General features: G+C 39.9%; 1 protein-coding gene across 1 annotated transcript; it reads left to right on the top strand.

Moving 5' to 3' along the window:
* Positions 1–18,007: 18,007 nt before the first annotated feature.
* si:dkey-178k16.1 (band 4.1-like protein 1) lies at positions 18,008–51,641 on the top strand. Its single transcript, XM_046397287.1, has 24 exons — positions 18,008–18,399; positions 31,399–31,487; positions 31,816–31,962; positions 37,025–37,129; positions 38,522–38,564; positions 38,701–38,776; positions 38,927–39,145; positions 39,271–39,358; positions 39,451–39,603; positions 40,738–40,835; positions 42,010–42,185; positions 42,580–42,830; positions 43,466–43,504; positions 44,621–44,650; positions 45,291–45,446; positions 45,791–46,879; positions 48,016–48,066; positions 48,505–48,909; positions 49,699–49,920; positions 50,028–50,087; positions 50,287–50,376; positions 50,546–50,626; positions 50,986–51,102; positions 51,219–51,641. Exons 2-24 carry the CDS (start codon positions 31,416–31,418, stop codon positions 51,222–51,224), a joined length of 3,774 nt encoding a protein of 1,257 aa, XP_046253243.1. The 5' UTR covers positions 18,008–18,399; positions 31,399–31,415; the 3' UTR covers positions 51,225–51,641.
* Positions 51,642–52,825: the final 1,184 nt, after the last annotated feature.

The raw sequence follows: 52,825 nt of genomic DNA, 5'->3' as shown, positions 1-52,825 counted from the left end.
TATTTATAGTTTTGTTTAAGAGTCCAATCGCAAAACTCCTTTTCAAGAATGCAATGACAGTCATGTCCATGATCTGACACGTTGACCAGACCAGCAGGTGGAATCAATGTCATGTTCACACCCTTTTTGGGAGGAAAGAAAACTGTGTAATTTGAGGGGGAATTTAAATTACAATTTTGACAAGTTTGTATTTGTTCATTTCATGTTAAACAAGCCTTTATTTTATAGACATGTCTAATAATTATTTTGCCATCTTCCCTTAACCTGAGCATTCACAATGTGCAGTATGCTGCAGGTGCATCAATTGACCAACACAGTGGCAAGACATTATTTATTTGGATATACTAGCCAACTGTTGGCCTAGTTGGATGATATTTGGTTGGAGACAACAGCCATGTTTACTGATGGCTCTATACAACAGCTTCCCACTCAAGCTACCTTTGCTTCCATCAGTACTGAATGTCATCAGCATCATTTAGCTATAAAACACACTGTATATTCATATGTCTTATATGCCTAAAATCTGTCTGTGAAAACTTTGTTTTTTTATATGCATGTTTTTAATTTCTTATTCAGCATAATTTAAATGACAGAAACTATGTTCTTTCCTTTCAAATGTGCTGTTTTCATTATTATTATTATTAATATTTTAATTCAAAACTTCATGATTGGCATTGAAATAGCTGAATAGAAACATGAATTATTTGCACCACTACCAAAATGAATTATCATCATCTGGGGACTGGAACTTTTACATATAAAACTTTTCAGACTACAGCACAAATCTTTCCCCCCAAACAGGGTGCAGCCTTTGTGTTGATGACATGATACAGGCGATAATAGGCGTAAGATAAATAAGAAAAAAAAACTGTGGTTGCAAACTACATATATCCTTTGATAGATGTGGCTGCAAATCACATCTATCTTTTGATAGTTAATAATGTTAATTATCAATCCGTGTTATTGTACTATGCTTTTAACACAGATAACATAAAAATACTAATAACTGTTTCCTTTTGTGTGGAACATACAATTTAGATCCCTATGATTTAAAATAAGGCAGACCCCATACAGAAAAAAAAAACAAACTAAATGAAGTGAAATTCTTTCATGGGAATACTTGAGTTTCTTTGGTCTGGGAAAAAAAATTGTTTAATATGGGGAGGTGCACAGCTGTTACCCGGGTTTCATTGTGGATCGTGTATGTACAACACCAACTGCAGTGTGTAAAATCTTTGGGGGAGGGGGGAATGTATGAATGTATGAATGTCATTGCCATTCATGTCCCCCTAATGAGTTATGAACCTGTACCATACCCAGTTATAAAGCTTGCTTCCAGATCTCAAGGATACCTCTGCTGTTTTTCTGTATTTGATCTAAGTGGGCCAGTCCATTGTACAGTATCCAATACATTTTGAAATAAGCAACAATACCTGCCTATTCTGCTGTGACTGAATAATTAGGCTGATGATCATAAGTTTTTTTTGTGTGTGTGACTTTGTTACAGGTGAAAATACAAAAAAGCAGTTTCCAGAAACTGTCATAACACTGTACAAAAATATGCAATAGATATTAACTGATACCGAGCGTGGCTGTGGTTGTGATGATTTTCCCATTATCACAAGACCGCAAGTTACTTATCTCATTATTCTGAGATAGCAAAGTTGTTTTTTTCATGATAATCATCGTTTTCTTGGTATCTGGTGAAATCAGAATTTCATTTTCCTGCGATAATGGGTTAATTTTCTTGTTAATTTCGGAAAATGTCTTTTTGTTTAATCAAGATAAGATGGAAATTATCCTGTTAAGAATATAACTTTGGTATCTTGAGATCTCAGGATAGCTTGACTTGAGTTAACAGGACTTTTTTTTGCAACCATATTGCAACCGTAATTAACTTCTTTTTGTCTTTGTTGTTTCTGAATTATACATTGGTTATATTTTGATTTATTTCATATCACGGAGCTGCATTTCTGCCATAAAAACACCTTGCCCTCCTAGGACAGAACATGAGACCAACCAGACCACTTGAGACACTAATACCACCTAACATACTGGAATTTCGTGCTAAGTCTACCCTCAGTAAGCCTACCCTGGAGCCGCAGTATAAGCCTTCTGCAGTGAGCACCAATAATATCGCTCAGAGAGAAAGCCCTTATTCCCACAGTATACCCTGGGAAATATTTTTGTGCAGACATCCTGACCATGCGGCTGCAGGATCAGGGCCCCCACCGTGGCTTACAGTTTGTTGATCATGTTCTGGTTAATTAAATGGTTAGTCCTTTAGTATCATACAATGAATTTTTGCAGTTGTTGTTACTGACAACTGAAAGACAATAACAACTGCGTGTATCCTGTTTTTGAGTTGAGGTACAAAACAGTAAGCATTTACCATAATCCATTCCAAAGGCATTGTCTTATGTTTGACTTATTGTGCATTATATTCTTGATTTGGTAGATAAAGTATAAGAAAAGTCTAAATACTATCTTATGTTTCTCAAATACCTGATAACCAGGTATAGTTTGTCATTATGTTACTGACTTATTTTCGATTTCATATTTGTAATAATTTTACAGCAATGTTTTTGTCAACAGTGTATACAAAGAAAATGTAATTAGGATGTGAAGATGCATTAAAGGCTCTTATGTTTTGTTCAGAACATTACCAGCATCTGAGTTGTTTTTTCTTTACTCTATCAGAAACATTTGTTTGATCAATCTTGAAGTGCTGCTTTTCAGAGCAAGTATATCCTAGAAATTCACAATGATATTTTTCTCTTTCTAGTTTTGTTTTAAAGTACTTAGTTACCTCAAACTCCAACCTGATCTTGGCAAACATAAAAAAATCTGGACCAAATATTTAAGCCAACCTAAAACAAACTTTGCAGCCAAAGTTTGCAAGCCAGTGGTAATGAATCATGTCAATCCAGCGATTTACGACCGAATGATTTATAACTACACTACTGAATCGTGGTTGACATGGATGATTTAAAAGGTCTGCTGAGTTATTTTTGAGTCAAACATTTTAATAGTATTTTGAGTGACACTGACAATGTTTCACACTACAGGGAGTAGTCCAAATAACTGAAGCTCCTTGTGTAACAGTGCATCAATCACCATTGTAAATAGCTGCTGTGTTAAGGCATATTATACTGAATACCATCTAAGCTACGGCTATGAAAAAGGGGCTCAATCACCATTTTGATGTGCGAGTTGTTTTAATCAGACAATTTTTAAATTAGCATGTCATCTGTTTGTCGACGGAAAAAAGTCAAAAATCAGAAGAACTAATAACAAACAACACACACTGATACAGAGAAACCTCTGAAAAGCTAATGGTATGGTAGGTGATATGACTTGCTGCGTTATTATGGATCCCACTGCTTTTCTAGAAAAACGGTACTGATGCAGTGGATTGCGAGCTGTAGTATCCTCAGTAAACAGACCAGACTCTTTGGCTCTTACAGCTGTGGCTCTAAGCTGGGCGAAGAGGACAGGCCGCCCCTCCACACATACGGAGCCTGGCAAAATGAAAGCCTGACCACGGGAGGAGACCAGGCAGGAAGGACTTCGACTGCTGAAGAGGTTGCTGTGTTTATCAGCAAACTACAACTCACATTTTGTTGTTATCGTCACTGTATGGAAACAACTTGTAATACAGCCTCTATGTTTGATTCAAACTTTTAACTCATAGTCATGCCTAACCAAGCCAACCAGCAAAGGCAACCAATGAGAGGCAGGGGGGAGAAGAGGCAGCGGGTTTTGCAAGAAAAGTGGGAACTTTAATAATGCGACCCACCTTGTTTACACTATTTGCAGTGGTTATTCACTGGAAAATGTTTACATCGTTTTGTCTGATCCTGATGTCCCGATGCCAGTGATTTTAATTTGTCATAGATTTAAACATCTACATTTCCATACACAGGGAAGGAAAAATGTCCTTTTGTCAGTGATTTCAACAATTTCAACTTTTTACTCTATATTTAACAAGTAGGTACTAAAGTACTAAAGATAACAATAAGTATCATATGAACCAAAAAAAGTAGTTACATGTGTTTAGTATTCACAATTCAATAACTGTGACACAAAACATCTCAATAATCAATAGAATAAAATACATTGACTTTCCTTGGAGTATCTTGAAATTTTATACAGCTAAAGGAGCAGAAGTAGCAGGCCTAGCAATCTTTCAATAAGCTGTAACTATACAGCAATACTGTGGTGTAGTAGCATATTTTAATTACTGTTGCACAATCACACATGCAGAAGACATTTGACATGTGGAATGAGGAAAACAAAATGTCATTAACAGCAAATAGCTCAATGAAAACAAAAACACTAAACTGCTCATTTAACTCCACAAATAGTCACTCAGCAAAGGCATGCGGATGGTGTTGCCAAGAGACATTGTTTGACGAAAGAGGTGTGTTAATATGTAACATGAAGACCTATTTGGCTTTTTGAGTCAGACACTTGGGATTTTTCTGCAGGCTAGCAAATTTAATCTGTGCATTTGCTGTATATGAAACCAGTTATCTGACCTCCAGGCACAGCTGGTTATCTGACCCACAGTCTTTCCTTTGTCCATTGTATACTTTACATAGTGTAAAAAGAAGAAGAGACACTAAAGAGCGAAAGTATTGCTTAACACATTTCAACAGCCTAGTTAATGCAGCTGTCAGCTGTCGGTCACAGTGAGGACCCTTTGCAACAAAGGCTTTTTAATGGACTTGAAATAATACACAGATAAAGAAAAAAATGTAAGGAGTCTGTCCCTAACGCTTGACTGTTGCTGACAGCCATGTTATGTAATTCTGTTTACATATTCTGACCATATAACTGTCAAAATCAGACAAACTTAGGAACTAAAACCACTTAAATAGCATCACCTTCACCTTCACAGTCACTATAAGAATAGCCTGTAATTAGCTTGTACTTAAAGGGTGTATTAATTAATACTTGACTCCCAAACAAGCCAACATATGCACATCCTTCAATAGTTGGCTAACGTGTTAGTAGACAGTTGACTATTTTCACACCCTCACACAAAGCAAATATGACATTTATTTGTGGTCGCATGTCTGGCTGCAACACATTACCCACACTAATTTCCACCAGGACCATCAAATTCCTTTGCAAAAAAAGACCTATACCGTCAAAGCTGCTGTAATTGTAATTCAGCTGAATGAATGCTGTTGTTCCTCGGTGTCTTCTGGATTTTTAAATATCAACCGTTTGCAAGTTCCAAAAAATAATAATATGCCAGTGTTGTGTTGCAGGTTGTAGATCTGCCATGTAAATAAATGCAGTCGAAGTCATGGGCAATGGAGTCTCCTCGTCACTGTTGGTCTGTATTTCTCTCTGTATCATACATTTAAGGATGGATTGCTGCAGACACCACAGAGTTAACTGAAATGCACTCATTATTTGCCCAAAACTGAAAAAAAACAAAACAACATTTTCTCTGAATAAACAAGTGCGATAAAGTGTCTTTCCTACCTGACTAATGGTGACCATTGAGCAAAAAATTGTCTTCACCTTTGCTCTGAATCGTAGCATAAAAAAAAACTTGACCCCACCATTACCCCTCAAAGCTGTTGATGAGTGTGAAACTCAGGCATGACACACACAGAGGCGTTGACAACTTCAGTTCTGGCCTCTTTGGCTCAAGAGCTGCAGAACAAATGTTCTTTTCATCATGGGGCTCCTTGGGCTGTATGTCACCAGGGTATCACCAGCTACCTCAATTTGTTTTCAACTCAAAATGAATGGTAAAGGTGTCATGCAGATCTATACAAGACTGAGGCAATGGTATTAAAGGCCTGTGATAGGAGTAAACAGACTGCACTGGGTATTTATGATATACTATCTACCTCAAGCACAATCTACCTGGTCTGCAAGACTGAGGAGGTCTAAGAAAGTTCAAGGCATAAAAAGGCATACCTCGAGGCATGAATCTGTAGGATTCTTCACCACAAAGGTAAATTATGCAAGTCTTTCATAACATTTGAGAGAAGATTCTCACCCCAAGGAAAGGAGTAACATGTAAACACTGGTTCAGTCAAGTGCGGAATGTGAGGGGTGTTTCCAATTGAACTGCTGTTCACACTCAGTAACCTCAGCGCTAAATCTTTACTCGATCCAAAATATGATAAGTAAACAGTTATTTGAGCATTGTGTTGTTTTGAATGTGAATGATGCTGCTCATCACTTTGTCGAATACATAACTTTAAAGTCTCTGAAAATGTACTTTCACAATAACCTTCTTACTACGAGCGATTCATTCAACGCGAACACACGATTTTCTACTTTTTCAGTTTTTGTTATATCCAAAACTCAGCAAGTACTGCCACTTTAAATGGCACTTTTAAATGATTTTTTGAGCTATCTAGCAGCAGCCCACTTGCCTGATTGAGCAAATGGAAAAAAATAATTAATCACATTGTTTCCTCTGGCACTGATGATGGTTGTACCTGAGAAGTGAGACCATCTTGCTTCCTTCTCACCTCTGCTGGGATGAACAAGTACTTGTGAGAAAATGGCGGCGGGTAAAGACATTCCTGTGGTGAAGCGAAAGCGAACATTTCAACGTTCTGGAAACAGTTTTGTTGGGTGGCAATAGAGAATGTGACCAAAACACCAACTATGCATTGCACTCAGATCTGATCCAACCACACCAAGTCAGTCCTAATGACAAAATTTAGTGGAGTTTTTGAATATAAATATATTAAATAATACTTAAAAGATATATTTTTTAACATGGTTGCATATTTAATCATGAATATTTAATTTAACTTTTAAAAATACAACTTCTCTTAAAGTCAATTTTTCCCTGAAAGAGAGAAATAAACCATAACAACAGCAGAAACAGTTATAATTGGTTTGTTTCCTGGTGAATTAAAAAATTTAACGCTGCTTGTTAAGTCTCTGAGTATATTTCCAGCAGAGACGCAGAAAATCAAAACATTTTTGTTTAACATGGTATGGAAAAAAATCTAAACAGTGTAAATATGTTGACCCAGACAAAGGAAAACATGAGCTATTGACACTCAGTAATGTGTTTTCTAAGATCGACCAGTAACGACATTGACAGATCAGTCCCATCAATCGAACATTTTCTCTCTTCACCTGAGTGTCTCATCTCTCTCATGTGATTGATTGCTTATGAAATTAATTCACGCATGCTTCAAAACTTCAATCCTGCTATGTGCCAAAGGCTTAACAAAATAGCAAGTTTCACAACATAAGAAAACACAACTAGTTTGACATGTAAGTGTGACATATGAAAGAACTAAGACCACTGTTACTAAATAAGAGCTCAAGATGAAAGCATCTTCATTAGCTGCAGTAAAAAGGTTAAATGTTTGTACTTGTATAAATCAGACTGCCTTGGAGGATGATTACATTCTCATTTATCTGAAAATGCTTGCCTGTCAGATCCTTATTTCGATGATATCCCCTCAGGGAGTTGAGAGGTACTGTATTAGAACATGTTGTAGCACCACACCTGCTACAAGTACGTGTAATTAAGATTCCTAAAAGAATTTAATAACATGAATTAATGATTTGTTGGCCTTTGGGCTTGATTAATGTTTCATTCCAACAGCTCAATTTCTACAACTCAATCTTGTGCTATAACACCGCCTTTGTTCCATTTCACTTCAGCAAGACTCTTCACAATTTTGTTGAAACGTAATACATGTCCACAGTATGTCCACAGAATGTTCACAGCTATTATCCCCTGGAGCACAACCATCCCATCCTCAAAAAAGGTGGGACCACAACATCGGTGGTGTCTGTCCAGAAGAGCACAGTCCTAGGAACAGCTAAGATACTGCTGCACAGAACCCTCAAACTCCCAGGCCTCTAGTGGAGAACCCGAGCTTGAGGAAGACACACACACATATATATATGTGTGTGTGTGTGTCTGTGTGTGTCTGTGTGTGTGTTTGATTTATTTTGGTTTTTGGAAGAATTTATATTGGTGTCACGAAAAAAGCCTTAAGGACATATTTTGTTGTCAGGTTGATTAACTAATTAGGTGCTACAGTACATAGCAGAGTAAATCAATTTGTACTTCTTCACACTGAGATCACTGACAGATTTGCACCCTCTTAACTAGCTATCTGTGTGAGACAGAAAGTACAAAACCGTAAAACATAGATGTCACATCTTTCATTTTCTGCTTATCATGCCAGGTCCCTGGCATGATAAGTTCCTGTACCCTGGTGAGCAACCTGACAATATGTGTTCTTGTGTTCAAAGGTTTACCTTGAAAACTGAAAACAAAACAAACAAAAAATAACCTCACCTCCTCTCTGGGAGAAAAGACATTCAGTGCAGAATGCCTGAAGGCACGGCTGATGTCTAAAATTGCATGACTGCAAGAGTGACTGTGACCTTTGCTTTACTGGATGTGAAAACCAGTATGAACAACACTGCGACGTCACAGAGTAAAGCAAGATGAAAATCTCATTCTTCTCATAGCTTGATTAATTTCTGGGATATTTTTGTACATCCACTAGAGCAGTGTTAATTTCGTTGATGAATAATATTCCAAATCCAAATTGGATTTCTGTCAATCATTTCCGTCTTGTTTTTTATTCATTGAGGAAAAAGTCAGTAGTCATCATCATAGTTTTTGTCCCCGTGCATTAGTTTTTATTTGGTTATCATCTAGGTTTCAGCTGAAGACTGTTATTTTCATTCACAAAAAATCTTTGTCGCAGTTTTCGTCCACGACTGTTTTTCAGACGAAACTCAGACAATAACTAAATAAAATCTAAAGCACGAGGACAAACACTGTGAAGAGATGTACTGATATTTACTTCAACGAATGAAAACGAGACAAAAATGATTGCCTGAGATGAAATCCAATTTGTATTTGGAAAATTATTCGTCAACAGTTAACATTGCACTGGAGTGTTGGAAATTTGTTTCTTTTGTTTTTATTAGAATCAGAATCAGCTTTATTGGCCAAGTTTGCACATACAAATAAGGAATTTGACTCCGATTAGAATATGCTCTCAAGTACAAAACAAACATCTAGCAATAAGTGAATCTGTGGAATAGTGCAGTGACAGTAAAGGTAGACTAAGACTTTGAAAATAAATAAATACAGTGCAAGGCAATGCTGTGCAATAGACAGATAATAATGATACTGTATGGTTAAATAAATGAGGCAGATGAGCATGACATCTGTGATTGTCATAGTCCAGTGTAAGGATGGGGGCTATTTCAGAGTGTTCAAAAGAGTGACTGCTTGAGGAAAGAAGGGGGACGGACGGACTTCTCCTAAAGTCCACTGTCATCTCCACAGTCTTTTTTGGATTTAGCTCCAGGTGGTTCTGACTGCACCAACGGACCAGCTGTTCTACTTCCTGTCTGTAAGTCGACTCGTCACCGTCCTGGATCAGGCCAATGACGGTTATGTCATCTGCAAACTTCAGGACTTTTCAGAGACGGGTTCTCTGAGGTGCAGTTCAACAGGTAGTACAACACAGTCATCTGGTATGACTTCACACAAGGAATTCATCTGGCCAAGCTGGAGAGAGAGGATATCCCTCACAGAGGACTGTGAGAGGTGCAGTGACTTACAACTGTGTGATTTTCACAGCTCAGCAGCTAATCAAATCCAACAGGGAAACATGGCTGAATTGTCTTATCTTTTCAATGTCTTATGATTTTCTGTGTGACTTTCATGCTATGCCACAAAACAGGAACACTTTGACAGAGTCTTGCTTTTAAAAAACAGCTATTTAGGTTGTCACGTTGGGTGGCTGACCCAAACCAGACAGTGATGGAAGTGTAGATGACAGACTGGACGATTGCTGAGTAGAAGGTGATCAGCAGCTCCTTAGGCAGGTTAAACTTCCTTAGCTGTCACAGGAAGTATAACCATAACAGTACTGATTGCTTTGTACTGCTTTGGTTTTTATACAGTACAAAGCAACATGTATAAAAACTAAATTAGAAAATAAAAAAAAAAAATTATGTTGTATGTTAATAATGAACAAGTCATGAGCACAGCCTCTAATTGTTCAAGAGACTCCAAGGCATCGTGTAATTGCCAGTTGATGCCTAACAATCATGCTAACAACAACAAAACCTATTTTGAAGATGAAAATATGGATACAAGATAAATCTGACACATTCAGTCACAGATTTGTCATAATGAATTTATTTTACAAGGTCTCCAAAAAGACACTGCAAGGTCAAGGCTGGATTAAAAAGGCACGTGATCACACTGCAGCCCTGAAATGAGCAATGGTTAGCTTCTTTGCAAAAGAAAAAAGTAAGGCTCACATGCAGCATTCCAGAGATATTTAAAGTAACATTATGTTATATATAAAAGCGTTGATCCCAGAGATGACCCATACAACCCTGGTGTCGTCTTTGACTCCAAGCTCTCTTTTGATACACAAGTAACCAAGGTTGTTCAATCATGTTTCTCACAGTTAAGACAACTAAGAAAAATTCAACTGTTCTTCTCCCCACCTCTGTTTGAAACTGTCATACATGCCCTCATTTCTTCTGCCCTTTACTCAGGTATCAGTAAACATAACATCCACAGACTACAGTTAATCCAGAATGCAGCTGCCAGGCTTTTAACGCATACCAGGAGAAGTGACCACATAACACCAGTTCTAGCTGCCCTTCACTGGCTTCCTGTGAGTTTTAGAATTGATTTTAAGATTTTACGGTTGGTTTTTAAAGCCGTAAATGGCCTGGCTTTCTCTTACATACAGGACCTTGTAATTCCACATAAGCCTGAACACAGCCTGAGATCCTCTGGCAAAGCCCTCCTGTCAGTCCCCAAATCCCAACTAGTCACTAAGGGTGACCGCACTTTCGCTGTCCACGCCCACAAACTCTGGAACTTCTTGCCAGAGGATCTCAGACTGGCAAACTCGTTGTCCTCTTTTAAATCTCTTCTTTAAACTCATTTATATCACTTGACTTTTCTTAGTCATTGCACCTTTTTTCATTTTATCTTAATCCTGTTTTTTGATCCTGAGCTTTACAGCATTTTATCTAATTAATCATTATTTTTGCTTTTCAGTTTGCCTTTTTTATTGTAAAGCACTTTGTAACTGAGTTTTGAAAAGTGCTATATAAATAAAGTTATCATTATAATATGTCAGATTTTTCTCGTCAGTGCTGTTTAACACTTAGTAGTGAGTGAGACCTGTACAGCTCAAAGAGATCTGCTCCAGATATAGTACAGATCTTATTTTCAGATAACGTCACATTAGACACCTCATTTATTTGCCCTCACCTTTTTTCTCTGATAACTTAAGATACAGATGTCCAAAAATTCCTTGGATCCAGCCCAAGATCTAGTGGGTTCATCCTTGGCCCATGCAACACCTTTCCACCAAGTTTTGGGCCAGATGTTTTTCCATAATCCGACTGAAACTCATTTTGTGCTGCTTTTACTCTTCTTTATTTGATTTCATAGTTTTATTGTGATTCCTTCTCTGGAAAGCTCCTCACTTCTCACATCCTGTCTCCTTCGAGAAACAAATGAAGAATGGTCCTTAATGAATGTCTAGACCACCTCCAGTGATTAATACATTTCTGGCCTAAGGTAGAAGGTGATGAGTTATGCAGCTTACGATCAGCCCTGTCTCAGAAAATGGACAGCAATGGCCTGTATGCAGTTACCAATGACCATGGTCTCAGTCTTCATGGATCCAAGGAGGTCTATGAAAACTTGGTGGCAACACTAAGGGATCCAGCATGGTGAAGAAGTGGACTGCCGAATTCAAATGAAGCTGAGAGGGCCAGGAAGATGACCCCTGTCCTGGGAGGGCAGGCACTGTCAACACACAGGAGACCATTGACTAGATTCATGACAAGTTCTTGACAGATTGATGAATAACACATTGGTACATTGCCACAGAGCTGTTAACCCCAACAGACTCCAGATGACCTAGATGTTGGCTTGCTGGGTCCCAAAACTCCTTGGGTCTGATGAGAAACAAATTCAGCACAATATATCAAAGGACAATCTTGATGTGTATCCTGAGAGATTTCTCCAGTAATTTGTAACTATGGATGAGATTTGAGTCCACCACTTGAAATGAACATTTAAGACAGTTGAAAGCCAAATCAGTTAGGTCTGCAGGAAAGCTTATAGCCTCCATTTTCTGGGATGCAAAGGAAGCGCTGTTGATGAACTGCTCAAAAATGCATTAAGAATGAAAATGTACGAGGGAAAAAAAAAAAATGTGCAAGCTTTTTAACTTTGACTCCTTCTTAAATCACTCTTACACATTTAATGTTGGGGTGGGGGGGATTTGTTACACTCAACAAATCAAGTCGTGTTACACCATTTAGCACCACTTGGATCAACCACACGTCCTGTGTTAGCTACTTGACAATCATAACTAGTTTATTTCACATTGTTTTTCATGTGGGCCCTTTTGTGTGGAGTTTTCATGTTCATTGTCTGTCTTTGTGTGTGAGCCCTATGATTGACTGGTGACCAGCCCAGGTTGTACCCTGCCTCTTCCCATAGCCAGCTGGGATAGCCTCCAGCCCCCCTGTGACCGTGAAAGATAAGGGATACAAAAAATGGATGGATGGATGGATGGTTTGCATGTGCATATGCTCCCACCATACTCACTTTTCTTGCTTGATATATATATCAGTGGGCAGTAGCAAAGCATATTTCCTTGAGTACTGTACTACATAAATGCTCTGTACTTTTGAATACTTAAGAGAAATCAAATAGCTATACTTAATGCTAATACTATATACTGTGGCGTAGTAAACATTAGATTTTACAAGCTTCTAGTATGTTTTATACAAAAATATTAATTTGCAAAGTATCTAGTGACTAAAATGGTCACATAAATGTAGGTAAATAAAAAGTACAATAATTCCCTCTGAAATATACAGAAGAAGAAGTAGAAAGTGACATGAAAAGAAAAGATTTGTACAAATTTTCACATGTATGTATCTTTGCCACTTGTCAACATAAAGCAGTGAATATTCCTAATTTTTAACTTTTCTGTCACAGCTCTATTGCTGCACTCTTTATTTCATCATCAGATCCTCTTTCTTCAAGTGGCTTCATTGCATAATGTAGAACATTTCCCCACATAGTGTTGACACAACAGAATATCTAAGTCAGTTAATGTCACCATCTTTAAGTTTAAATTAATCACAGAAAAATTAAATCAATATAAATATTTACTGTTTTTATCCATTAAGCTCAATTTATGGTGAATTCTTGAGAGCTGATGTCTTCCAGTGCTTGCTTCCAAATATTTCAGATCAAAACTATTCATACTGGCGGTGATACAAATTTGAGACAGCATGCAGCAATATTTAACTTTGCCACGTTTGCGATATTGTTATGTTAAAACAAATAGATAAGATTAGATAGGTGAAGATAAATAGATGAAGATGACAAGGTTCATATTCTAGCTGAGGAAGACAGATGGCTTGAGAGAGGAGTAAAAGAAGCCTTTTTTGTTAACCTGGAAGAGCCTTCACTCAACAGAGGAGGTGGGCTCCGCCACAATCTGTCCCCCACTTACAGGGCCCTCCTGGCTTCTCTGCCAAGGAGATTAACAGCCTTGTCTCATTCTAATGACCCCTTTTTTACCATAACGACTCAGGTGGCAACCACACAGTCAATAACTTAGGGGGGTTCAACGTTCATCAGACCCTTTAATGACCCTCGTTAAAGGGTCCACCTTTCCTAGGTGGATTCAACGACCTACTTCAGAGATGAGTCTATAGGTTTACAGTCCCTTTCATTTTGAAATACAATACCCACAGAGGTTAAATACCCTGCACTCCCCACCAAAATTTAGAACTGAAGAAGCTTCTTGGATGAGAGGCGAAACGTCTTCAAGCACCCTAACCTTAAGTTCAGATGCCCTAAGAATTTACTACTCATGGATGACTGAGAACCTTCACCGACAACAAATAGATAAATAAATCCTCACATACTTCACCTCACACCAGGCAATAAAGGGACGTGCAGAGAAACAGCAGTGTGGGTTCAGGCTTGAAGAGAGCGTAGGTTTCAATCCCCGGTCAGTAAATCCCTTATATGTAACAGTCTGTACATGGAGTGATCAAGGTCATTTATGTCAAGTTACATTTACAGTTACATCGTCTTTTTAAATTTTTGTTTTCTTCTAAATACATAAATATCTGATGTGTTTTTTTGCTGTGTAATATTTGTTTTCTCTGTGAAAGTACTTGTGACAAAAGAAAAGAAGAGTGTGAAAAAACACATTAACGTGAATTAATCACAAAAAAAAAACCAAAAAAAACAAAAAAACAACCCCTGATGTGTCAAGGCCTAAATTCAACAAAGTCTCAGTGGACTGGAGACGACAGCAGTCAGATGAAGTTAGCAGGTTGGTGGTCTTAAAATGAGGAATTACTGTCACATAGTGTTACATAATCCACAACCACACAGACATGGTCATGATGATCAGCACATATGGGTCAGGGAAAACAAGCATGAGTGCATCTTTGTTCACACAATTGTAAGGTTTTCACAGACAAGGCATCAGATACGTGGCACACACACGCTGCACCTACAGTATTTCAAGACCTTGTCATGCCAACATTAACATGCACACGAGCTGACGGCCTGTCTTCATATCACATTCTGTGTGATAACCACACTCAGCCCACATTCCCTTGTCTCGCTATTAAATGAAAATGAAGATCATTTAGAGTAATTTTGTATCGGGTCAGCCGCCTTTGTCTTCACTGATCCCGCTGATATGTGATTTCAACTTTATGAGTACCTGCCACATTTTTATGGGGTCTTTATACCTTCATGTAAAAAGCCTTGTTGGGTTTTCTGACAGTCCACATGCTGTCAATCATACATAAAGAAAGACATGTGACTGAGGGCCTCCATCTTTGGTTTATTTGTTCGGTAGTATGTTGTCATGCTGTACTGAACTGGGTAAGGAAAGGCCGATGAAAGCAAAATCAAAGGCATGAACAATTTTCAGGGAACTCCATCTGCACTCCATCTCTTAACTCCATCTCATGAAAACGGAGATGATGGACTCCAGAACAGAACAGCATGAAAGTTGAAACACAGCAGTCACTCAGGCCGACAGGAGAACGCCATGGTGCTTTTTTTCCCCACTAGTAAATATTTATAACCTCAACTTCTGTCATTCTTTTTGAATTATTTGACACAAGGAGTTCCTTTGATTGACCACATGCAACTGGACACCGAAAGCAGACTTGCCTTTGGTGATATTTGGGCCACTGATTGACAGTAACTGTTACTATGCTCAACATAAACAGTCCTGAAACACTTAACACTTGAGTTAGACTTGACAGTCTGGACAGAGCTGTAACGTATTAAAAACTGGAGAAAATGTAATTATTTATTTTGTAATTCCTTCATAGTTCATAGACAAAAGAAGAAGAAAATATTAATGATTAGAGAAGCTATGTCAGGGCTGTTTGACTATATTGTTCTGGGCACCACATGCTCAGAAAGCTAAGGGCCTGGAGAGGGAACATTTCCCTGACTTATAATCCTTAATATGTATATACACTCGATGTCACATTTTCTAACCATTTATTTTCTTGCATGTCAGAAGTAGCCTGATCAGAAGTGAAAGGGCCTTCTTTAAATAGTTAGGCAAAGATTTTTTTTCCTTTGAAACACACACAAACGATTTCTACAACCCATCATAAAAGCCATTTGGCATATTGTTTAGACATGTCTCAACTAAGAAGAGACGGTTAAAGTTTAAATGAGCTAGCTAGGTCTTTAGTCATTAGCGATGCACAGACTTCTGTACCTGGATATGTTTTGCAACTCTGGAGACTCTCATGCAAGTCTGCAAGGACAGTAGGTGGTGTGCGAGACTTGGATGTTGTGACTGCTCTTAAACACACTCTTAAACAATTCATTTTGGGAATCTGCAAAGGTGCCAATGATATTTGTTTAGAAACTTAATTTAATGGCTTAAACAAAATAATACATCTCATTTCATAATTTTAAGTCAGAAGAACTGAAAGCAACCATATGGCACCGTAAATGCTGCTGCATGTGTACAGCAGCATTTGAACAGCACACTTGTGCATGAGAGCCGAAGGGGGCGTTCAGCTCAGAAGGTTTTTTCTGACAAAAACTCATATTACAGATCATGTTTCTCCTGCATTGGTTTCTCTACACTGGCTGCCTGTAAAATTCAGAATAGAGTTTAAAATTCTCTTTCTGACATACAAAGCCCTAAAGAGTCAAATGTCATCTTATCTTAAAGAGTTCATAGTACCTCATTATCCAACTAGAACTATACACTCCCAGGATGCAGGCTCATTTGTGGTTCCTAGGGTCACCAAAAGTAGAACAGGTACCAGAGCCTTTAGTTATCAAGCTCCCTTCCTATAGAATCATCTTCCGGCTTCGGTCTGTGAGACAGACACCCTCTCTACATTCAAGAATTGACTTAAAACTTTCCTTTTTGATAAAGCTTATAATAAAGCATAGTTTTGTTGGGTCTCTCTGTACCAAAAATCAAATTAAATTTAAGATGGACATTATGGACATCTGTTTATGGTTTCTTCTTTCATGATAAACAGAGTAGTGTGGGATTTCTAATTAGTTTTTATTTTTCATTTCAGTTAATTAAAATGTTTTCGTACCCATAGTTTTAGTTTAGTTTTAGTTAAGTATAATAATCTTGGCACTTAAACTACCAGCAGATATGTCCTTCCAAAACAGATCAAATGATATGGTTTTGAGGGACCGATTTCAAACTGATATGTGCTACATGTAAAGGTGAATCACATGCAGGCTATACATTACATACTCCATACACTACATGACAATACACTGTCCTCATGGCTGTTATGAGTATGTTGATGGTATATGACTGCCACCATGTGGAGAAACCTCTGCACAACTTTTTGGAGTGACTTTGGTGTCTTGTATTCACAAGAAAAGTGCCATTGATCTCCTAAATTATTGTACTATGGCTATCTGGTCATATATTCAAGTTACAGTTCATTCAATATTTTTGTTTTATTCATTACATGGATGATACATTAAGATGTATCCCATATAGCTTTAACCTGCGCTTCAGAAATCATCTCCATATAGCAGTGAAGTCATTTCACTGCTCATTTTTTGCATATCCTGTAAGCAACTGAAGGAGACCCACTGAAGCGTGACAGGAATTGATTTTCCTGTATGCATATTTGCATTTGAACAGCACACTTGTGCATGAGAGCCGAAGGGGGCGTTCAGCTCAGAAGGTTTTTTTCTGAGTCATCAATACATCACCCACTTAGCCCTCATCCATTCAACACACTGTTCGCTGTGCAGGGAACAGTGAAGGGACAATTCTTATCAGGATGAAAGTTAGAAGTCGGCTTTTACGTGCCTCTGGATGTAAATTAGGCCAGGAGTTAAAGCTTGTGGGATGTGTGACTCAACACAAACCTTTCCAGCACAATACAACATGAACATTGGTCATAAGATACCGAAACTGATCTCACGTCTTATAATGTCTACATTCCTTTGACAGTTTGTCTTTCTCTCAGCAATAGAAATTGTCAATTTTCACTTCCTTGGTTTGCGTCAGTGTTTCGCAAAGAAAAGGGTACTGGTGATATGCAATCAGTGATGTCATTTGGATATATAGTGACTGACAAGTACATAAATGACATCTGATGGCGCTCTGACACTGACAGGCTGATGTATTGCACGTTTCTAAAAGCTGTGGAGCAGCAGCTCAGCAGGTGTCCCATTCTCTTCATTTTAAGAGAAGCCAACATCTGATGAAAAACAAACCAACAGTTTTACAGCTCTGTTTATTATCCCCCACTGCCCCTGTTAAATAACCCATTAAAAAGGCTAAGTAAATAAATGAGGAGATGGAATAGGAATGGAGTGGAATAGGAATGTGTAATTGACAATCATGATTTAACTCAGAAGATGATACTACATTTATTCAAATTCTTCTTACATCTTAAAGAAAATTACAAAAGGCTTAATCACAAATGGGCTTTAAATGCGTTCAGCAGGCAGTGAAACTAGGCTGCAACACTCAGCTTTAAGGTGGGAAAAGATGACCCGAAAACCAGTAAAGCAAGCGGCAACAGACGCTGCGTGTCATAAGCGGAGCTGTCCTCACATTATCACGCACGACGTTAAGAGTTCCCTCGCTTACACCGTGAAAACGCCCCTCTACATCCCTCCTAGCCCTTCCCCAACCGTAAGCCATCCCTACCGGCTTGTGCCTGTCTACTGTCCCAGCCTGCAGGGCTACATCTCCCGCGGCAGAGAGAAGGCGCTCCGGGGCGGTGGCGGCGTCCGCCTTCCAGTTTCCTGCAATCTCAATGATCAGAATCTGGACTGAAGCTTGACACCAGGACCTGACAGGACAGGTACGTAATTCATTTGTTCGTCTGATTCGGCGTTGGTGACAGCGGAACAGGTGCGTGCTGCATTTGCCGGTTGTTATGAGATGACATTGTAGGGAGGGAACGGGAAGCATCCTCATAGCAGTGACAAGCTTTGCAACAAAACCACTGCTCTTTGTGCTTCAAGTGTCATGGACGGATGGAGAGGGTGTTGCCACACAGTTTAAATCCCACCAATATGGTCGGCAGGCTGCCTTAATGAGCTGGATAGAATCAGGGCATCCTTTATTTCACGCATATCAAGGCCCAGTTGGCAGAAAGAAGTCAGCAGGTGCACCTTTCTCATCGCCTTACTGAGTCGCATAGCGCTTATTCAACGCCGCTGTGCAAATCCAACCCACCTACAATTGTTCAGACCTATTCTTGGATATGCTAGTGTGCATGAGGATTGTGGTGTCCCTGTGTGGAGCTATAGGCTAACAGCTGATGCTCAGGATAATGAGCTAATTGAAGACTGGGTGTATTGTCACGGGTGTGGCAGAGGGGGCAGGCGTGGGCGCCTCGTGCAGTCTGTGGGTCTCGTGAATGTGTGAACTGCGCTGTGAGAAAGTGAGAAAAAGTAAGATTGGAAATGACTTAAAGCTACAAGTATTCATGTACACAAGAAACTTCCTCATCAAACATCTCAGTAGACGAAGATAATGAGCTAACTGTCCTTAAAACAGTTGGTTGCTTTAATTGGAATATACTATATCTTTACAGTAAATCTGATAACTAGGAAATGGGTGTAAAATGTATCTGAGTTTGAAATTTTCTCATTTCTATGAGCTGAAACTTGAAACCATCCGCTAACACAAAAGAACAGGTCATTTTAGGATGTATTTCTTTTATGAATTAGGTTCTGGAAATACACCTCCATCCTCTGTCCTACATATTGTTATGCTAATATGACAGCCTGATTTAATTAGAATTAAATATTGTTTCGTGCAAACAATAAACAAAAATGAATTTCAGATTGGATTTTGACAGAGATAGCAGCAACCTGCAGTTTGAGGAAAGAAACAGATAACACACTAAGGACAAACATGCGGCAAAGAGTCTACTAACAAACAAAGTGCAATTGAAGAAAAGTCTTATTGTACTGTTGCGCAGTTGTTGTATTTTAACACCTCGAGACGAGTCAGGCTGTAAAAGTTAGCATTCTCTTCAGTGTGTCCTTCTGTTTACCCTCATCCTACTCACACAGACCGCCAGTCCTTGTGTATCTGGTTCCTTCACAGCCACAGGCTACACTCACTCCCAGACCCTGAATTTGTGGGGGCAGAGTCAGGGAGGGGGCAAATTAGACCGAATATCCATCCATCTGTCCGTTTGTGCCTCTTCCCCCACAATGCATCCTCCAGTCTCATTTCCTTCCTTTCACCTGCTCCACTTTCAGCGTCCCTTGTGTGCGTTACAGTGGCGCAACTATAAGCAGTGTGGTGCTCCTTTGTCACACCCCTTTGCCTGTTCACATTAAGGGACAAAGCCTCGTTGTGTGAATGCACGATGTGTTAAACATCTACAGGAAAAAATATTGAGTAGCTGTTTCCTAGGCTGTTGTCAAGGTGGTTCAAGGAGTTTCGCTGTAGGTAATACAGTAATGGAATTACATGCTACATTTCCCGCAGAGCAATTTACGCTTATCTATGAGGGATAAGATGTAACGTTCCAGCAAACTCTACAGTTCAGACAGGGAGGCAGTAGCAAGGGTAGCTCTCTGTTGAGTGTGTAACCTCTGTGCAGTCTGTCATCAGCACATATGCTGTAGGGGTAAAGGTTAGGTCATATGTTGTATATCCACAGGATGCATTCATGCGTCTGTGTGTGTGTTTCTGTGTACACAAATCCAACATCCATGCTTGCTTAAGGCAGCACACTTCGACACAATTCTCCCTGGAGTCCTATTTCAAGTCATCCTGTGATCGATTTGTAATAGCTCATTGAAGCGAGGGCACTGGTCTGTTCACAGCCAAATTGGAATTCTCCACAAGATAAACTCATGTCACTTAGAAGTGAGAGGAGCCTTCAAAGGCATATTAAAGATAACTGCATGTAATAAACTGTCACTTTTTGCATTATCATCACAAACAATGTGTTATAGAATACAATGCCCGTCTCAGCAAGACATCCTATTTTCTGGCGCTCTCTCCTCTAACATTGTATAAAAGTTATTCAGTTAGATTGAAAACAAAACTGAAGGCAGTCAGAGGTACACTGAGCTTTGATAGTTTGGCTGTGGTGACCTTTTTACTTTGAACGACTTAATGAAATGAATGCATGTCGAAGTGCTCAAAGCTCAAGAATGAGTAGGTATTAACATCGCAACAACTGTCCCTTACATTCCCATTGTGAAAAAAAATGGGAAGGATGAATGAATCAGGATATTTCATGACTTCATAATTACTTGGCAGCTTCCGTGTTCAGTTCTTCATGTGGATATTGTAAATTTTCATCCTCCTGAGCGATTTTCATCATACCAGCTAAGATAGACTTTTTATTTGAGCAGAAAGCAGTGAACAGCTTTTTTATATTTCCATTTAAGCCCTACATTTGAAGACTTCTGGCAAACTTCTCTTCACATATCAGTGTAGTAAAGGTTATAAAAATGATCTCTGTCATAAAAGAAAAATCCACTGGTCTGCTTAACATGCTGAAATAATAATCTTACACACACCCTTCCTTAGTGTCATAAATACCCTAGATCCTCATCTTATCTTGCTGACCTTTTGCATTCATGGTAAACCATTTTTATGCAGGCCAGAAGCTGACATCCTACTGTACATGCTGGTCATCCTCTTCCACTGTCCACCACTGACTGCAGCATGTCACTTCAGCATACCCACCTCTACATGATGTGTCACATTCTCCTGCACAGGGCCAAAGCGATTGTTAACCTAGTTTGTGTGTGTGTGTGTGTGTGTGTGTGTGTGTATGTCAGCTAGCAAAATAATGCCTCCAGGCCATTCTCTGTCTTTTGTTTTCTTTTTCTTTATCTTGTTTCGATATGCTTGACAGACGATGTTTGGCACGGGTTCCCATGGTAACTGCATTTTAAACAGACACGCCTGACGGCTCTGTGTTAACCATCATTAGTGGCAACGCTCTCCTCTTTGGTCAGATAGAAAAAGATTGAACTGCCCTGCAGGCGCAGCATGGTGCCTGTCGTTTTCCTGTCATTGTGGTGACAAATTAAGATATATTTAATTTGACTCTGCAGGTAAACGCCTTTAAAATGCACCAAGGGAAGTGAGGAATTATCAGTGTGTACACTATGAGCACGCACAAAAGACTGGTACTGTAGGGATAGGAGAAAATGGTTATCTTCACTTTAATTGAGTGTGACTGTGGTGATGAAGTGGATTATAATCTGGGACTTGTAGCATTTATTCGCTGATGGATAAATTGTCCTTGATAGATTTATTTTTAAGGTAATACATGATGGCATAAATTCAAAAACAAATTTCAAAACGGTATCCATATTGTACACACACTACAGACTGTTATATAAAAAGAGTGACATGCATAGTCTACAGTCTGCTGCTCGGTGTCGCTGTATATGTGAACTGCTGCAGCATGTTTGTTAGTCATGGACTTTGTCAGTGTGTGTATCAACAGTATGTCAGCATGTCTCACAATCGGCTTCACCCACACAAGTGTCTGCCAGTGGTGGTTCTTCTGTTTTTTGATAGAAAAATCTGAATAGGCAAGCAGTATGAATACTCCAATCATGTCTCAGGAAATCAATTTGATGATATTCCCATGCCTTGTTGCGTATCGTGACATGACCTCCTTTTCTAAATCGATGTAAGATTACTTTGTGGTGTAGAATGGAGGAGTTTGGTTCTTTCACTTGTGTCAACTGATTAATGTTTCAGATAGTCATCTCATAAATCAAACCATGCATTTTGACAGCTCATTTTGAGAGATTTCACTGCCTGATTTCTTTTAATCACTAAGGATTAACTTTATAATCTAATTTTGATACGCACATTTTCCACTTTCTTTGACTCCAAGTGATAATGAAGCAGAGACAGATAGCTCTGCAATCACACAATCTGTCTTTTCATATCAGCTCAGAAAGAGGAACTTAGCACTTCAGATGTTGAAGTGGGGAAACTTTCCCCTGTTGTAGACTAGTGCAGATTCCTCCAATGAGAAAGTGCTTGTACTGTCGATGGAGCTAGCACCACTCCCTCTGGGCTTGCTTTTTCTGTGGGAGGATGAACTTGCAGGCTCATTGGTTCGTAAGTCGCATCATTTATTTCTGTTGTGGTGTGACATGATTTGCAGCAGACTTAACAGTCATGCTATGCAATCTGCTCCCAAGACTGCTGAGTGCCAATGGTTTCCGGAATGTGTGTACGTGGTTTCCCCTGAACAAGGACATCGTGCCACTCCCACTTCCCCAGCCCCCACCGTCCCTTACCTGGCTTCCCAGAGCCAGCCTCTGCCCAGCGAGGATTGATGGACTGTCTGTGTATACCATCAGAAGGGAAGCACTGATTATAAAGCCACGATGTGGAGGGAACTGCATAATAAAATGGCAAGGCTCACTGAGGAATGTTCACTGATGGTTAATACAGTGGGCGGCCTCTGTGGATGTCATTGCAAATACTGTAATTGTGCATGATTTGCAAAGCACATGCAGTAGTTTTTATGTGCGTCTTGCCTTAGCAACAGTAGTGGTGCTTCAGACATGTCTGCATACACATTAATACCATAAATTTAATTGCTATTCATGTTAAAAGTCATAGTAGTAATTAACATAATTACCACACCGTGTGCATTATACTGTAGGCTACACGAAGAATGTTGAACTCAAAATGCTAGTAATCAGTGGCAAAGCATGCAAAAAATTAAAAAAAAAAAAACAAACAAAACAAACAAACAGCCATTCAGCCGTTCTTTGTTGCTGTGTTTGGTGCTAAATGCTAACATCACCATGCTAACATTCTTACAGTGACAATGCTAACATGTATGTGTAGAATATCTATTTTTTTCTGTCTTATATTAGCATGTTAGCATGCTAACATTGGCACTAGACATGGCGCAGCCTATATTTACAGATGAGCCATTAGTCAGTTAGCAGTCGATAAACCAAAGTATTAGTAGACAAATTAAATTTTTGACCTGCCAGCGACATTAGCAGAAGAGTATCACAAGTTAATGGGATACAACCTCCAGGCACTATGGTTGTTAATACTAAATATCATGGCAACCCTTTAAGTAGTTGTGTAGAAATTTCACTGAAAACCAGAAATGTCAGTCTCATAGTTGTCCTAGATGAAATGTCAGGGGATCATCAAAGATTCTTCCTCTGCAGGAACATTAATATCTGTCCAAAATTTCATGGCAGTAGATATTTAAGTCTGGATCAAAGTGACCGACCAACCAACCAGCCAAGTGAAATTGCAATCCCCAGAGCCAGAGTTGCTACAAAAGCCATTAAATTGATTTCTTGGACCTTCACTTGAGATTCAACTTATTTAAATCGGAGATGGTAAGAACAGCTTAGTGTTTTGTATGATCCCAGGGACATCAGCTTTTATGTTTGAGCTACCCTCTGAGGATTTATTGAGCACATTTTATTGAAACACTTCAACATTTCATTCTTTTGTCTTACACAAAGGTCTTTCCCAAAAGTGCAGATACTCGGTTGATGAAAACAAACTTAATCTCACCACGGACATGTAGAACTGAATGTCTTGGACCTACCAGTGATGTTGTGATTAATGTCAGCTGGACAGCATATCCATATTGTGGCTGAGTGACAGCTTTCAGATATAAATGAAATAGTCTCCTGATGTTCAAGACTTCTGTTGTCTCCACATCATACCACTAATATACATGATTTTATAATTTTTTTCTTTCAGTTGAATTTTTTATTGCATACTGGCACGTTGCCATGGCAGATCATCAGTCTCTCTGCACTGAACACATCTCATGATAAACACTGAGATTGTTGTTTGTGCGAGTCAGAGGCACCATGGAGAAGAATTAACCTTAACAAAGAGCCATAAATCCATTAGGGTGGCCAACCTGTCCAATTAACTCAACAACAAGGATACTTTTTACACTTGGCAGACAAAGAAGAGACTTAGATTCACATTACAGTCAATTATCTGTGAAAAAGTTCTGAAAACAAACAGATGGTTTGGATGGAACCAAATGGCTTTTTCTGAGAGGAAGATCGCTTTAAATCTCTAAATTAAAGGATATCCTAATTAACAGGAGTACAGATTGCGGCATTCTTTGTTCATTTCTGTAAATGATGTAGTCACAAAAGACGTTCTGATGACAAGATTAATTGTCCAGCAATATTAAAAGTAAATAAAAAGACTTGAATTAGGATAAGCAAAGATGTACGATAAAAATATATTTGTGAAAGCCTTGCTGTAAAAAAGGGCATTAAATGTCTTCACCTTGTTGTAACTCATCTCTGAATTTGTGAGGCGGTGTATAAGCTGCTACACTTGAGTAAAAAGCCTTTTTTTGGTCAGAACATCAGAATGGTTAAATGGGATGGAAATAATTTCAAATACAGTAGGCTGAATAATCACAGTTTTTATTAAAGAGTTAGTTAACTCTAATTACATAAAACAAATAAAACACACAAAAAACATGTTTCCCATTTTTCTCCATGTGATATTTAACCATACAGATGGAGTTCGTGGATATTGTCCCTCATTACAACTGCAGTCTTTGGGTGATTTTGAGTAACTGGGGCACAGTTTCTACAAATGTGTGGCTGTTGAGTTATTTTTTCCTTTTTTCTTTTTTTTAAATCATTTTTAAATGATGTCTTAAGCACCACAAATGAAATTTTGTTCACAAAAATTTCTGTGTGCCTTGGACTCAAACTAGCCTCGGAACAGGGAAACTTTATCACATTTTCTTAGAATTTATTTGCGCTGGTCCTTGTCATCCTTGGTTGTTATTATCTTTTGTTTTTCTTTGTTTATTTTTTTCTCAAGCACTTTGACAATGGGGGTAGCTGCTGGACACTCTGGTTTGTATGAAAGCACATACTGAATTTAAAAATAAGGTGACCAAGTGGACACAAGCAATAATGAAATGCAGTATGTGGTCGAAAACTCTTGGGCAAATGATGTGAGAAATGTTTGAGATGATTATCCCTTTTTTTTTTTTTTTAACAACAGCAAAGCAGCTGTCAAAAGAGAATGGTATAAATTTGCTTCATCCAAGCAGGCAACTCTGATCTGCAGAGTTAAATGCCGCACTTTGATCTAAAAGCTGTAAAATAGAGCAATCAACGGCATCCACAGTAAGGGGGGAGGCAGCTCTGTTGTGCTGATGAGCACTCTAAAACCAGATACAAAGTGTTGAGATATGTGAGTGGGTTATTATTGAGAAATAATGGAGGTTTTGTACCTACATGTGTGGGCATCTTTTTTTTAAAAAAAAAAAATATCTGGTTCAAATCCTGTCGAAAATTCTGCAGTCTGGCACTTTAGGGCTAATGATTAAAACACCAAAGCTTCCAAAGCGTTGATACTGTGACCACAAGAGTGCTGCTGACATTGTGACCCTTGCTTTCGTCACTGTTTCGCTCTCATGTTGTGTACCAGACTTCTCTTTTTTTTTTAATATACTCAGGAGGAAGGCAAACACTTGATGCTGTTAACACATGTACGGATTCCTGACAGCATACTGAGTTTGAGGAGTGAGAGGAACCCACAAGCTGTGTTTTCCCCACTCTACTGTGAAATATTTTTGAGATGCTATATTTGACAGATTTCCCCTGCCCACCTGCTGATGAATGATGGGCCTGCGGGCAACTGACGCCTGCCTGGAGACGCATCAATTTGTGGGGCTTCTAAATTGACAGACTCTTTGTTTGTGAGATGGCATGAAGACAAATGGGCACAGGCAGGCTGCGGTGAATGATGCATCGTGGACATCATTCTACCCTAGATGATCAACCATCATGTCCTTTACTATCTGGCAGTTTGTCTTAGCTGCCCCGCCAGAGACGGTGATTGTTTTGGAGCATCACATTTGACTTCCTTTTGTTGGAGAACAGTTGACGTTCTGCAGTTTAAGACTCCATTCCTCTTCAGTGAGTGTGGGTTTTAAATTCTTGCAGTTGATTCCAGCTTACATCAGGACAGCTGCACTGCTCACTAATGATTACTGTAGACTAGACTGACTCTGAAATGCGGAGTACAGAGGAGGTCAACTCCAGAGATAGACTGACATGGCAAGGCTGATAGAGTCCTGAATGAGAGGACTTGGTGGTGGGGATGTCTGTGTGCATGGGTATGAGGATACATGTTCTTGACTCAATTTATTTGTTTATTTGTGTCTTTTCCATAGCTGATCACAGCTTATCTTAGTGATGCCTGCGGTGTTTTGTAACACACCTGAATAGGCAACACTCTTGGACACAAAGCATATTTGATTTAAAGATACAATCTGTCTCTCTTTCCCTTTTTGTTGTTGTAGACAGTTGGAGATGCTGAACATTGTAGACTGTAGATTTATCCTATAAAAGGCAGTAAATGTTTCAAACAAAGCGCAGAGTGATGAAAAATGTTTGAAAAGGGAGGCAAGTACTGCTGTAGATTTTACAAATGTCTCATGTCTTAACAAAGTGTTGGACCATCTGTATACTCTTCTTTGATAGTCAGTAAAATAATATTTACAGAAATTCTGGCTGCACAGCTACTTGTTTGTTTTTTTCAACATTTTTTTTTATGTCTGCTAAAAATGTCAAGAGGGTGGGGTTGCATTGGGGGGACTTTGCCCCCAGCACAACAGACAACAGCGCCACACTGTGCTCTGGACTCACCAATATATGGGCTGTAATTTATAGTCTTTACAAAAAAAGAGAGCTAAAAGCAGAGTTACTATTGGAAGGAAAGCATTTCTCTGTAACAGTAAATGTTAACTAATAGATACGCAGAACATAGGCAGAAAAAAAAATGTTATTTATTATTTATTACCGCTCAAAACTCAGCTAATATGCTGTGTGGATGTGGCTGGACCAGATTTGACAGAGAGAGTCATCTCCTTGGAAACCAAAGAAAAAATCAACCGTCATCACGTTATGATTTAGTCTTATGTTACTCTCTTCTAATTAGTGGTTAGAAATTTATGACACTGCCGCTTTCCAACAGCGGCCCATCCACTTCAAACTTGTGAGAAGACCACATTGCAGAAAATATGTGAAATAACAGAAACTCTGTTGGGTTTAGTTAGACAGACCTGAAAGGTCTTTAACAGTTAGCAGTGTTCATTCAACAGTTTGGATAAACAGTAAGAATGAGCTGCAAAGCTTCACCCTTTTGTTCTATCAATATCAAATTGATTTTTTTTTCTCGTGTTGTCTGATACAATTAATATCAGTCGTATTTTGAGACTGTTGTGACCTTTAGTTAATTGTAGGTGTAATCGGTTTTCATCTAGCTGAAAACACACATGCAAATACACCACAGTGCCCACACAGTTGGAGAATAGTAGACATGCAAGAGCAGAGGTAGAGAGGAAGCCGTCTGAGATAATTCTGGTTGTCTGTGACTCAGGCACATGTTAAAACCTGTGGTACAGTATCACAGTGGTGTCTGAGATTCAGATGGCCATCCTAATATAAACACATTCCCACATCTAGTCTGACAATGTTTTAATTGGATCCATAATCTTCTGAAGTATAAATAAAAAAAGTATTTCTGTCTGGTTTAAGTAAAGAGAAGCCAACGCACATAAATCAACTATTTTTGGAGCCCTTCAATCCTGCACATTGTTTTCAGAGCTTCACCTACCCTGATGCCGTCATACATCACAGAGAATCGCTTGACGTTTGCCCTTTGAAGTTCATGAACCAAAGGGCCTCACACGATTTTATGGAGAAAGACCTTTAATGGCAGTCTGTTTGAAGACAAAGACTATTATAGGAATTCTGAGTCTAAGCAGCAGCAGCAGCACCTCACACCTCTCAGTCTCCATCATCTCTCTCCCACAGATGATTAGACGTGCAGAGACCAGAACTGATGCAGAGTTGGAGTGATTGAATCACAAAGTGACCCAAATGAAAGAATTGATTGGCCTTGTGATCATGATGTGTGTGAAATGAGCGCCCTAAAGTCTCTGACATTGGTCCATTAAAATTCTTCTCAAGTTTGCTTGTGATTCACTGATACATTGTTCTGACAGCTGCCTCATGAGGCTGGACATTCACATGGAGTTGGTGTATTGCAGTGGACAGATCCAATTGGCTCATGCGAGTGAGTGTTCGGGAACTGATATTAAGAGAAATGAGATGAGATTTGAGTTGAATGTCCAGGTTTAAGAATGGAATTTAAATCATCTTTATCATGTGCCTCAGTAACACATAATAACAGTGATTGTATGAAATTAGCCTCTGTCATGAATGTAGGTCTGAAGAGTGCGATAGTGACCTGAGTGTCCAGGACTCAGAACATGTAACCACAGTGTCCCAGGTTAGAATGTGGCCAGGCTTCTTTGGTAAATATTGACAGTTAAGTCTACACTCATGCTAGCGTCCCTATGAAACACACATATTCTTGCTCCAGGCTAAATGCTAACATGCTCACAGTCATAATGCTAACATGCTGACGATTGCCACATGTAAAGTTTCACTGTCTTAATTCAGTGTGCTAGCATGCCAGCATATGCTGACTAGCACCAACACATCAGTGCTATGATATGATTTACCAATGATATGATCATGCCACTTGTTGTGCCAGTAGATTCCTTTTTAAGGTCAACATAGGACTATATTGAATAATTCTTTGTTATTATTTAGTTTGCGAATCTACATTATGACTTTGAGATTTTTGACTAGAGGAAGGACATTTCTGATGAGATACCTTTGTTGATGAAAGAGGTTCACTCATCTGTAACTTCATTCAGTGTTTTCTTTTCTTTTCATGTAAATTGGCTGTTTACCTTGTCTGACTTTGACAGTTTCATTGCATAAATATAAGTCATACAGACAAATCTACAAAAAAAAATGTTTTGGAAGATATGCAAATCTCTTAAAACAAAATTTGGTTTTGCCATCTCAATCCGAAACACAACAAAATGTATTAATGCATATCCTATGAAGCCATAATATTTCAAAATCAATTCTATTATTCAGTAATTTGATCCTTCAGAGTTGTGAAGGAACACTGCACGGTGTGAGTGTGACATCTGCAGCTCTCTTGGAGCCAGCCTGCACTCCTCTTTGATCCGCCTTCATTATGCAGAGGGAGGCTGACCTATCATGAAAGCTGAGACATGCTGTGTTCCAGCCTCCCAAATTGTAAACACAGGGATGTACTCAGACAGCTGGTTGAGGAAAAAAATTGTTAATTAGGGCCTCGTCTTTGGGGGGAACATACGACAACATCTTTTCTTGGTTTACAGACACTTTGCTGGCCGTTATTAGACCAAATTAAGCTTCTGTTTTGCTCCTCCTTAATGACAGTTTTCCCTGGAAGCTTTGTCCTTTTTAATCGAACTTCCCATGTCCCCACTTCACTAATCCCTTCCTCTCATTAACCTCTCGCCTTACTTTGTTTTTTGTTTTCACTATTTTTTAAAAAAAAATAAGTCATCAAGGTTGATATTACGAACATCTTCACAATGTGTGTATAAGGTATAAATTTATAGCAAATGACGTTTAATTTGGTCAGGTTCAAACCAACTGTTGATGCTCTGAAGTGAAAAGCACATTCTTTTTATGGCTTTATGGCCATTTACACTTTACAGATAGTCATTAATTAAGTACTTGGAGCTCCCCTGGTTTTAAACAATATTTAACATGCCTTAGGCTAACACATATTCTAGAGTTACTTAAAAAAATATTACAACAGAGTTTATATTTCTAGTGAACAACTTATCTTGTGAGGCTGAAAAACAGGGATTCTAAAATCAACAATATTCTTGGGGAAAGGAACAATGTCAAAATTTGATAGTTGTCATCCCTTAATATTGGCAGGCTGGAAAAAGAAAATGTCCACATAAAACTCAGTCTGCTGTACTATATCTCATCACAATCCAGTTCTGCTGGAAGAAAATGCTGTTATCTTTGAAAATTTCAGCTGACACATAAGGAATGTTAAACCCTTTTTCACCCTTTGTAACCCTTTTCACACTTAAGCCACAGACTCTCTCTGAGCTTTATATTATATATATTATAATTCGTTTGACCTGCTGGAGCTGGAACACCTAATCTGAATATCTGCTATATGTCACCTATAGTGTAAGAGCATTGTGCAAGAGTCCAGCTCCAGTACAGCAAGGGTCACCTTCAAATTACAAGCCTCATCCGTCTACAACCCTCCCTAATATCGTATCAGCAATGTTATGTGTCTCATTCTGCAGCCCATCTCTTTACCCTTACCCTTCTCTCCTCATAACCTCTGCCTTTAATTCTGTGCTCCTCTTTCCTTCCTCCTGTCTCATCCTCAGATTGTTGTCACATTCCCAGTGCCCTCTCCTTCCCCTCTCTCTCTCTCTCTCTCATCCTCTATCTCGGTGTCTGCTGTCTTGTGCGATGCTGCAGGGCTCTCTGGCTGATGTAATTTATGCTATCTCTTTTGCTAGCGTGAGAAGAGAGCTTCCTGAACGCAACACTCTTCACGCAGAGTGCTCCTGTGGGAGGCTGTGAGCCAGCACTGCCTGAGCTACCCTCTTTCAGTACTTTACTATACACAATAGCAATGACCATGCAGGTGACAACAGCACTCAATCTACATGGCAGTACAGGATGATTAAAAAAATACCATGTAGAAGCTATCGGCTGCAAAGGAAATTTATGTGATATCACCACATGTATCTGTTCTGCAGCCGTTAATTTCACCAAAATGTCAGTTATGCTGTGTACAGATGGGAAAGTGTTTTGCTTACATCTCATGCATCAAATCCATCAGGACTCCATAGGTGGACTCCACACTGGTTTTTGGAAGAGGAAAAGATTTGATGTTGACTGAATATGTTTATATGTGCTTGCAGGACTGCAATCCATTTCAATGACAACAGAGAAGGCTTTGGCTGGGGAAATGAAGAGCGCAATGGAGGGGGACGCCAGGAGAACCAATCAGGTGGGAGCTCTGTGAAATTCACAGCAGCTGTAGATCATTTGACTCAGGCCTTTCAATCACTCAGGGGCCTTCCGGCTTTCTGTTTGATATGCAAGGCGGCTAGCCCCTCTGCCTGTGCCAGTAACTTAACATCTTAACATCTTAGAGCAGCAGCTCACACCACATCGTGCATTTGATGACTGCATCACAGGATCAGAGGTTTTGGTTTTAAATCACTTTGCAAGTACATAATACCTCTTGAGGCTGAGAATTTAAATAGTGAAAATGGAAGACAACGCATGGTGGTTTGAAGCTTGCTCACTCAAATGAAGGATTTTCTCTCTCCCAGGTTCCAGAGGACCACGGGGAAGATGATAGCTCAGAGAAGACCCCCAGCAAAGCCTCCAAATCCCCCCAGAAAACCACCAAGCGGCCCAAGACCATCCCTGTCAAAGTCACTCTACTCGACGGCTCAGACTATGAGGCTGCAGTAGAGGTACATTACTCACTAAAACTGCTTTGTGTTATCCAAAAACAGAAAGCAAATGTAAACGATAGAAGCACCCAGTTTGTCCATTTTTTACTGATGGACCTCTTGGTCCAACTTACAGCATTTTCCTTAGTTGTGCATGCACACAATTTTCTTGTGCAGTGAGGGATTGTTATTGACCTTTTGGGCTGCCCCTTTAATGCACTTCTATCCTCCTGCTTTTTTTGCACACTTTCAAAGGCCACACAAAAAAAATCTTAGTGAAAACACTTGAAATTCAGAAAGAAAGACTTACTGAAAATAACATGACTTACATAATGCTTTTTACTTAAACATCACTCAGGCTTCAGTTTTACAGAAGAGATGAAAAGTAGCAGAGGATGCAAACGTCAGATCTGTGTGGAGTGATTAGGAGACTGTAACGTTCCTCACATTGATACATGAAACAAACCTAAAAACCATATTTACGTCACATTCTCCCTAATTTCCCGTGCTCTTGTATGATCTTGTTTCACTTTCTTTCTTCTGAAATGGTCTAATGTTATTGGGGTGCTATGCTATCACCCCAGCTGTTTGTCTCAATGGATCCATTGCATTAACATGCATTACATTGCTTTTTTCTGAAAATGTGCTTATCTTTTCCTCTACATGTGGAAACTTGATTACTTTCTCTTGACCACTGTTCACGTTTACATTTTTTTTCTTATTTCACCCTTTGGTTTCCCAATTTATAGGTTGCTAATACTATTTAGAGCCACCAGTAAGTTTGTATTGACCTGGACCAGGACTAGTTCACTACCTGTCTACTTGCTTTTGTGGTGCTCCGTCATGAAAGAAATGAAGGCAAAACTGCAAAAATAAGTCTTATCCGTAAAAGCTGCTTTGAGCTTCATGAATAGACACACCTCTCCAAAGCAGTAAAGGATACTCCAAAGTATCCTGTGATAATTCTTTTACTTTAAGCAATTCTGCAGACATGAAGAAAAATAACTGAGACTTTCAGTGATTTCAAAATGCTGTTCTTGCTATGCAGGGTGACAACAAATACAGCATTTTAAGAAAATTGCGTATATCCCTCCCAGTTGAACAGAGCTCTTGACTCAGCACACCACAATGCACCTCAGTGGGATTTAGTCTCCCTCGGTAATACATGCTACTGAGTCAGGAAATGCAGCCCTGCTTCTATTTGCACTGGGAGGGGGGAGTGATGGGTGAAGGGAGGTAACTAAGACAAGCTCTACTTTGTGGGGGATGGAAGGCTCAGATGAACAATCCTTGGCTTCCATGAATCGTGACTCTGTAGACTGTGTTTGTAAACAGACTAATTCCCACCACTCTTGGTTTATTTGAATTTAACAGCAGCCCACGCACGCGTCATGATCGAACAGTGCAGAAAATTATTCTGCTCCTGGACTGAAGGGACTTCTGAAGCAGAGCGAAGGGTGTCGAAAGGGATGTTCCACACCAGAGGGAGATCCTGAGCAGGACTTACATCGCTGCCATGATTCACATTAAAAGCCAAAGCTGGAACCCCATTGGCTGCTGCTGATGATGGAGTGTGATGTGTGATGGGAATGATCTTGTTGGCTGCTCGACCTCATTTATGTCAGCTATATTCCTTTATGCCTTACTGCTTCCAACTTGACCTCACATATTTTACTTATCAGAGCATGCACATACGCTCTTGTGTGTGCACATGCGCACACACACACGCACACACATTTCTTTATGTCACCTGGGAAGGGACACCAGTGGTAGGGGGCTTTGACAGGAAATCCATACAATTGACAGATGAGTGCTCTTAAGTTTGACCAGGAAGAAAATAGAAAGGCTTAAGAGGAAAGGGGAGGAGGAGAAAAAGATGAAGAGAGCGGGGGAGGAGATGGAGAGAAAGAAGGAGAGGACGCAGGAGGTGCTTGCTTTTGTACAGTAGTTCGGTATGTCTGAGAGTGTGTATATCACTAGGTCTGCAATGTATAAAGGCAAACAGGGACACATTGATGAATGCAATGAAATCATTACTTTAATTACATGAAGTCCACTGAGCAAGTGGGCCCTGATGATGAAAGCATAGAGAAGCAGCCTGAGCCTTTTATGGATATCTGGCTCAAGACCTTATAGATATTGATTGAGCTTAGTGCATTTTCATTGTTCAGTCTTTAGTCTTTAACCTAAAGCCACACTATTAAAGTTTTTTACTTTTTCCAAAATAAATAATAAAAAAAAAAGTAAAACATCTGGGTTTTTGAATAAAATCCTTGGGAGACCATTGTAACCATATTTAACAGCTTAAACTTTGGCTAAATGTAACTTCCTAAAATAGGTCCAACCCATGAAATGCTAATGTTCATTTTTATGGTTTCTTCATTTTTACGGGTTAACCGCATGGCTCTGTGAGCATCCATTTTATTAGTGAGGCAGGGCTGTTTGGGGTTTGCTTTTGTTGAATTCAAAGCAATCTGTGCCACTGATATTTCAGAGCTCAGCTATTTAAGAGGTGTTTTATTCACATAGTGATAGAAATAACAAAATTACTTTTATTGCTATTTATTCTAAATCAATCCCATACAGCCACTTCTGAAATTTGTTACTTTTGCATATTAGAAGCTGAAATTGTAATACAAAACTCTTGTATAGTACTGTAGTAAATCAAATTGTTTGTAAGTGTCATTTACAAAGTGGAATGCACCAGATGCAACAATAATGCAGTAAGAAGTGGGACAATGGTGACATCTAGGTATGCACAGGAGAAAAGCATGGCAGTCCAGAGTGCTTAACATTCTTACATTCAGAGTGCCTCTGCAGAGAAATCCAGCAGCTCCATAATCATGTGGTTCATGTGACCATGTGGTTAATGAGTTAAAACCAGATGAAAGATTTATGGCACTGGAACCCAGCTCGGCCTCCTTTTAAAAAGCTTGAAGGACGATAAAAATTTGTTTATCTACAGTATTTTCTGCACAACATCTTCTCATTTTAATAGCACCCATCAAACATGTTTGACTGCAAAATAATTATCTACTTCTTCCCCTCTACAGAGGTTGGAGTGCATTGTCAGCTGCAGATCTGAGCCTCTGAAGGTTCAAACATGTTCAGTCTCTTGCTTGAGGGAAATGCAGAATGTATACATGCCAACACTGGAGCACAACCTGTGTGATTGAAAGGCAGCCTTTCTGACTTATACATTGCTGTCCATCCTAACAAGCCTGTCTGTACTGTTACAGGGATTGTTCTAGTCCAAACCTATTTGACAGTAATTTTTTTTGTAGATTGGACACTTCAACATGTCTAATATATAGCTTTTTTCCAAGTGGTCATGAGACAAACTTGGTGAACAAGTTGTTAGAGCTTTTATTAAAATAGCTCTGGAACCAGAAGATAGAACCAGAAGATCTGGTCCATCCAACTTCATGTATTACAATTTTAAAGTTTATTGCATTCACATGTCCTTGAACTATGACCAACTTAAATGCGATGCTGCTTATTATACCCAGTGTGAAGTGCAACACTTGTTTATTTCAGCTGAAATGCAGAATCATGACTGTCAAATCAAGAAGAAAAGATTCCTGAGTTAATGTCAAGGTTTACTCTGGGCTTCTGTTTTATGAAAGGGTCAGGGTTATCTCGGCTTCTGTTGAGAGGATTAAAATCTGTAACAGAAAATATGTAGTCAAAGCATGCATAATAGGAGCTACACCAGCACAGTTTTCTCCAGCTGTTAAATTCCATGGTGCCGTCCTTCCACTTGCATTAGTAAAAGTGACAAAGTTCAATAGATTTACTTTCTCTCTGGCCAACCATTCACCCATTCACATACACACTGTCTCTCTTCATCTTGTTTGCATGAGTGAAACAATCAGCTAAATGGATTTCTAAGATTACACCAAATGGTCGTTAACACAATCAGCCCACAGAACTAGTTACAGCAATGCGATTGCAGCCAATTGGAGCGACAACGAAATCTCATCAGCAGCTCTAGAATTGTTCGCCATGCTTGGGGGACCACCTGAGATGTGTGTTGCAATTTAATTTTGTGGGAAAATCAAATAAATGCACCGCACCTCAAAAAAAAATCCCTGACTGCACCCTTTGCCTCTTAATCGGTATTGTTCTCACACTACTTTGCCCATGGCAGCCTCAGTGCAGCAGGATGTAAATGATCATTTATTTGATTGAGAGACAGATCACTTTATATAATTAACCAGCCATTTTTATTTATTTATTTTTATTGTAAAGGTATGCTGATAGTGCGGAACAAACCTTTGTGATGGCCTTGTAGTAACCAGAGATAGAGAAAGTGAGAGGGCACATGCACATACAGAAGGGACCTATTACATTCTGTTTCCATGGTAACAGCTACTTGGTTGCTTTTCTGCCATAAGAGCCAGGTTTCCCTAGGAGATGAATCTGGCATGTGTGTCTCCGTGTGTGTATGTACGTCTATGCATGTGTGTGCGTGGAAACAGCATTTTGCCAAGGCCGTCTGTGCAACCCACAGAGTCCTTGTTGTCTGAAGGAACAAGCCCTGAAGGACTGGGTGGAAAATAGGTGTGGTCTCTACAAACGCCAGTGATGCGAAAGGCAATTGCTCCCCTTATATAGTAATACAGAGTGTAGCTCCTCCTCAACAGGGCAGAGGGTAGACTGGAAGCGCCTCTCAGACCACCAGGGAGGGTGGATTTTTATGTCCCTAATATTTTTTGACTCCTTTGTGTCATGAAGTGTGAATAAATCATGTCATTGTTTAGTAAAATAATATTCCACTTTTATTTTATGACATAACTATTCCATTGGCACAGAATCATGGAGATCCCACGATGAACAGTTTTACAAATCTTTTTTTTTTAAATCATTTTTTTGGGGATTTTGCATTCATACTGGCTGACCAGGCTGCCACTAAGCACATCTCCATTATATTGAATTATTGCACTTGGTCATCTTCTTTTTCTATTTTGCGGGACAGTGTTGTCTGTTCTTACAGCCTGCACCTTGTCGCCTGCCTGCTTGCTGTGTGTTCTTATATCTTTGTATGCATGTGTGTGTGTGTGTGTGTGTGTGTGTGTAACAGAAATTTGCCAAGGGCCAGACCCTGCTGGACATGGTGTGTGGCCATCTGAACCTGCTGGAGAGGGACTACTTTGGCCTGACTTTCCAGGACACGGACAACTCCAAGGTCAGACACACACAAACACTAACAAAAACACTTTGTTCCAGGTGTCACCACTGGGCCATGTTTTCATATAGAACCCATTACGACAGTGATCATTATTAATAATATGTGGGTGCAATTTACGTCCTATCCAATATGTCGACAATTAATTCTGTGGTTTTTTTTATACCTGCTTTAAATTGGGTGATATGTAATATGTATGTAAGAATTTTAAAGTCCCTCTCCAGTCACAAATGTGTTTTTCTTCTTTTTCTTCTTCTATATCTATGTGTACAGTCTGACACTGTAAGGCTGTGTTTACATTCATCACCGAAAAATAAAATTTAAGGGGTGAGCATGATTTTTGATGTCACTAGTCAATAGTTTGGAAGCCAATCCTGGTCCAGTATTTACCACAAGTGTGATGTGGCAACCTTAAGCCTCCAGTGCACATACACTGAGAATGGACTTTACAGTGAAGTAGGCGACATCTTGTGTCCAACAGCTAAATTTTGCGAAAAGAAAAATATTTGCATATTCATATGTTCTACAGTTTCTAATGAGAGTGAAGTAATAGGTGCCATTTTGATGTGGCAATGATTTTTTTCTCCAAAAAACATGTCAGACACACATTAGTGAATTCTTATATATACCCTAATACATGTGTAGAGAGTATCTTTAAAATATTGCAAAAGCTAAAATTATCAACAGAATGTGAAGAAATATCAGAGATGTAGATATCCATTGAGGTTAGCATGCTAACCCAGTTGCCCAGACCTGGCCGGTCTGGTAATACTGCTTTGTACCTCAAGAGGCAGTAGTTCAACAGTATAGCTCCTCAGGCCTTCCCCCATAGTTTCAGCTGGGAGATGCAGACAAGCAACAAGTTCTCTACATTTCTGCTGACCCCTGTTTGTGTGACGAGACCTAGGACAGGTGCCCAGCTGCACCTTTAATAAATTATTTGGATTTTGTCATTGATTTCAGAGCAAATGTCAATCACCCTTTCAGCCAGCTGGCCTATTTAACCAGACTATTTTCCAGGAGAGATAAAGCTCTGAGTCCTTGGTTGCCCTTTTAACCGTGCTCAAGCACTTATATCCCGAGAGTGGCATACATGGCCTTTAACCTTTCAAAATGTGATTAGAAAGTAAGGCCTTTTAAAAATGGTCCACAGTGCCCCATGAAAGCTCTAGTGACATTAAGCACAGGAGCTTGATTCAGCTGACATTTATATCCCCAATATTGATGCTTTCGGTATTTATAAAAGCCTTTGTCCATTTTCTTGTAGCACGAATATATTTGGCTTCCACTAGGGAATAGATTTAAGAAGGGAAGAGAAGAACTTAAAAGGGCTCTTGAAAATATGAATATGGATGATTTGCTGAGGCGACTGTCTCTTCCTTTCTTTGTCAGAATTGGTTGGATCCCTCCAAAGAGATTAAGAAACAAATCCGGGGTAAGTGTAGCACACACACACACACACACACACACACACACACACAGTCCAAGTAAGAGTAAAAGTACACACAAATACAGCATTTCAATGAACAAGAAGTCATTCACAAAACCAACTTTGCTGGTGGTTTCCACAGTTGGCTCCTGGATCTTCGGATTTTCCGTCAAGTTCTACCCTCCAGACCCATCTGTGCTCATTGAAGACATCACTAGGTGGGTCTGAATTCAACATCACCTGCTGACAGACCCATAAACATTGCGTAAACTTGACTCAGCATTAAATAAGGACTGAGACTGACCAGTCCAACAGCGCCCCTGATAATATATAGAGACTTAGGAGCTGAGGATCCTGTGTTCCTATAGGTACTACCTGTGCCTGCAGCTGAGGGACGACATCCTGTCCGGTCGTCTACCCTGCTCGTTTGTCACCCATGCCCTTCTGGGCTCGTACACTGTCCAAGCTGAACTTGGAGACTATGACCCCGAGGAACACGGCCCTGACTATGTCAACGACTTCCACTTTGCACCGAACCAGACACGGGAGCTGGAAGAGAGAGTGATGGAGCTGCACCATAACTATAGGTCAGGAAATATGACGGCATTAATGAAATCAATTGCCGTTAGGATATTAAGAAATACTAGTAGTTTTCAATTGTGGGAAGAATATGAAAGAAGTGAAGATTCATTTTTGGCATTTTGTGTTGTAGGGGAATGAGTCCAGCAGAGGCAGAGGTGAACTTTCTAGAAAATGCCAAGAAGCTTTCAATGTATGGGGTCGACCTGCATCATGCTAAGGTATAGAGATAAAACTTGAGTGCTCCCAGACTTTAATTAGCCAACACACTTTTGTCAGAGGTTTTCAGATGGTCTATGCCTGTGTTCACCAGGATTCAGAAGGAATTGACATAATGCTTGGTGTGAGCGCCAATGGTTTGCTCATCTACCGAGACCGCCTAAGGATCAATCGATTCGCCTGGCCAAAAATCCTCAAGATCTCCTATAAGAGAAGCAACTTCTATATCAAGATCCGCCCAGGAGAGGTAAATAAAAATTTGTCGATATCTTGTCTTTTGCATCTTGCCCGATTAAGGAGTTCACTGCCCAATTATTGCATGCACAATCCCACTAGAACAGCCTGTGACAGTCATTCTGGCCAAATACAAGGCAAGTGGAATGAAGAATCATTTGTTAAAGAGCCAACTCCACATTTCTATTTCATGGTTTCACAGTTGTTAAAATTACATCATTGTCTCTCTTGACTCGTCCCAAGCAGCATAAATAGTCATTTCATGGTTTGATAAAAGTGTTGCTTCTGTGATTTATCTGCAGCAAAGCATGCGACAACTGACGAGGAGTATTTTTCAGACATTATTTATAGCCCTTAGAGATACAGTTCTTAAAGATTAGGCTGATAGGTCATGTTTCTATTCTTCTCCTCCTCCTCTCTCACTCTATGGTGACTTTAAAGTGATTAGTCAGTCATGAGGATTTGCACTTTCATCAAGGATTTTACTTGCAAATGTTGGAACTGCTTTTATGCTCACTCTGGTTTTCAACTCTCTAAAATTATTTTGCTATTGGCCTTCAGGATATTAACAATGTCTTTTATATCCACTGTTAAACTGACATCTTCATAGTGAATACCAAGGCCAATCTATACGTACACTTTGTTCTGCAGATCCATCCTCTTAAGTCTGCTGTCACTTCAGATTTGCCTGCAGGGTCGTCATTGTGTTTTAGAGCTCTTTTATTCTGAATTGTCCCTGCAGATTTTTAGTGTGGAACAAAAGTTGGTTCTCTCTTGTGAATGGACCATTTTGATGTTTAAAGACCTGTTATATAGCTAATAACGTATTGATTTGAAAGCGTCTTTTAATGTTCACACCACTGAACATCTGATTGAGTGAGTGCATGAACGGCTAATTTGCAGGTTGGTTAGAGATGGAAAGTCCACCTGACGTGGGCAGTAGGAGACATGAGAATATATTTCGAACAGTAAACAGAAAAACAACATTGATTTTTCCATTGCTGCGGAGTAAACACAATTCACCCGGCCACCATCCTACCATCTTTCCCCACACTCACCCCCTTCACTGTCATTTTTTTTCTTCACCTCCCTTCCTCCTCCTCCTCCTCCTCCTGCACCACCTTCACTCCTTCCCCTCACTGCTCAGTATGAACAGTTTGAAAGCACCATAGGCTTTAAGCTGCCCAACCATCGGGCCTCGAAGCGACTGTGGAAGGTCTGCATTGAGCACCACACCTTCTTCAGGTAGGCATTGGTACTCACAGAATCACAAACAAACACACTTTTTCTGTCACTGCATGGGGTGTTAACACATAGCACAGTATAGCTATCCTTTAACTGACATTCTTTATACAAATGTGCTGAATCTTTTTCATCATCACACTTTTTACGGGTCCCATAGTTCTGTGTGATTTCCTTGAAACAAACTGATATGTAACTGTAAATGAATGGGAAGGTTCCTGAAGAAAAGAAGGCATTTTGCACATAATCATGGAGAGAATAAAGACGGTGATTGGCTTGTCAGCCACACTTTTAATTAGCTGTATAATTAGCTAATAACAGTGGTTAATTCTAATTAACCGCTATTATTAGCTAGAGAGCATTGTAGTCAGTGCACAGCAGGTCAGCTGACTTGCAAAAATGTGAAATGTGTCTACAAGAGACCATACAATTCAACTCTTACAGCACATAGTATAAAGTTTCCAATAATAACTTATTATTTCCCTGGTTTTAAATTAACTTCTGATAGTTTATTACAGTCAACTCAGATGAGAAGACAACTAGAAAGAGGTGTGAAACAGCTAGCCTGGCTCTGTCTGAAGGTAACATATTCTGCTTACTCGCACCCCTAAAACTGACAAATTAACACCTTATATCTAATCTGTTTGATCTCTTCGAAAAACCGAAGTGTAAAAGTGTAAAATACACATGTTGTGGTCTTTTACGGGGCCAAACTATTTCTTGGCTGGCAAGAGTAACTTCCTGCAGTCTCTGTGGGCAACCTCACAGTGATGACAAGACTTGGGGAATCAATGTAGGTGCTGGCTGAGGGATTTTGTTATCTTTGGACAGAGCCAGGCTAGCTGCACTATCTGTGCCAAGGTAAATTAACAGGCTGCTGGTAGTTCCATATGTACTGTACAGACATGTGAGCGACATTGTAATCCAGCTTATTGCCTAAAATGCTGAACCATGATATTTCTTTCATGGCCTGTCTTTCATGGAAATATCACTAAAAACCGACACCTGCCTATAAACTGAAGGTTGAAACTATACTTTGAAATAACTGTTGTTGTTCTTTGTCTTTATTTAAAGCTTTAAAAGCTTTAAAGCTTTATAAAAGCTTTGCATAATTAAGTAAAGAAATACCAACAAGGGGTGTTTGTTGTACATTTACACTAACACAACCTTCCTATAGGTTGGTTTCCCCAGAGCCGCCACCCAAAGGCTTCCTGGTGATTGGCTCCAAGTTCCGCTACAGCGGTCGGACCCAAGCCCAGACCAGACAGGCCAGTGCTTTGATTGACAGGCCTGCTCCACAGTTTGAGAGGTCTGTTAGCAAGAGGTACATGCTGCCCCGAAGCATTGATGGAGGTAAGAACCCAGACTGTTTCGCTGTCCACCCAGATGTTCACTTATATTTCTTGGATTGTGTTATGAGGCAATAATTTGACTCCAGCCCTTCACGTTTAAAAAACTGATTGACTGGATGTAGGCATAAAGGCACAGTCCTCCTCATTCATGCAGTGTAAATATTTCAGGGCTTATTGATTTTGTGTTATGGCTTTGAAGGGAGTGACCATAAAATCTCTGACATCTTGTCAGAGCCTGAGATTCTTTGGCAAAAACAAAAAGGCCGTTTGTTATTTGTGATGACGTATCAAAGCACGATCTAACTGACACACGTGACCATGTCACACACAACACTGTGCTGTAGATTATGTCATGAAATAGCGCTTGATGTTTTCCTCCACTTGCACTTCACCAGCCTCAGCTCTAGGTGACAGTATGGACCAGTTGTCCCAGCGGAGCTCCAGTGAACGCACGCAGTTCATGTCCAGAGAAGACCTCGATCAAGAGGGAAGCCTGGACCTGGATCATGAACACTACCAATATCAGGACCAGGATCAGTCCACAGATCAGGAACTCGAGCAGCATGAACTTCAGGACCAAGATCAGGTTCAGAAGCATACTCAGGGTGCCAGCATCTCAACGGCCACCAAGACTTTGGAGCTTAAGGTACAAAATGCATGGATACCATTCAAATGCACAAAAACCTGCCTTCATTGCATCAGGAATGGACAAATGTTCAACATTTCAGTGTGTACAGTGAGAACGAATTACAACTATTGAGCCACAACCAGTCAAATACCAATATAAATACAATCAGCACTCGTGTGATAAATTAAGTATTTATTTTTAAGTGTGAGAGTAAATCTCTTTTGAGAAAAGTACAACAAAACACACAAAAGCAGTTCTGTTGGCTCATTTGAAAAGTACACAGCCGTTGCTGCATTCCAAGTCAGAAAAGTAGTTCATGAAGTTCTGACTTCGAGTCCTCATCCTTCTGTCTCGCATTCATTTTCATTTAAGACTGTAATCACAATCCTTCCTTTTTTTCTATTTAGCCTATTTTTCCTTTTTTCTGCTCTCCCCCTTAAAACTTATGGTATGAATCCTCCGTTCTTTCCGTTTCATAAACTACCTTCCGAAATCTAACTTGACCTTTTTGCTGCAGATATTATTGTTTTTTTAACCCAGCATCCGGCCTCTAACAGCCGTTCTTTTCTCCCTGTTGTGATGTTAACACACTTTGCTAACCTCAGCTCTCCTCTCTCTGACCTCTCTATCATCCACATCGCCCTCTCCTGCAGGGTGAGGAGGCAGGCTCACCATCAGACTCAAAACCAGAGGTATTTTGGCTTTGGACCTTTGTATCTCTGTGTGGTTTTGGTTGTTGTCGGTCATGCATCTGTACAACACAACCTATCCTTTTTTTTTATATAATTGTTTGTCTCTAGAGGGAATGTTTTCATGTGATGATTTCCAGGATTCCTCTCAGTATAATCTATGGAAACTGCATGAATGTGCAGATGAATAGACAAGAAATATCTAATATACATTTCTTTCTCTGTGGTTGATTTTTTTTTGTCTTCCTCCTGGAAAAAAGTTTCTCTGGAAATTCATATTAGATTTTCTTCATAGGCATTTAGCTCTTATCTTATCAGAGTCCATCTCTAGGGGAAAAAAGCGTGCCAGCCTTTTTTCGGTTGTCTGCACATGTTCACACTGGTGCATCTTTACCAGTGTCCCTGTGTAAAATCAGAGGGTTTGATTTGTTTTTAGCCGGATAAATAGATGGCCCTTAAGCACTGTTGGTGAGTCTCTGATGAGTGGTTCCCTAGTTTACAAATCTCCTGCTTCAGCTGAGATGCATAAAAAATCTTAGTACTTTAATTAATTAGTAGTTATGTTTGAGTTATTTTAAGAACAGGCTTTCTACACACTGTTATTTGTTTTTGTTTTATCTTTTATTTGTATGGTAAGGGTGATTCCAGTGCAAATCGTCTCATATTATTTATGTGCGGGTATGTGTGGTTTTGTTACTGTGCTGCAGGACATATTGGCCCTGAGTTAGTTAATGTGGTTTGTTCATTTGTGGTTTTGCCTTCTCACCAAGTCTTTAGATGGAGAAGTATGGGACTCATCCCCCTCTCCAAGCACTTACGTTCGGTCAATACATGACTGCATTAATTACCAATTGGCTGACACCGATATGGATTGCCCCCGTCTTCTTGGCAGAACATTAAATGGCTTAACAGTTCTCGTCAAAAGCCCCAATGGTGTCAAGTGTTTCTGTTTGTCTGTCCGTCTGGCTGCCTGCCTTTTTGACTCACCTGCAGCATTTTATTTCTTTGTCTCTGCACACATCTGTTCTCCTCCTTCCAATCCACAACCCACTGCTTTGCTCAAAACCCTTCACTTCATCTCACCTGCCCCACCTCGGGCTCCCTCATCTATTGGACAAGGATCAGGCCACCCCTCGGCCCAAACAGGAGGTACCACTTGTCCTCTCTTTTTGGCATGCGCAGTGTGTTAACCTCTTCAGGTGTGCTATGTTTTCTTATTCAAACCTCTGCCTGTCACTTACAGAGGAAGAACATAATAACAAGCAATAACAGAGTTCTTGTTCAAATATTTTTGGTATATTTGCTTGTGTTTCTTAAACACGGTATTACATTGCATGTCTGTTTGATATTTTATGAATATTATTCTCAGGTAAATTCAGTTTTTATCTCGACCTTTGACAGTACGTAAGTGCAAACATCAGTGATTTTGCGGCTTTTATTCCGCCTTTCAAAGGTTCTTAGGTGCTCATTAAGACTGAATGCAAATGACCATTTGTCATATTTAAGATGTGCTACAACAGGAAAGTAATTTTGGAATAGACTATGTTAAATAGAGTCTGTCCCTGAACTGAGTACACTATAAGGAGGCCTATATCTGTTGCTGATCATCATTAATACCTTTATGGTCCAGCGGTTAATTTATCAGCATCAGCAGTAACAAAATAGAGAACAGACAATCCTGCACCACACCATCACAGTAGAGTTGGACAAATAATTTTAAGATGAAAACCCTCCAGGTTTTAATTCATGTTAAACTGAGTCCCTGCTGTGCCCTTCACTGTGTAAGCAGCAGTTCTTGGATAAGCCAGAAGATGTTCTACAAAAGCATCAGGCCAGCATCAATGAGCTGAAGAGAGCTTTGAGGCAACCTAACAGCAAGATGGGCCAGAGGGAGAAACGCCTCTCGTCAGCTACTCCTCCTGGAGGAACTCCTGAGCGGAAACCAGTAAGAACATCAGGCTACTGCCAGAGTTACTTACTATACTACAATTATACTGCTACAACACAGTTTTCTTTATGTTACGATTTTCTGAAATATTGTTCTGGTAACCCTTTCCCATCCTGTCTCCTCATTCTGTAAAACTGTTGGTTTTATCAAGCCCAAAACACAGAAAATGAGAAAAACAAAAACAACCCCAACCTGATATGCATTGAAGTTTGCACAGTCGTAGGTCTTGCAGTTAATTGCAGTTTTTTTTTTCCACATAAGTGGGGTAACAGTGATATCACAAATGGAGGCGCAGTGTATCTGGCTAGGCTAATGCAAATGTCTACTCTATGTCAACATAGGCAACCAGTGATGCCAGATTGATTGACAAGCAGGATGCTTATGAAGGAGGGCTGGATACTTACTCTAAAATGGAAAAGAGTAAGACCTCTTCTGTGGGTAGAGACACATTCGTTGTGACACCTTGGACTGAAACAAATATGAACAATTGTCAAACACCCAGGGACTCTTTGAAAACTAGACCTGGAACATCACTGAAACAGGCGACAGACCTGAACGCTATGGATGAAAGAGTAGCGACTAACGGGCATCATGATTCTGTATTAGCAAGAAATTTTGTTCAAGAAAACGGATATGGATCTCCACCTGACAAACAGAGGGATGCAATGATCACCAGAGATATGAGGCATTGTCATCGAGAGAGACCAAAGGCGTCTGAAGCTCCGTTGGCTATGGATTCTCTCCCAAAGGGCAACGGGTCTGGAATTGAGAGTGACACCAGGCATTGTGACACTTGGAAAATAAAAGACCCAAAGCCCATGGGAGCAAAAGATTGCAACAAAACAGGGAACTCACACTCCGAAGTCACAAAAATAGTCCCTCTCAAGCCACAGAGATCAAAGAAGTCTTTGAATAAAGAGAACAAAGGTGCTGTAAACCCTCAAACTCAAAGCCAGTCTGATGGAGACATCTTTGTTGTGACTGAGGATGTACATGTGACAAAATCAAAGGACAGATCCTGTGAGGCAGGATTTAAAGATGATGGTAATACTGTACTGCAATCTGCAACAGATGTTGTCAAGGAAAACACAGAGGCCACCAAATACCACAGCGAGGGTACAATGTCATATCAGCAGCAAACTGTACTACATCAGCAGATTAAGAAGGAGTTGTTTGGACAACAGGAGCTCAGAGAGTGCAGAGGTACAGGACAAAGTCAGTGGACAAGAGGAGGCATGCTACATGACGATCATTTTCAAAACAGCTCAGAGTTTAAAGAGAATGTGTTCTCTAGCTCCAAATTTCCCATAGTTCCCCCTCGAACTCTTCCTCTGAAAACGCAGTGGTCCCGAGACAGGCAGACCAACATGGATAACAGCCACATCCACTACAGGACAGCCGGCCAAGAAGCAGCCAAGAGGAAGCAAGCGGTAAACCATCTGCCCCCTAACCTGTTTGTCCATCATCGGAAAATTAAACATTGCATGAGCTTCAGACGATGTCGTGCAAATCTTGTTTTTACCATCAAAAAAAAAAAAAAAACAGACAAACAAAAGTCACACTCACATTCTTCAGAACTCATGTGGCTGTGTATGAGAAAGCAAAAGTTCACGTCCCTCCGCATCGCATCATTGGCCCGGAGAGCTTTTTGCTTTCTGTTATTCCCCTTCGCAAAGCTTGACATCTGCTTGGCCATTTCAGAACGCTTCGGGCCTTTAAGCAAAGTTCACAATGCTTAAGCTTCAGGCGTCCCTTTTATCCCACCTTAACAACTGGTCTCTCCTTCCAACATCCTCACAGGATAAAGGTGGCTGCTGTTGCAAGGAGCGCAAGACCTTTCCACCATTTTATTTTAATTAAAACCTCTTTTTACACATGATTTAAATACTTTTTGTGAATGGCTGAGAAGGGAGGGCATTTGAACCGAATGTTCTGCCTTGGCACCTCTGTAGCAACAGCAGAAAATGGAAAAAGACGATTAGATGTAATCACAGGCTGCAGAGCTGCCAACCCTCTTCAGGGCTTAGGCATTCATATGCTGCATTTACAAATATGAAAACCTCTTTCCTGAAAGGGATTTTGAAAAATCTAACCTTTCAGTGCATGGCATTACCATTGCACTAGCAGTCATTTTTAATGATACCAACCTGTGAAATATACCTTATGCGCATGCCTCTTACAGTAACCTTAAGTTTCAAAGACACTTGAGAATTCTCATATGTGTGTTTACTGTGCAAGTTTCTGTTCACCATCCAGTACCAAAGAAATAAGTATAAAAGCTGTAAGTAGAGAACTTTGCTAACGCAGTCTTTCTAAATTTGACAAATTCTGTTTAACTCTCAGCCATGCGTTGTGCTGCAGACAGAACATCAGGGATACACAGTGACAGAAAAAAACCCAACTCTTTGTCCGTTTCTGCTCTCTCCTTTCTGATAAAATTTATACTGATGTTTGCTACAGTGTAGACGGGTTATCATGGTTTGTGGTTGATATAATTTCTGTGATTTGTCACATGCTCTTTTTGTCTCACATCAGTGTTTGCCTGCTGTTTGTTTTTCTTCCACAGGAGACACCTCCCACACCTGCTATTCACGAGGAGCCCCTCAACGAAGCTTCAGTGAGTCATCACTCAGCTCCTCCAGTCTCTTCATTTTTCTGTCTTTTTAGCTGCTCATTTGGAAATGATTAAACAAACTGCACATAGTTTATGTATAAAGTGGAGAAATTATTTTTTCATTATGCTTTTATAAGGCACAGGCTGCAAATTAATGTCTAACCGATGAGGTAACCCTGCCAGCAAATTTCAAAATACATGATATTAAACTGCTAACATTACACAATAAATACATCTGATTTTATAATGTTCTGATGATGTCTACGCTTTTGTTGATGTCCGTAATTAATGTAAATGAGCCCTACTTTCGACAGACACAAAAAAGCCTTTGTTTTTTCTGTATATCACACTCTTTGATTATCTAAGTCAACAAATTGAGTTTAAATCATCTGAAATTCTAAGTGTTAAATTGTATTAAATGTTCTACTATCTTTCCTGCAGCGGGAACCATGGGAGAAACGTCTGGGCTCCGTCTCAGAGGACGACCAGGACCATGAGATCCTGTACCTTAAGGAAACCCATCTGGGCATTGAGCGCAAATGTTCAAGCATCACAGTCAGCTCTACATCCAGCTTGGAGGCTGAAGTGGATTTCACCGTCCTCACTGACCTGCACACAGGCATGGAGGAGTTCTCCAGGGGCATGTCAGAGCTGGGAGACAGGGATCTGTCACCTGATGGTGGTCTGTGCTTTGGCATTGACTTGCTCCAGCAGCAGCAAGGCCCCCCTGAACCTCCTCCTCCATTAGTGTCAGCTCCTCTGTCCAGAGGAGCCAGCAGCAGCCCTCCAGCCAAACATATCCAGACCGAAGACGTCCGACCTGAGATCAAACGGCCCGACGTGCAGGTACTGTAGACCAAAGTTTTCATGTGAAGCACTTAGAGGCTTTAGTTTGAAGCGTGTTAGAAGAACAATCCCCTTTTTAGCTACCTAAGAACATGCATATACCTAAATCTCCACGTGTTTTAACTAGAGGCACAAAGGAAATAAATAAAAGAATGCTGACAAGTGTTTTTCCAAAACAACGAAAAGCTGCACTGCTGCATTTCCCACCCTCATTACCACATATGCCCTTCTGAGTGTTACCCAAGCTTCCAACAAAGCGTGCTGACAGGCCACCAAAGCGAGCTGTTGATGAGTTTTGTTTACGAGCTCTAGTTTGCCTGTGCAGTTGTTGGTCAGCGTGAATGTGAGTGAACTGTGAATTGTAGTGTGATCGCATTCAAAATGTTTGTTGTGATTTCGGTGTGTTTTTCTGTGTTCTTAGTTGAAATTGCACAAAAGCTGCACAATGTAAAGGCCACACTAAGTGTCTGTAATCAAACATGCTGACTGGAATGTGTTTAATGCTCTTTATCAAGCAGTGCTGAGGGGCAATGACAACCCTTCATCTCTTTTTCTTCCTGTTTTACTTTCCTCTTTTATATTATTTCTAACGTATCTCACTTAAGCACTCAGCTCAAAACATTTCCCATGTCGTCATTCTTGCGGACAAAGCGCTTCAACTAGATCAGTCATCTGTATGCTCTGTGCGTCTTCCCACTGAATTCGTGTAAAAGGAAATAGACCATCAGCCTCATCTGGTGTCTGTGTAAAAAGTAAAACTTGTGTTTTCTTTTCCCCCCTTCACTTAAGCCTGTAGTCCCCAAAAAACCAAAGAGGTCAGTGCCGGTGTCGTCGTCGGTGGACAGAGAGCAGTCGCACAGAGAGGCCAGTCGTGTCCCTGCCATCGCACCACTGAGCAGGGAGGCCAGTGATGTCATGCCCACGCCAACAGTGAGGAAGACGGACGTCAGGACGGAGACCCAGCCCAACGGGTCAGAGGTTACCACCACCATTGTGGAGTTCACAGATCAGGTTAATTGCACATTTTAGTGAGAAATATTGTAGCAGACAGTTTCATTAACTTGTAAAACATAGAGTCATGTGCATGCAAGTCACAAAATTGAATTTATCTGTTTCAGGATCACGGTATCACAGGCTTAAGTGAGGTTTCATACTCTACGAGACAGAACAAATCTCCTGTGAGTACAAATGCCTAGAAAGACCTGTCCAATTTTAACTCAACCTGCAGCACACTCCTTCCAGCTCCCTAGGGTTTAGACCTACTTACAAAGACCAAAGACATGAATTTATGAATATGTGTCTGACTGATATTTAAAAAATTTAAGCTTGTTTTGTTTTACCGTCCGTCTGCACATTTACAGTGTTTGCTCTCTTCAGGTTCACGTGAGCAGTCTTGGAAGAGAGGCATCGGCTTCACCCATCCTTGTCACTGAAAACGTTACCTCGGCAACCACTCATGTCACCAAGGTACAGAGGCCCGAGTAGAACTTACAACACAGCTAACGATTTGATGTTTAATATGATAAAGTGTGTTCTGCAACATGAGGAGGTGCAGCTCATCTCTTCTCTCTGAATAGAGTTAAACACGTACTCAACTTCCGAAGGCTATTAAAAGAAAAGCCATTATGTGTTTCAGACAGTGAAAGGAGGATATTCAGAGACCAGGATCGAGAAGAGGATCATAATCACAGGAGACGACGATGTGGACCAGGAGCAGGTGAGCTGAAATGAACAAATGAACTGAGGATGACTGCATCAAAAGCATGCTATTTGCTGGTTGTACTGGTTTGGAAATTTGTTGGATCTCTGGCAGTTATTCATTGTTAGACTATCTATCTAGATAGATAGATATTAAGTTTACAATAATATATGATAAAAAAAACAGCAGAGATGAAATGTTCAGTAATATTCCTTATTTGAATAATTTGTGATAAAGTAGATAAAAACTGATTTCCTCAGTCTTTCCTGAACTTAAATTGTATTGGATTTCCATTCTATGTAACTGTGGAATAAGAACTTAAACTTCAACGCAGAAATCAGGAAAGTTAAACATTAGCTCATTTTTTCCCTTTGCAGGCTCTGGCTATTGCAATACAGGAAGCCAAACAGCAGCATCCCGACATGCAGGTGACCAAGGCAGTTGTTGTCAGGGAAACAGAATCGACCACTGAGGATCGACACGGTGCATCAGAGGTACAGGGTGTCATCCTGACTCCAAACAATAATATCTGACCAAGATTTAGCCTCACAACCTCCCTTTTGAGGTTGAGGGATTTAAAAGTTGTCCATCTCTTCTTTCTTACCTGCAGTCTTGATTTCCTGAGACGAGAGTGCCCCCCTTTGGACCGCAAGTGTCAGTACCTGAAATTGCCCCCCACCATCCTGCACAGACTACTGCCAGTGGCACTAAAAAGGAGCTTCATGTACACATTCACGCACACACAAAGCTGAAACAAGACTCCTTTTGAATTTTTTTTTATTTTCATCCAAACATTCATGTCCAGCAAGTACTTCGTCAGACATGCAGCAAAAAAGACAAAAAAAAAAAGAGTAAACCTCATTCATGGTCCTTGATCGGTCATCAATATGCCACCAGAAATCCAAACTTTGAGAACAATTAAAGAGATTATCCAACTAAGCTCCCTCAGGGCATCTTTAGCCAAACCACTTGCTTAAGTATTCCTCAAAGGTCAAAAAGAATTAGTGCACAAGAAGTTTTTTTTTTTTTTTTTTTTTTTTTTTTAGATAATCACTGCACTCATTTACACTGTGGAATAATCCAGGGCCATGTGCCATGCTGGTGCCCATCTCATGCAAACACTTTCATTTGGAAAATAGGGATCTGAGAAAATGAAAATGCTCATGCACATAGTCTTCTGCTGTACTGAATAACAAGAAAAGCTGAGAAAAGGCCCTGTGTGTGCTCATGCTTTGTTAATAGAATTACATGTAGGTTCAGTACTGTTAAAGCATCCAGTAAAGCAGGGTTTAGTGAGCGCAGAGCAAATCCTACTTCCTGTTTTCACTCTTGCACAATGAACAGATGAGCTTCATCGCTATCCCAGATGACACTGACTAATGAGGATGCATCATGTAGGTCCTTCGGAGGACCAAAGTTGGAGCAATGTGGATCACGATACTTCCCTCTCTCCGTCTCTACCTTAAAGATTTTACATCTGTAAAGTGTATTTTACCACGATGTGCGTGTATGAAAGATTTCAGTTGCTGCATCATGGTGGACTTTGAGTGGACTTTTTGAGAAATTCTGTGTATGCGTGTGGACATTAGGTGCTGTTATTACACACAGTATACCTGTTGTATTTATTCAAATGGTCGCGGTGTACTTTCTGAGCATGCTGATGTTTCAGAATGAGCCCAGTTTCTCTCCTTTCCCAGCCTTTGGGATATGCTTTCAGAATTCAGCCAGATAGAATACCACTTTGAGTAGTAAGTACATAGAGTAGCCTCCCACCCTTGTTCAGGTTACAGAACTGGCTGCTGCTTCAGTAAAACTAGTATTTGAGATAATGTTTGCATGAGAATTTCTTGCATTGTTGAATTGTAATTGATTAAGATGGATATTAACTCATAAGAAGGATAGATGTGGATACCCAGGATCATTAAGGAAAACAGTGAAAAATCATAAAGATGTGAAGGCCGAATTATTTTAAACTATTGTGTCTCATATCTGAGCTCTGAAACGTAGAAAAGGAAATTAAACTTCCTGTCAGGAAATGAAGAGTATTCATCAGAAGAAGTAGAAAATATAAAGCACATTATTCATTTGTTAATTAATCCATTAATTAATTTAATTTTTTAATCATAATTGATTTTTGTTTAAATAGTTAATTTACCTGTAAAAAACAAAACAAAACAAACAAACAAAAAAAAAACATGAAGTGGGAGTGTCACGCCT

Source organism: Scatophagus argus, chromosome 8 (assembly GCF_020382885.2).
Source record: "Scatophagus argus isolate fScaArg1 chromosome 8, fScaArg1.pri, whole genome shotgun sequence".
NCBI lineage: Eukaryota > Metazoa > Chordata > Actinopteri > Scatophagidae > Scatophagus > Scatophagus argus.
This window is presented reverse-complemented; position numbering and strand designations above follow the sequence as displayed.

Coding starts and splice junctions, on each gene's coding strand:
- si:dkey-178k16.1 (XM_046397287.1), top strand. CDS start 31,416: ATGACAACAGAGAAGGCTTTGGCTGGGGAAATGAAGAGCGCAATGGAG. Junction 49,921..50,027: donor TTGTGGAGTTCACAGATCAG/GTTAATTGCACA, acceptor TATCTGTTTCAG/GATCACGGTATCACAGGCTT. Junction 50,088..50,286: donor CGAGACAGAACAAATCTCCT/GTGAGTACAAAT, acceptor TGCTCTCTTCAG/GTTCACGTGAGCAGTCTTGG.